Here is a 72,089-nt window from a genome sequence, read left to right as displayed (position 1 = left end):
TACATTTTGTTTTGAACAATATGAACTGGATACATTTTTCAGTAAATAGTGTTTACAAACGACTTTTCTTTTGATAAACATTTTAAATAATTAAAATTAGGACAATCCGTTTCTTGCTCTATATTATTATAAATTATATAATCTTTACCCATTTTCAATTCTAAGAACTTTTCCTTCACTAGACCCTTTACAATAATTGTTGCACCTTTAGGCTTGGGAGCTTAAAAATTGAGTTATCAGTTACAGTAGTATTTACATGTTCACGAGTTATCAGATCCAGTCTATGATAGTTTTTTATTAAGGTGTTATTATACAAATTTTATTCTAAAATTAAACAGTACATTTATCCATTTAATATAAAAAATTTTTTTTATTTATTTCCTATACCTAATTAATATTTCACATCGTGTTAAAGAAAAGCTTAAGTATTTTATTTATGTGATATTGACTAGAAGAGGATTTATATGTGCATTATTCTTTATTTTATGGGATATACGAATTATTAAAACCAATGAATGGCCCAAAAATAAAAAACTATATAATCGTATATATAATGAACGCTTTCATGACAGATGTCATGATTTAATAAAGATGATACCTCATGAATTACGTTTATTCAAAAAGATGCTAAGAGGGGTGCGAGTTGAAGTTACAAACCATAACAGGTTAAATTGAATCGTCGCCTTCGGTTAGATCTCTGGACAAAATGTTGATTTTTTTTAACCCCGGTCCTCTCTCGTGATGCCCTCTTTTGCTGCTGTTCTTCCTGTTTTGAGAAATAACAATTAGTTTTTTATTTTTACATAATTAATTACCATTTTTTTCGCAAGTTTTTTCCGTTTTTGGTGTTCTAAAATAGCATTGACTATATGGAATTTCCGTGGTACTTGCACTCTCGCAAAAACTCTCGCGAGTTTTAGGACATAATTTATCAACCTATCTAATTAATGAGAGAAAAAATATAACCTTTTATAGGAACAATTTCTTTGTGACTAAGCTCCACCCCATAGACACTTATATTCTTGTTTATAAAAAGCATGTGTGCAGAAAAGCCCTATCATTGAAGAAGAACATAATTTTGTTTATAAATTAGCTTCCGCTAAACCCCACCCTTTGGTTGTGTTTATTATGACAAGTGGATTCTATTATATGATGGAAATTATATACACAATGTATAAACTCTCAACAACTGCGTGTGGGTAGTCAGCTGAGAACCGAGGTAAAAACCTCAATTTGTAGTTCTAGGGCTTGCAATGATGTAAGCTGATTCCCGAAATGGTTCTAATTTCTCTGGCTGCTCCTCTCGATACGGCGACATAGACACTTTCGTGCTGGAGTTGCAGGTTTCATTGTTCCAGGCGAAAGGGACTGTGATCATCTCATAGAGGGACCAAACATGAGCTTTTTCGGTAACCGTGCAATCGCAAGCTCATTTTGCTCAATCGCAAACGCTAAATTTAAAATTCGCGTCAAATTTAGGTTGATGCCATAAATGGCTGCTATTTTCTGCCATTTGAACTTCAACATTGTTATTCATGTCGTTGACAACTTTTTCTATTATGTGTATCTTGTGTTCTATTAGCCCAAGAGTGATTGCCGATTCGTTCTGATTTGATGAGTTCCGTTACCATTTGACTCTTAAAAAGGTGGTAATCTTAAAACTGTATGACTATACAGGGTCATAAGTAAATCTAGTTTAAATAGTGGGTTTCTTCCCTTGTTTTCTTTGATCATTTGATAGATCTTAGGTTTTATCAAACCTGGATCTAGAAAAATATTTTTTTCTTCCAACCACAACAGCATCTCAGCTTTTCTGTTGCACATTTGAAATTAATTGATTTTTTATCCAAGTATTAATTATTAATTAAACAAAACCACATAAATCAGAAGTCGAAATGATTGAATTGTGTAAAGTATTCAGTTTTGCTACCGCTATCGCATTTTCAATATTATCAAGCAGAGTAATTAAATTTTGGCAGTTTAAAATTATTTGATCGAGTGTATTTTGATCACTAACATACGCTGTGATGTCGTTGATCGCTTTATGAACATGAAAATAATTTAATCGGATTTCAATTGATTTTTTATTTGTGTTTAAAGTGTGAACTGTTTCATTATCGCAGATTTTATTTGGTGGTTTTATCTGAATATCAGTTAATCTTGGGATTTTCTGAAAGATCGTTTAAAAGTTGGTAATTTTCTTCGCTTGCAATAGATGTTGTGTATTTTGATTGTCGAAAATAGAATGGAATAAACATTGAGTTGTTTATTAATTTTTTCTACTTCAAATCTATAGAAAATTTCATTTCTAGCAGATCCATCAAAGAAATCGTGAAAGTCATAAAGAAGAAATTCAAAGGTTTTATCAGTTTGAAATTCTACGAACTCTGAGATATCAGCTTTCAATTTAATTTCTTTTTCACCCGTTGCCATTTTGATTTTCGATTTTTTTTTGATAAATGGTAGATGATAGTGTTTGGTTCATTATTATCTTGGTATTCATGAGAAGAGGGATCAAAGTCTTGTTGATGGTCGCTCATGGCGCAATCATAATTGTTTTGATCAGATAGTGGGTAAACATTATTATGAGTAAATTCTGAGTAATCGGAATTTGTTAAGTTCAAATTCTTCAGATTCATTATTTGTCGTAGGAATATTTTGATTTTGGGATAAAATGTTGCCTATAATTTTGAAATTGAAATTGGGGTTGTCTAATCGTAGGTGCCCTAGATGTAGTCGACATAGGAATGGGTTTATCTAATGGAATTTGCCTAGTTGGTTTGAAAACAACACCACTATTCTAAGAAACTGATAATTTGGATAATTTGGTGGATCAAAATGGTTTGGTTGCGGATTGAAAAGTGGTTGATTCGATTAAGACAAATTGCAATATGGTGTTGTTTAAAAGTATAAAGCTTATACGTTTGCTGATTTAAATTTTGATTATTACCCGTGCTTAAATATTGAAAATTTTCTTTTTCTATCACGAACAATAAGGCTTGTTCTAAAAAATTGGGATTTTTCAGTCTTACCGGAAGTTGAATATTGTATTGTAACCCGTTAATAAAGGTTTTCAGGGCGAAATCCTCAATTTTTATTAATTTTTCTTCTTTATTCTGAATATTAGAATTTAATTTTGACACCAAAAGACTTCTTGCAATTAAAAATAACATGCTAAATTTCTTAGATGATTTTCTATACCTTTAACAACTTCAAACTTAAACTTAAGGTTAAAAAAAGTGATTTGGAAGGGAAGCAAAAGGATGAGCAACTTACACGCTGATGAGTGTGACGAATTTGTTTATTCTCTTCTGTTGTCTTCTTCCTCGGATTCTTCGATGTATGAAGATCACCAATCACTTAATTTTAATTAAGTTAAAACGAAAATTATCAAATCTCGATGTGAGACGACTCCATTCAATCCTAACGACTACTTAAGTTTTCGATGTGAGAAAAACTTTTAAACTTTTAATAGTTATTTATTATACAAGCGTCTGAAATGATTGTTTAACAAAGCAGTCAGCCGAAGGGTCGCGCGTTTTAATGACTGCAAGTTAAACATTCATTTTAGGTGCGCGTGTAATACAAACTTTTATTCATTTTTGACCACCTTAAGCCCAAGTTCTTTCAAGACCTTTTGTGAGTGAAGACTGGCTTTTTTTTCAACCATTATTTAATTTTATTGAGTGAATATTATTGTACGTTTGGATTCAAAGGGGGTGTTCAATATTATTGCCGCCTAAAAAAGACGTTCTCATAATGTCTAATTATTTAAAAAACCAGATGCGGTGATAATTTGTTTACATTACTGAAATCTAAACAACCTCTCAAGAATAACGATGGCTATGACATTTGCTTCGTCAGATGTTTTTTGTCAAGTTGTTTAACAATTCTAGTAGGATAATTTCCTTTCATGAAATTCAAATGCGTATAAAACTTTTAAATAAACAGATCTTCTTTGCAAAGCATTTCAATTTCGTTTATGTGAATATAATAGGAATGAAAATTCATATGGTTAAAGGATAATTTTCTTTATTAAAAACTTATCGTTTTCGAACAATTATGACCTTAAAAATAATAAAAAAAAGAATAAGAATAAAATAAGAATAAAAAATAATAATACAAATAAAAATATTACTAATTTTGCAACGGGAAATAAGTTTTGTATGAAATAAATTAGATAATTAAAAGAAATGGTGTTGCGAATATGTTATTGATGTGATTTTCTGTAAATTAAAGAAGTTCACGGACTTTTTTACCTATTTCAGGCGTGGCGATAACGATGACAATCAGAAAACATCCTGCTAATTAACTTTTTGATTCAAGTGAAAGTCTTCAAAAAACACTTTTTAGGCGACTTAAACTAAAAATTGGATTTTTAGGCTTCAAAAGCGGCCTAAAAGTAAGTGTTTTCTGGCCGCAAACATTTTTGGCCGATCTATAGTGGCGCCATCTATCCGTAATTTTGCATATTACATCAAGATACCGACATTACCCCCAATTTTATAATTATTTGGGTAACATCAAATCGACAAACCTGCTGTAAAGTGCAATAAAGACGTGATGAATTATTGAAAATGAACATGTCTAGCAGTGCTGCTGCAACAGCATCAAAAAGCACACCAAACCTAATTCATACAAATTGTGAACCTAACCTTCCGAAACTGCATATGTAAATAAAGAAAATATGAACTTTTCTGAAGGATTCATAAATATTTACAATTATTCAGTTGTTATAAATGATTAAATCAATAAATAATAAATAAGAATTAATTAACTTGTAAATTTAATGATGTCGCCTAAAAAATCTTGTGTGTATCACGGCCAAAAAGTGCCATTTTGCCCTCGCCTCGGCCATTAAAAAAAGACTCGGCCAAAAAAAAACACTTTTTGGCCTTGGTACACAAATAACTATTTTTTGAGTTAATAACAATAATTTCACAAACACAATGCTAAATTTATCGAATTATAAATTATTGAGTTTTCACTTGAGAAGAGTACAATAGATCAAACTAAGACCAATTAAGATCAATTAAAAACTTATAGGAAGGGGTTCCTATTTATAATCTAAAATATTGCAAGAGATTGCAAAATAATAATTAATAATCAAAATAATGATGAATAATTCAATTATGGGTAAACAAGATATAAATAGAATACAAGGGGTCTGTTGTCTTAGGGTGCATAACTCCTCCCTGCCGAAGTCGAAGAAACGGGGTTTCGGAGTTAGATGTCTTCACCGGGGTTGTTTCGTCGTAGGTAGAGGGTTCGTCTTCTTAGAATCAATCGGATGATGATAAAGATGACGCTACCAATAAACCATGAAGAGTTTCCAGGGATGAAGGGAATCTCTTGAATTTTTTTGATGTTTGTTTTTTGTAGATTCAGGGATCCTTTGATCTCGTCAAGGTCTTGAAGATTGATGTCTTCTAAATTCATTTTGTGGATTTCGTCTGGTGTTGTTGAATTAGAGTTAGTCGACATTTCTAGTTTTGGTAGTTGGATTTTTGTGAATTCGGGTGACGAAACAGGGTTTGTCAATTTCGATGAGAAATTGTAATAAATTTTTTAAAGTTGGTTCTCTTTAACAGTAGTGATGGTTCAATGATTGAATTATGCAGAGTGCCTAATTTTGAAAAACTGATTGCTACTTTAATTTTTTCGATCAATTCTGAAATAGTCTGGAATGCGGTGGTAGTTTGAGACATTATCATTTGAATTTTAAAGAGAGTTTCGGGATCCATGGATTGATTCGTGATTGAAGGACTATTTGATTATGAGCTATAATTTTGGTAGTGTTTTCAAATTTAGCAATTGATTTTTGAATTTATGTAATTCGATCGTTTACTAATGTTTTAATTTTGTTTTTATTTTGCGTTAAAGTAGTGATTGCTTTATCATATCGTTCAGCGTCTGCTTGGTCTAAATTTTCTGTTATTGATTTGACCATTGAACCTCGTGCATTAATTAATCCACGTTTAAATCGTTTTTCGAATGCTTTTGGATTAAGTTGCAAAATTTGAATTTCTATTTTTTGTTCTAGAATTTGGACAATATTATAAAAATTGTGAAGTTCTCTTTGTATATTCGAAGGAGAATTTTGATTAGCGGTTTTTAATTCTGAAACTCTTCGATTATTGGATTGATGTCGTAAATTTAGATAAATGATTAATTATGTTTTGTGTTTTACCTAGGTGTATTGGTAGAATGCCTGGATTGTTATTGGGGTCATGGATCTTGATTAAAGTTAATTTTGATATTTCCATCAGAAACAAGAGGATTGATCTGAAACACTGGGATTTCTTAATTCTTTTAAATGAACTGTTTCAGTTTTTTTTGATTCTTTACTTTGGATTTTTACGATGTTATGATCAAGGAATTCGATTAACCAATATGGTCCTTTATATTGATCTGCTTTTTTATTGCGTTTTCATTTTTTTTTGTATACGGTTTGACCAAGTTCAAATTGAAATTGTTCTGGACCTAAAAAGTTTCTGTTGTTTAAAACAATTTCTTTCTGATTATCAATGTGGGTTTGAATTTTCTTGTACAGATGTTTGAGTTTTTCTTTATGGTTTGAAGCATATTCGTTGTAAAATGTGCTATCAAGGCAAAAATGACCCATTTACATAAAAGTCCAAACTGAAATATCGAACTATTTGCTTTTATATTTGGTTCCACTATTTACCTTCTGATCTTGTAGTTCAAAATCCTAGTATATTTTTTCAAAGTGCTTTAAAATGCAACCCTAAACTTGTTATTAAATTATTTCTTTCGGATTAGTTAATTTTGCACTTAGAGCGTTTCTTTGAACAAAATATTCCACATTTACTAAGCACAAATACCTTATCTGCAAATAAAATAATTTTTTTAACAAGTTATGAACAAAAAATTAAATTATTTAAATTTAAATTGATCGTTGTTGTAGACAAATTGAGCCTAAAATTAATCTACTTTTAGATACAATGATTTTTAACTTATCCAGTAACCTTTTTTTTCCACGGAAATTCCTCTGTGGAGCAAACAGATGATTTAGAAATGTTTGCAGAGAGAAGAACATCCAGTTCTGTGAAATCATGTTTGAAATCTTTTTGTATTATTTGTGTTTTGTCTCTCTTTGGAATTTCACCGTTACAAAATTATGTAAGTATAGAACGAGGATTTGGCTATTTACTTTAAATAAACTGATAACATAACATTCGTCCATATAAAAATATATTAATTTGCATCTCAATGACTGACGTTTTAGAAGATGTATTCTTAACGTTTTTGTTGAAATCCTGTTGATCATAAACTTTTTCATTCGTCGAAGCTAAACTTCTGACCTGACCTGACCTGACCTGACCTGACCTGACCTGACCTGACATAAAAGTGTGTCAAGGCTCAAAGTATTTAAATTCGTACTTCTGCAAGTTGCACTTCCTGGCAATTAACTAAGTAAAAAAAGAAGGAAAATGAAGGCAAATTCTTATTATTATGATCATCATTTAGCATCCAAAACTCTTCATTTATTTCACATTGTCTCTTTCCCTACACAATTTTTGCAGTTTTTCTTACATTTACATGCGCCTTTGACATGGCTCGCATTGCAGTTTGCTTCTTTTTGTTTCGTTCACTTAAAGAAGTCTTCTATTCCTTAAGTTTCCTTAATAATTTTTCTTCTCTAGCTCTTTATTTTCCATGTTTTCCTGAATCCGTGCTCTCATTGTCGCTCTTGTATAAAATGCATCTGCGAACCGATATAATGAAAATGGCATTTTTTGAAATAATTTTAATTTACCTTGAAACAACTCTGCTTAACAAAAAAATTAACATACACAAGTAATCACAGCGTTGTCCAACCAAATAAAAATGACAGATATAAAACTGAATTCTTGAAATCTGCCAGATTGTTGTTGTTTGTTGCACAGTGAACTTGGTGAAAATGCAGATAGGTCTTAATTGCTTAGCAAACTTATAAAAACTGCAGATAAGGTATAATTCATAACAGTTTTTTCAAGAAAAAGGAAATCTAAAGAAAAACCAAGAAAAAAAAAATGTCTGGGTGAATAAAAAGATAAGAAAAAGAAAAAAGAGGAAAAAAGGGGGTTGGAAGCGAGGCAACTGACTCGCCTAGCCTAGCCTAGCCTGGCCTAATTTTCCAGGAAGATTAAGAAAAAGTCAAAGTTAGTAACTATTTTGTTTATTATTGAAATGAATAATGTTGCATTTGCTCCTGGTGTACATTTCTTAAGGAACATTGTGGTACAGTTTTAATTAAATCTCCTTGAACTGGAGATGTAGTACCCTGTTGTTGTTGTTGTTGTTGTTGGTCGTGGTGGTGGTGGTGGTGGTGGTTGTGGTGGTACGGGTATTGTGGATAAGTTTCATTATTCAAAAGATTCCATCTTTCTTTAAGTTGTTGTTCTTTTGAAGCTTCAATGGAGGGTTGTAAACGCCGTTTACATTTAATTAAATGCAAAGACATGCGAGTTGGTTTGACCCAATGGTCTTTAATTATCGGACACTGAATTAGTTCTAAAGAAAGAGATAGGAGAAAATTATAGGTATGTTCAAATTATATAAATAATTTCTCACCTTCACTCATGATTTAAAACTTCAATTGACTGAATGACAAGTTAATACCTACTAGCGTATTTATATGAAATCCTCATAAGTAAACACATGATCAGCTTACACAGGTCTTTTTTAATTTTTTTTATAAATAACACTGAATCATCTTGTTTTTCAACTCCAATCAGTTTTGCAACATTATATTTTTATAAATAACACCAAATCATCTTGTTTTTCAACTTTAATCAGTTTTGCAACATTGTAACTAATGGGTTCAATAAATCAATATAATTAATTCATATATATTTTTATTTATTTTACATGTAAATTTTGCATTTGTTTTTGTAATTGCAAGAACTCAATGTCAGCTCTTAACTTCTTCAAGGCTTTGAGCAAAGATTCGGTCTGTTTTCTTTTCCGTCTCAAAAGATTTTTTAGTTGTTGTTTGGATTTCTGAAAGGAACAAATAAATATTCAAGTTTTTTTTAACATTTTTTTTTTATTTAACGTAAATTTACGTATTAGTATTTTGGGTGTTTCTCTTTATATAACATTTGGACATATTTTACATAAAGGCATATAGTACAGATAGCCCCTTGCTCGGTGGTTTCACCTTGACATTTTGGACATTTGAATTGAACAGGTACAGGCATGTTGCCTCTAACAATACATAACAGATTATGGTTACAAATTAACAAGTTGCGGTTTAAGCAAGCAGACTATATGTGACATGCTGCTGTTTTAAAACTAAGTAAAGCTAAGGAATTTACGTTAAATTTATCAGATCTTTTGCGGTTGAGATATACCTACGCTTATTATGTTCTTCATTACGGTTGCTAGTTATTCTATAATTTGTTACAGCAAAATTTATTTTGTACCAATTATTATTTTCTAAATATAAGGCACTTTTACAAAAGTCCATGTCAAATGTATTTATAATTTTAAATACAAATAATTCGAAATTTGAAATTTCTGGATAGTTTCCAATCCAAATAATGTTAAAAACAATATTTTTATAGACTTTATAGTATGAAAAAAATGAGTGTTGTTCTGTTTTGTAACCAACATATTGATTATAAAAGCGTATTACTGTATCAACAGATTGAGGAGCATCATCTTGCGTGCCTTCAACAAATATATCTACATCACTAAAATGATTAGTCTTATTTAACATGCAAGCGGCAAAACCACCTGCTACAAAACATCTTCTAGTACTACTATACAAATTTAATTGTTCTTGCACAACAGTCAAAACTTGGTGAAACGGATTTGATTTTGTTCCCTCACAGGAATCACCATAAAATCGTTTACTAATATACTTAATATGATGTGGTAAAATCTAAAAAGAAAAAACAAAACATTTTAAAACGATTTATCCATCTTCAGCAATTGTTTCTTCTGAATCATAGTTAGACTCTTCAATTTCGTTTGGTAAATTAAACGTTTCTTTAAACTTTTGCTTAAGTGTTTTTGGTAAAATCGATTTCGCAACAACTCTATTGACATCATTTTTGCTTAATTGTCGTGGATTCCTACCCAACTCAACTAAGTATCTGGTTTCCTGATATAAATAAAATCGTCTTTTAAAAAAATTGTTTATACGCTCCTTTGTGGCTTGTTCATAAGTTATGCTAGTTTTAACCATGTTGAGTCTTCAGTACAATACAACAAGTTCAAAATGTTATCACCACCACCACACAGTTTACTTTTTTTAGTCTCTACTACTACTTCTTCACTATGTACTTCAATTGAATAATCACAAAAAAAAAAAAACAATCACAGTTGTGACAGTACACAGTTCCTTGGTCGTTGTTGTTGCTGCTTTGGATGGGTGTAGGAACAATTCTTCTTTTTACAGCCTTTTCAGTTATATCCTTATCAAAACGATTGACGTCTACAAAAACTGTGTCCCATTTAGATCTCAGACTGTTAAACTTTTAAATTGAAAGTGTTAATAAATTAAAATAAAATTGAAATAAAGAATTTAAATTAATACAAATATCCCCAAGGTAAAGTGTCTGTGCTCATATTATTTACTAATCTTTTATCATCCGAACCACTTAAAGCCAACTTTGTTTGTTTCAAGGTAAAAACTGTATGCTTTTGTGATTGGATAACATTTTGAGTAACATCTAATTTTTGATTATTAAACAAACATTCAAAATAATCATCAAAAGTAATTAATTTAAGAGCAGATGTTTTTATACCTTTAGCCTTTTTTATAATTCCAAAATTTGCAATAAAATTATAAATTTCCCGTTTACTTGACTTTTCTCGTTGCATATTTTCAAGACGTTTTTGTTTGTCAGCGTTATCATGTAAAACTTTAATTGAGTACATTTTTGATCGTAGACCAATAAAATGAGTCATAATTCGACCACAGTTCTCATCCTTCATAAGGCCTAGCACTTTTTTATTTTTTTGTGGAATGTTATAAATATAATTCAGTGGGTAATCTGACGTATCAAATTTATGAATATCCTTTTTTATATGTGCATAGATATCATCATCGTTAAATAAGTAAATCAAACCATCTGTATCAGTATATAATAATTTTACATTAGTTCCAAATTTTGATAAAATGTAATTGTAATGAAAGTCGTACAAAAAAGTTTTTGATATATCTAAAATTGACATTCCCACGTAGATAGGTTTATTAAATGTAATTTCCAACCGTTTCATTTCAATTATAATCATATTTTTACTAAATATTATACAACTATGAAAGTTTGGCTGTGAAATATACCAATTTGCACCGTATCGTCCTTTCCATTTCGTTACCAATTTCTATATTTTTTTACATTTTCAATAGTTTTTCCAAAAACAGCATTATTCATTAATTTATAAAAAAAATTCTCAAATTCATTTTTACTCTGTTTTCTCAATTCTGTATTTAAGTCGATATACTTTTTTAACCAGTTAATTTAGTATTTTTTGAATCGGAAATTGGTGGAACTAAATGCTCAGGACATAAAGGTAAGTCTTTATGCAAATCAAATAGTGTTGGTGGATATTCAAGATCTACTTCAAAAATGTATCCAATTTCACAATCATCATCGTATAGTGTGTTAAAATCAATTTTATATAAGCTTAAAAAATCAGGGAAAAATATTAGAACATCAGAGGCCAATCAAAAGGAAATCAGAGGAAATCACTAGGATATCAGGGGAAGTTAGACGAAGTCATAAGAAAATCAGGGAAATTTGGACGAAATTATAAGAAAATTCTGAGGAAATTAGACAAAAATAAATACAAAGTAATTAAGGGAAGTTTGGCGAGGATTATAGGATTATAAGCTTCACCCATATATTTATTGTTTGCTTGCCCGTATCTATTCGAACATTGTGAAACTCCTCCTCGAATACCTCGTTCAAAAAACATTATCATATCAACATCAGTTAATAAAGTTAATTCAACGTTTGTGATTTTTAACATACTATCAAAAGATAATCCAGGAGCTGTACAATAGTGAAGACTATCTAATTCATATGTTTTCATACAAGTAGATCTAAAATTTTCAAATATATCAGCCAAAAGTAAAACGTCAGTTAAATACAATTCAGCATACTCTTGAAGAGTGTTAATTTCAAATACTTGCCAAACCGTACAAGCATGTTCATAATCGGCACCAGAAATCTCAGTATTAGACACATGACTAAAAAACTTTTGCATAGATGGTAAACTATTCTCTTGCAATTTTTCCCAACAATCAAGATACTCATAAGGAAAGATGCCTTTGCGAGTGACTAAATTAAATTTTAAATCATCTTTATAAAATTTCCGTATAATAATTTTTTGCTCATCATTTAAATATGTGGATAATTTATCAATACTACTTGGCATAAATCTGTATGAATCTAAAAATCTAAATTTAATTTTACTGTTGAGAATGTATTTAGTAAACGAAATATATTTTTCTTTATTAATTGGTAATAGATCAATGTGTCCATGAATTTCTGTACTTAAAGCTTTAATTATAAAATGACTATCATAACCAGATAAATTATGAAAAATTACTGGAATAGTATTCATATCTTGAAATTTTAGGTTACATGAGTTATGAGCAGCACCTCTGAACTTTCCTGTTAAATGACAATGATCTTTCACTTTTCTCTCATTATCATCGTTTAAAAATGCTTTACAACAAATATGACATTTCATTGCTAATAAGAAATTTTGCTCTTCTTCAACAGATAATGATTTCATTTTACATGGGTGAGAAAAAATTGTTTCCAATTCATTTGAAATCTTTTTTAATTCATGTGCAAACCATACTGAACAATTTTTACCAGTATAGGTATGAAATCTTGATAATGAATCGTCATAGGAACATTTTAAATAAAATGCAATACTAAACGGTTTATGTTTTTGATACTTTTCACAAGTGTTTGTTTTGTTCAAATCTTTATAGTTTATCAGTAGACACTCCAAATCAGCGTAAATAACGAAAGGCACCATCAGTTTATTTTTATAATTTTTAAATTTTAGAATACTTTTATCTTTAGAGGGAAGTTTTATTTTAGTTTCGTTTAACACTGAACAATTGCGCATATGATCATTAACTATATTTTGAGTAGAAAAATGATTTAAACATCTTTCACAAACCCACTTTTTATTTTTAATATTACCCATTTGATAACTTGTTAATCGTGCTAAATTTTTAATGTAAGCAAAATGAAATAAACATTTATTAGAAAGTTCATCATCATCATCATCATCATCATCATCATCATCATCATCATTATCAGTATCTTTTGTTATCATAAGTAAATTAATTTTAGGTGAAATTTCACTTTTACTCAACAGCAAAGGGAGTATTTTTTTCTTTTTATTCAAAATAGTAAAGACATTTATTGCCAACTGATTCATTTTTTCAAATTTTGGAATATCTTCAAGAGCAATGGGAAATCTTATATTGTTGAATTTTAACACCAAACTAAAATGTGGATAAGATGTTACACGTGAAACATTTTTTATTGTTTTTACAGGATATAAAGCACAAACAACAGCCCATAAGAAGCAAAATTGGTCATTGTTCTTGATATTGATTACACTTTTAGTATTTTTAACAAAATCAGGTAAATCAACATATGTTGAAATACCAACACTGATCGGATTATATTTATTTATATTAACTTTCAGATGTAAAATTTCTTTTAGAGCCCACCCACTGTCCCTTTCTTGAAACTCTTCTAGTTGTAACAAAATTTTTTCATAAACATTAATTTTGAACCAATTTTTCAAATCTGTACTTTTATCAATTACCATATTTGGAGTAGAAAAAAATTTATGAGTTGTCTCGTGAGTGTGAGGTTTTATAAAGACTCCAACAAAAATTACATTTACTTTTAATAACGACCTTTTCAATTCATGTAAAATTCGTCTTGAAAATATTCTAAAGCATTTTAAGAGAAATTTTTTTGGATCTTTCAAAGAAAAATTTGTTATCATACCCGTTTTAATTCTACTTTTAAAACAAGAGTCAACATCTTGCCAAATTAACTTTTTAGATTTTAAATACTTTACACTATGTATTTTTTGTTTTAAGATTAGTAAATAATCCTTTAAAATAGTTAAATTTGATTCAATTTTTGCAAAATTTTTTACACAATTTAATTTATTTTTTAAACATCTCTTATGTAATAAAATGGTTTTTTTGAGCCAGGTTATATATTTTAGAAATTCTTTCTTATGTTTAATTAATCCACTAACCTTTTCAATTTTGTTAACAGCAGAAGTTGAGATTTCATCTAAAATCTTTTGACTGGCCATCTTTTATAGTCTGTTTACAAAATTTGAATTAATAAAAGAATAATATTAGCAAAAGTACTTACTTTGAAATTTCACTAGCAACACTTGAAATGTAAACTGCAGAGACACATTGAAAACTGAGTATGATTGAAGCTGTATTTATATTTATTATAAAATTTAAAAATTATCAACGTCATTTCACATTGAAATTATCAGAGCATGCACGTGTCATTTTTATCATCTAAAACTGCAAGAGTTGCAAATAATTATCATTTTGGAAAATTAACATTTGACATTCAAATTATCAAATTTGATCTAAAACTGTAATTTTTAGAATGTGATAATCATTTGCAACATTAAAAAAAAAACCAAAATTATATTTTATATATTTTTATTTTTTACAATACATATACCACATGTATAAGTTGTGAACGTTTTCTAAAGCACAATTTAAGTATTCACTATGCTTTAAGCAGTGGTGGGACTTAAAAATTGTCTTCATGGTGTTTACTGGAAGACATCCATCAGTTTCGAGGTCGACAATATCCTCATCCAGAAAAAATTGCTGTAACCATTTTTTCTTTGGCAGACCTTTCACTGCCACAAGGACTTTTTGATTTGGATTGTATTGTATGAAGTCCTTTAGAAATTTCTCGATGCTTTCATACCTTATTATTGATGGATCTTCATAGTAGGATTCAACCCCGTGTATTTGATCAGTGGTGTAGTCAATCTGTTTTTGGAAGGCAGCACTGCACATCTCGATTGTGACCGGAAACTTGACGAAGGCGTGTTGGTATTGTTGGGTGTCGACATCCAGAATTGCCAATTCTTTGCATACAAAGCATGTACCGAGTTGGTAACCTTGTATGTCAAGTAGATACATTTTGCTTCTTTTCACAGTTGATGTAAAATACAATTTAATTACAGAAACAGATCTTCACCTATTTATACCTAAACATTTTTTAAAAATGCATGCACGAGTTATTGATAAAGATGTTTTTCCCAATAATTTAAGCAGCATTTGCATTTCTTAAATGTTAAACAAAATAAAGATAACTGGTGTGTGTTTTTCCATATATTTTGCAAAAACAAATTAATGCAGCGTAAGTGCAAAATTGATATTTATTGGTGTGTTTTTTTTCATCAATTCTGTCAGCATGTTTTTATCAGTTAACCTTACAATTTTGTAACAAAAATTATCAACATTTTTTAGTTTGCATACTATAAAAGCTTCGAGAATTTTCTGTTTCTTCATCAGTGTTTGAATCTCAACACCACAACCAAAATGTCGACCACACCATGTACTATTGTAGTGTTTAGCGAAGATCCTGAAAATCTGCCTGCTGAGCATATTAGGGTTGTAATGAAGCAATTATTCCAGTAAGTTTTTTATTATTTTTTTCTTAGTATTTTTTGACTCATGTGTTTGGTGTATGTTCAGATATGGCGTGCTCGAGATTAAACGTTTGGGAGACAAAGTGTTTGTTTCCCTTAAATATTGCCCTCGAGGCAGTTCGTTAAAACGAAAATTTGGCAATTTACCTATTAGATATATCTTATTCTTCTGCTTCTTCTTCTTCACCATTCACATCTACGAGCATATGTGTGGAGCGCGCATCATTGACGCCGGCTGTAAATCTCTGCTTCACAACTCAAAGGTTCACGGTTCGAAACCATCACAGATCCAACACATTTTTTCAGAACACTTCACAGCGCAGGTAAACAAAAACAAGTTTTTTTCAAATTACTTTCCTACCTACCTGCTCACCTACCTTGAACACACCCTAATTACACCTGTGACCACACCCATCTTGTGGACACGCCCATTGCATCCACTAAGGCCTCTTCAGCAGCCTCCGGATTGACCAACAACACCAGAGGCTCCTGAAGACTTCTTCAAATACAAGAATGACCTTCACCAAGGTCATGGACAGATGTGGATGGTACATGCCATGGAAGTGTCCCAGAACCCCGCGTCCTATACTACTCTCGAATTTCTTAGAGTTGTTAATGCGAAATCATTAGTCACGTGCTCTGGCTGTTTCTATTTTTCCATCGAAATTTTCATATTCGATTATTGCACTTCCATTCTTTACGTTGACTGGTTTGGAAAATATTTGACAATGAGGTGGTACTACGATTCGACGTGGAAATCTGGGCATAGATGTTGCAGGAGTTCAATTGTAATTGTCTGAATTTTGATAATAAATTGGGATTTGAGCCATTGGTGTTTCTATTAGTTTATTTTTCATCTTGATGTTGGGTTGCAATTGAATTAAGATGTCTGTACCGATTAATCCATTAAGCAAGCTGGTGGGTTTGTTTGGAATTGAGAGACTCACAAATTTGTGTTTCATATATTTGTGTCACTAGTTTTAACTTTACAAGATTTAACTGGTGGCAAAATGGTTGTCTCGTGCGAAGTGCCTCAAGTAGGGGTAGATAAATGGTGGGGATATGGTGGTAGTACCGCCACCCCTTACAATAGTGGTGCGAGACGCAACACAAGCCGCTTTCAAAGAAGTGGTGGTTGTTTCATTATTTACTGTCGGAACAGGAAGTAAAATAGGTAGAGGAGTGGCGAGATGACGGAACCTCGGGAAACTCCGGCTTGGATTTCGATTGACTCGGAGAGTTCGCGTCCAACTTTGATCTTGACTGTTCTCTTCGTCAGAAATGAGTCGATGAGGCCTGTGAATCTGTCTGAAAACTTGAGGGTTTTGACTTTCTGATTTATCCCAGCGTGCCAAACTCGGTCAAATGCCTTCTCGATGTCTAAAAAGACACCAACTGTCTTGAGTTCGGTAATGCCGAGGTCGACATCAAGCATGACGCAAGAGAAGATGGGGTTGGCGGGCTGGTTTCTTGACCGGGCAGTTTTTTGGGTCTTTATGGTTAGAGAAACCACACACGTGGGGGAGCCGATCTGATCCCGCAACATTTGAAGATGATCGCCGTTGGCTAGAGCCTTGTGGCACTGAAATTCGCCTTGCGGCTCGACTCCTATTGCTGTTTTTTCTTTATTGTGAGGGCCAGGGACAATATCATCTGGACTCACTTGTAACCCTTTGGGACACCCGGTGAGGTACTCAGTTAAGGATTACAAGGCTGAATCTCTTCCAGTTGCTGAACAGAACTCAATCTTCTTACTTTTCTTACAGATTTTCTTTTCTAGTTCCTTAACGCTTTTAAGTGACTCTAATGATTTTTTGTAAACTATTGTAGTTCGCTGTTTTTTCCTTCCAAAAGAGTTCATGAAAGTTTCATTCTAACCATGTAACTTGTTGTTGATCTTTTTCTTAGAGGCTTGTAAATAGAAAAGGAGGTCTAATTAAAAACGTGTAGGCTTCAAAAAAAGTGGAAAAGAACAGCCGCGCATTGTAAGCAACTTCACTTCAATGTTAAATGTTATCTGAAACATAGACAATGCTACACATACTCACATCTATACAAATCGAAATTATTTAAATTTCTTAATTATTTTAAACTGTTTTTGCCCAAGCCAAAAGGCTGTCTGCGTAATTTAATTATCGCAGTTACAAGGGCAGGAAACTCTATTTTCAGAAAAATATTTTCCACAAAGTTGAAGGTTTTCTTTATTATTTAACGAATATGAAGGCGGTTGTTCATTCGAATTGTCTCAGGATACTGTGAAGATATTCAAAAATAAATTCCTTGAATTGAAAATATATGAAAAAAGGAACTCACCTTATGGTAAATATGTAGACCCCATGTATTGTTTATACAACCTATACTGCCTAGTTCACACCCTGATATATTGAGAATTTCAGCATCTTCAGGGAGTTTTTCAAGAGACACCAAGACAAACTGATAAAGATAGGTTAAAATAAAACATAAATATTATATAAAGATCATAAACTTACAAGTTTACGATTAGGCCATCGGTTTCTAATAATTGATTTGACTTCTTATGTACTTGTAAATTATGGAAGTTCAATTGGATTTATATTTGCACGCACCACCCACTCACACACCTCTTATCGAATTCAAAATTTGCGCTAAAAATATGACATCTACTAATGTTGATCGATTTGCAGATTCCTGCATACATTAGACGACCTGCAGAATTTTTTTTTTCATTAATTTATTATATTTAAGAGATTACTCGATCGCTATAATAGTGTCATTGCCCATACACTCTTTACATATTTCCAGAAAATTTTTTAATCGATAATACAGATTTCTACCACACCATGATGGATAGATGGCGTGCACTCCACCATTTTTAAAAATCCCGCTACAGAAAATCGTACATACGACCCACCAAAAGTCTCATAAAAAATACAAACAGCGACTGAAAATCTCAAACACCTTGTTTATACCCTACGAACTATTTTAAATTTTTGTCTTGTTTGAAAACATCTAGTTTGGTCTGTTATCAATGTTTGCGGTTATTCCGAGAAACGCGGAAATCAGACCAAATGACCACACCCAAATAACGAACTATTTTACATGTTTTTTCCGAGAAATTATAATATTTTTTTCCGAGAAATTGCAATTTTTTCCGAGAACCGCACTCAATTTTTTTTGAAATTTTTGCTCTCTCTAGCGCCCTCTATGATTGTCACCCAAACCGTCACCGCCATCTTGATCATCTACCAGCTGTCACAATTAAAGACGCCATCTTGAACGATCAAATGTTTACAGCCATCTGTCAATTCAAATTTCCCGCCGCCAGCTGTCAAATTTTTAAATTTTCCGCCGTTTAGCCGCGCACGCGCACATTGAACTGTTTATCTGCCCGCGACGCCTCCAACCTTCGACCATATATTTCTAGACACACTGAGCCTTAGATGAAAGACACAGTAGTCCTTAACACAACACCACAACATCACAACATCATCACAACATTTTGCGAAAACTATCAACACACTGAGCGACGGTTTGTTATGAGCGTGAGATGTGCAGGTGGGGGAGGGGGGATCCACGGCAGCAAGCGAAATTGAACCTTAGGTCTGCCATGGTTTCCGAGCAGGCGATTGGTCTCTTCCGTCGTTACAACGCGTTCAAACAACTCGCATTCGGTAAGTCCAAGGTTCGATTCCCGACGGCCGCCTAGCATTCTAAAAGTTTTTGAGAGGTTTAGTTAAATACAGCGTTAGTATTTCCTAAAAATCTTTCATACCAGCAGTCAGTATAAAAGGTCTTTGGTATTTTCCCTCTCAAAAAAAATGTTCCGAAAAAATATAAATCGGACTTTTCTACTTTTAATTTTGTTCAACTGAGTTGTAAAATTAGGGGGATAATATTTACAAATCAAATGTGTCTAAAAATCTTGTTTTATTTTGAGAAATAAATGTATTTACATAAAAAAGAACAAAAAAAAGTTTTAGCTATAACTATTGATTCTGAAAATGAATAGATTTTGTTAATAAACTTCTAACCCTATGTTCAGTCCCTTCTTTTAGCCGTTTAGCCTCATAATGCAAACGTATGTTACAATATTTTTTTATTATTAATTTTGACAACTCTAGAGAATGGCTGCTCAAGGGATCTTCGTTTTCATCGTGATTTCCCAATAAAGAGAAAACACTTGGTGGCAGATTACGAACTGTGGACAATACGATGTAATTGAGAACATATTTCACATTGAAAATATTTCTTTGGGCCTTTAATTCCCGTAAACATTTTTCAGCGGTAATACAAATTTTGACAACAAGAGCAGAAGCGTTGAAGAGCTTTCCATACCGCTTCCGCTCTTGTAAAGCCGAAATGGCAGTTTCTCCATGTAGAGAATTGTAGCATGCATTGCATGTTACACATTTTTCCAAACATTTGACCACAAAACCGGCAATATATGCCACTACGTCGTGCGTATACGTAGTCAAATGCCATGACGAAGCAGTGACATAGTCGTGTTCATTATATTTGTGTGACACTTTAATATATTCTGAAGAATTTAAAAGATCATCGTCATTATCATTCCTTGTCAATGTATTACTAGAGCAATACAAAATAGATGTTGCATCGATGGCAATCGCATTACCTGTATCTGCTCCTTTAATTTCCGTCCGCAAAAGTAATCTCTTATATATATTTTGAAATTCTCGGGCAGTGGGATTATTGTTTGAACCTCCCTTGCTTCTAACAGCACTAAAAAATATTTCGAGATGATCTTGTGAAAACTTATACGTTAATATAAATTTCAATAATTTGGTTTCACCTGATACATAAATATCGAACATATTTATCAAACTCTCAATACAAATTAGAAATCCCAGAAAGCCAGTTTTACGGTTGCTGTTGAGAATAGGTACACCTCTAAGTTTTAAACCCAAGATGTATTCTTTGCAGTGCCGTAAATACGTGAAGATTTCATTAGAGTTTTCAGGAGACAATGGTTTTTTAAATTTGGTTTTGCAAGCCCAATTCCTACTATTTAATATATCGAAAAGATTATTTATTAATTTGCAAAAATCTGCTGTTGCTGAAACACCTTGAAAGTCTTCAAGCTGCAAATCATCAGAAACGTATTTGAAGGCATCAGCTACACTATTGCTGAAAGTTTGGGCTGCAATTTTTACTTTCATTTTTTCTCTTGTCCATTCCAAATGCCTATTCCTGATTTTTGTTGCAGCATGCAGACCTTCGGCGTTTTGTAATTCTATCAACTTTTCGAAAAAACTCCACTTAATTTCATTTCCGTCCTTATTAACTATGAACCCTAAAGTGGCTAGACAATTTCTTACCAATTTTAGCATGTGACATGCATCTAAATAAAAAAATATTTGATGATTTCTAAGTGGATGCATAAAATAAGTTTTCAAATTATTGACATTGGAAACATCACCACGAAGAATTGATAACATATTTAGATTGGCGGCAGCTCCATCAAATGTAATCGATGTAACAGTTACATCCACATCACTTAAAAATTCCAGACATTTAATCACTAAATTTGCCTTCTCAGTTGCGTTTAAACCCGCCAAAAAAAAGTAACCTACTGGTATTTTCCAGTGTCCGTTTACAGCTACCAACATAAACACTAAAACCTCTTTCGCCTCTGGTAAGTTGTCCGAGTCTAAACCGCTTCCTAAGTCTATGTATCCGACAAAATCACTTCCTGTCCATTCAACTTGTTTTCGGATAGCCATTTCGTCCATCACCAAATTACACAACACTTTTTCACCTTTGGCGTCGGCTTCGGTTACTTTCATCTTCAAAGCTTGCAATGCTTCTTGCGTAAAACCAGGTGCTGCATTCACCGATCTGTACCATTGTCTTATGGTGTTTGGGTGAGGCAAAGATTTGTTGAATTTGTCTCTAACATAATTGTAAGCTTTGCCTGAGTAAAAATTTAATGTTAATGCAAATTCTGGTGAATATTTTTGTTTTGACGACCCTTTTAAAAAATGTGTCAAAATTTGCGTTGATGCAGGCAGAGAAGCGTCTATAGTTATTTTCGCCGATTCGCTTATAAATTGTTGTTTTTGTATGTTCGGTACCATCACGGTACCACCCTCGTATTGGTGGGCGTCTGCGCACGCCTCACCCCCACACAGAGGGGTGGTCTTTACTTTTTCTGTACATAGTTTTTTGTAAGATAGTTCTGAATAAACCTCGAGAGTAAGAACAAGATTTTTGGCAACAAGCCCTTTTCACATTTTATTTTTCACTACGGCGACGCTTGAAAAAGCTCAAGCGTCGATTGAGAACTCAAGTTTCTCAACATAAATTGGTCCTTCGAGCCGGATCTGAGAGTGCAGTGCTCAGATCCGAAATTTGTGCTAGTGCCGGTGTGAAATTCTCAATTCGACGCCTTCATCGGGAAGCAGTGGTATAATCCAAACACCGATCAAAAGGTCAGCAGCGAAGTCGAGAAGCACACTGCAGTCAACCAGCTCTCCCATAAATTCAACGCTCCAACGCAGCGAAACATCGTCACCAGGATCTTAGCAACAGCAGATTCAATTCCAACGACACAACCTCATCATCAGCAGCAGCTCGCTCCAGTCCAGGAAAGGTTTCAGGTTAGAACTTCCTTCATTTCATTCTCCTGCGCTCATACACGCTTTCACTGTTGTCCCCAAGTTAATTTTCTCGGCTTTCGCGTTGTTACTTAATAAATCCAGTAAAGATGGCCGAAGAACAACTTAAGGCTCTTGTAACGAAACGTGCAGCTGTTAAAAGTCGATTGACTCGGTTTCACACCTTTTTTTCCAAGTCGGAAAACGCCAACAATGTTATGGAAATAAGGGAAAGACTTCAAGGGTTAAATTCATGCTTAAGCGAATTTGAGGGCTACCACTGGCAAATAAATTCGCTAAATTCAGAAAAGGCCACGGATGCAGACCTACAAAATTTTGAAGACGAGTATTATAGGATCATAAGTGCATGCAAGAATTTTCTAAACACGAAAACTGGGGCACGCCAAGGTCCATCGGCGGACGAACCGCCAATGGCCGCGGAGAAACCACCAACGGTCAAACTCCCAGAGATTAAGTTGCCGACATTTTCCGGCTCCCTTACGGAATGGATCAGTTTTCGGGAAACGTTTACAAATCTAATCCACGACACGGAGCTTCCTGCGGTCCAGAAATTGCACTATTTACGCGGTAGCTTGCAAGGGGACGCGAAACAGACAGTTGAGCACTTGACTCCATCTGCGGACAATTACGCGTCAGCATGGGCATTGCTGGAACAACGGTATGAGAATCCGCGCCTCATAACGCAGCACCACGTACGCGCTTTATTTTCACTGCCCCAAATCCATGGCAAAGACGCGAAATTACTAAGATCCGTCATAACTACCTTAAATTCTAACTTAAAAGCGTTGGAAAATATGAAGCGTCCCGTCAATCAATGGGACGACTTACTCGTCCACTTAATTTCATCAAAATTTGATCAACCCACTACAATCGCATGGGAAAATACGTTGACAAACGCTTCACCAAGCCAAAAAGAAATCATAGATTTTCTCACCAAGAGATGTCAAATGTGGGAGTCCTATGACGTAACCACAAGAGTCAACCAACATCCATTCAAAATTAATAAAAATTCCGGTAACAACCGTACAATTTCTCATATAGTCAGCCCTTCAGTCAAACCGTTGAAATGCTCCATATGTCGGCAGGGACATCATATTTACGGCTGTCCGCGATTTTTAGCGCTTAGTCCAGAGCAGCGCATGTTGGAAATCAAAAAACTTCAGCTCTGCATCAATTGCTTGCGCGGTGGCCACAGGTCGGAGACGTGCAATTCATCAAATTGCAGAAGTTGCAATAAAAGGCACAATACGCTCTTGCACGTGAATCAAAATTCTGCCCACAATGAAGAGCCGCAACCGTCGACCTCAGCCTTAACTTCGTCAGCCGAGACAAGCACTTCTTTAATTTGCTCGACCGTGTTTTTATCTACGGCCATCGTCAACGTATGCGCGCGAGGGGGCAACAATGTCCAGTTGCGGGCACTTCTCGACAACGGGTCTGCGTCGAATTTTGTTACGGAAGAAGCGATAAAAAAATTGAAACTAAACAACGTCAAAAACGTAAATATCGCCGTCTCCGGTATCGGTGGAATAGTGGCGCCGATAAAGCGATTTGTCAAAATTCAATTCACTAGCGCGCAAAACGCTTACTCTTCCGAGCTTAATTGCCTCGTTGTCCCAAAAATTACTGGTAACATACCTACCGTGCCAATTTCAGCGATAACAGGTGTACCAGAAAATATTCGCTTGGCCGATCCCGCCTATAACGTGCCGAATAAAATTGACCTCCTTATAGGCAATGAGTTATTTTGGGAATTAATTTGCGTGGGCCAAATTCAGATGCCAAACCGCGGTCCCATTCTGCAAAAAACCCAATTAGGCTGGATCATCAACGGCCCTTCAAAATCTAATCCGGTCCCAGCGCAAATCCCGTGCAACATCTCGAACATAGAGTTACATGACGCGGTGCAAACATTCTTCAACCTTGAAAATTGCGGAGAAAATACGGTCGACAACTCAAATAATTTATGCGAAGACATTTTTACCAAGACCTTCAGTCGAACGGCGCTGGGCCGATTTCAGGTCAAATTGCCCTTTCGGGACGAACCGCCCCTTCTGGGAAATTCTTACGACAGGGTTTGCAAGATGTTTCTGAATCTCGAACGACGGCTTCAAAGGGACCCGATTGTAAGGGAACAGTATAAGGAATTTATGGCCAATTATAAATCGCTAGGACACATGGTGGAAGTCCTAGAACCAGACCATACCGGATACTTTGTTCCGCACCATGCGGTCATAAACGAGGCCAGCTTAACAACAAAATTGCGGGTAGTCTTCAACGCGTCCTTCAAAACTACGAACAATAAATCCATAAATGACCACTTGCTGGTCGGCCCAGCATTACAACCCGAACTTTACGAAACTCTCATCCGGTTCAGAACGTACCCTGTGGCCATCACAGCGGACATCCAAAAGATGTACCGGCAAATTTTGTTACATCCGGAGCATCAAAAATACCAACAAATCCCTTGGCGTGATGACTCGACCGAACCCATAAAAATTTACAAGCTGCAAACGGTCACTTACGGTTTCGCAAGTTCGAGCTTTTTAGCGACCCGATGCCTAGAAGAACTCGCGAAAATCGCTGCAGCCGCAGATCTACCAAACGCCGCACGGGCCATTCGCCGTGATTTTTATGTAGATGATCTGCTCACCGGAGCTGACACGGAAATCGAGGCAATTCAACTTTTAAAGGAAGTAAAGTCGATTCTACGTAGCGGTGGCTTCGAACTGCACAAAATCATGTCCAATCGTCCTAATATCTCGGACACAAGTCAAATTTCAAGTAATAACACGGCCTCCTTAGACAAACAAGAAGTCAGCAAAACATTAGGAGTTCTGTGGGATCGCAATAGTGATCAAATCAAATTCGAAACAGCAAATAATCCGTCCCCTTCGCAAAGAATCACCAAACGCACAGTTTTGAGTGCGATCGCGAGAATATTCGATCCTCTTGGATTAGTAGCACCAGTTACAGTTGCAGCTAAAATTATTCTTCAAAAACTATGGTCATTAAAACTCGATTGGGATGAGAGTTTACCTGCCGAGTTACACACCCAATGGTGTCAATTCATAAACACTTTCTCGGAGTTGAATCACATTGAAATACCGCGATTAGTTCTTCATCAGCGCGAGGAATTTCAAATTCACGGCTTTTGCGATGCCAGTCAAAACGCGTATGGAGCATGCATTTATCTACGTAGCCTGGACGCCCAAGGCCATCCACAAACAAAACTTTTATGCTCAAAAAATAGAGTTGCTCCATTAAAGTCCATAACGATTCCGCGAATGGAATTATGCGCGGCGCTGCTTTTGGCGCGGCTGATCGTAAAGGTACGCAAAACTTTAAATCTTTCCGGGGCACGGTACCACCTCTGGAGTGACTCCACCATAGTTTTAGCTTGGTTGCGATTAGAACCCACACGATTAAAGGTATTCGTGTCAAATCGGGTATCGGAAATTCAATCCGCAACCAATGTCCGCGATTGGCATCATGTGCCATCAAGTCAGAATCCAGCCGACATTTTATCCCGTGGCACAACTCCCGCTCTTCTGTCAAAGTCTCGCTGGTTGACAGGACCGGAGTTTCTATCACTACCCAATTGCGAAATACCCGCCTTCAACGTAAATGCGGAATCAATGGATGATACAACCCTTCCCGAACTAAAAACCATTTGCTGCCTGAGAGTGATGCAGCCATCACAATTCGAATTATGGACGCGATTTTCATCATTTCAAAAATTGATCAGAGTAACCGCATTAATTCTGAGATTTAAAAACAACTGCTTATCAAAAACCACTAAACGAACCGGTCCTTTAAATAATGAGGAATTGAATCAGGCTCATGATACCATTATCAAAGCGACCCAATCAGAAGCTTTGCGCAACGAAATCCACGAGTTAAAGGGCTCCAAGGAAATTCCGAAGTCCAGCAAAATCGCGGCCTTAAGCCCATTTATCGACGATAACGGTCTTTTACGCGTAGGGGGGCGCCTTCGTAATTCTTCGTTGTCCGAATGGGGTAAACACCAATTAATATTGCCTAAGGATCATCCAGTAACGCGTTTGATAATTACAAAACATCACATAGAAGGTCTACATTCAGGCTGCCAGACAACTTTGGGCGCTGTTCGTTACAAGTACTGGCCCATTTCTGGACGAACCATTGTTCGGAAATTAATATTTAACTGCTTGAATTGTTACAAAACAAAACCCAGGCAATTTGATCAGTTCATGGCTGATCTTCCCGCAGATCGCGTCACGCCTTCTCGTCCTTTCTCAATTGTCGGTGTGGATTATGCGGGCCCATTCGCGTTAAAGAATGGATTTGGACGAACCCAAAAAACAATGAAGGCATACATTGCCATTTTTGTATGTTTTGCAACACGGGCCGTACATATCGAAGTTGTCTGCGAGTGCTCGTCCTCCGCTTTTCTCAATACCCTTAAAAGATTTATTGCTAGACGAGGTAAACCGGCAAAAATATTGTCGGACAATGGAAAAAATTTTGTTGGGGCCAATCGCCATCTCCAGCAGCTGCGCGTTTTGTTACGAGACCGCGAATTTAGAGCAAAATTGCACTCAGCGACTTCAAACGATGGAATAGAATGGCACTTTATTCCTCCACACGCTCCCCACATGGGAGGTTTGTGGGAAAGCGCGGTTAAATCCGCGAAGTCCCACTTAAAACGGGTAATTGGAGAAACGCTCCTTAATTACGAGGAAATTAATACATTGTTGACCATGGTGGAAGCGTGCATGAACTCCCGTCCAATCACTCCTCTATCTAACGACCCTAACGATCCTCAACCTTTAACTCCTGGCCATTTTCTCATTGGGGCCCCTCTGACCGCCCCCAATGAACCTGGACTTGATGACCAACCAAGAAACCGGTTAAATCGTTACCAATTGGTAGAGAGACTACGACACGAATTCTGGAAGCGTTGGTCCAGGGAGTACTTGGCGACTCTCCAGGCCCGATCGAAATGGAGACAACATCCCGGAAAACGTCCTTGCATCGGGGACCTCGTTATTCTCAAAGAAGACAACACAGCTCCGCTTCACTGGCCCATGGGGAGAATTGTCGATCTCCATCCCGGATCGGACGGACAGTGTCGTGTTGTGTCGATTAAAACAGTGCGGGGAGTGTACAAACGACCCATTACGAAGGTCTGTGCGGTTCCTCTGGACTCATAAAATTATGTTATAAGTCATCACTTTTCGCTAATTTACATTTAGCAACTGTATATAACTCTCTAACATCTCTAAATCGTTATTAGTTTAAGACGTTTATTGTTTTAATTAAATTCAAGAACTTCACTAAATGTGTTTATCTAAATCAACTCTTTATGTCATTAGTTTAACACACCTATTTTTTGCCTTTTGAACTTGGTCAACAGTTCAACGCGGGGAGTATGTTCGGTACCATCACGGTACCACCCTCGTATTGGTGGGCGTCTGCGCACGCCTCACCCCCACACAGAGGGGTGGTCTTTACTTTTTCTGTACATAGTTTTTTGTAAGATAGTTCTGAATAAACCTCGAGAGTAAGAACAAGATTTTTGGCAACAAGCCCTTTTCACATTTTATTTTTCACTACGGCGACGCTTGAAAAAGCTCAAGCGTCGATTGAGAACTCAAGTTTCTCAACATTGTAGGTGTTCCAACAAGCACTTAAAAGAATTCACTCGGGCCTTCAGTCTTCTATTAGCTTGTGTCAATCTGTGTATAGCTTGTGTCAATCTGTGTAGCTTTCGCTTCTGCTTATGTATTGTGGCACGAGCTATCTGCCAATTTCTTTTGGCCTTTCGTGGGGATGCCATATCATCTGATATACATTCAGAAAAATAAAGAGGGATTCGTCTTTGCTTTGTTCCAATCTGTTTCCTCTTAAGGAAAGTTGAGTCTTTGATGAGCTCTTGCGATGTTGCAGTAGTGGTTGGTGCATCTGTTTTCTCATCAGCTTTTGCTCTTTTAGGAGGAGGTCCCATTTCCACGTTCAACGCTTCAGATGAAGAAGAATGTTCAATCCTAATTTCTTTTGTTTCTGAAGCAGACAAAGTCGACGACGACGACGATAGTGGAATCGCTAGCGGTGATTTAGCAGGATTAACCTTTTGTGGAGAATCAGTGGTAGACTTCGTGGTAGATGACACAGAAGAAGTCTCCGATTCTTTGCTTGTTGATGCCATCTCCAAGGGTCTTGCTGTCTTTCGTAAAGCACTGCATCCATTTTTCCTAATATAAATGTCTTTTTTGTCGAAATGGTCCGAACATAGATACAAATTCTCATTATAGTTTAAACCACACCACTCGCCCAGGTACGAACCTGCAAAATAATGTACAAACAAATCAAATTATGTGCTAACAACAAAAATTTACTACTATCATTTTAATTTCCAAATTAATTAATAAATGTATTGTTTTTGTAAAATGCATTTTATAACATACCTGAAATAACTTCGAGTACAGGCTGATTCATATCTTCTTTTGCACAAATAACAAATTCTCACCATATTGAATACACAAACAAACGTTGGATTAATTAACCTCTGTAGTTGTGATTAATAGGAAATTTTATAAACAACGATTTAAATAGCCGGGATCAGCTGGGATCGAAGACGGGTAGATTCTAAGGGTGCGATTTTGGTTCTCCTAACGATAATTATCGGTACCGAGCATTTCGTTTGGTTACTTTTCGGTTTTCACCAACCGTAAAAATTGATGCGCTGTTGCCACATATTATTCGAGATGACGATAATTTCACACTTGTTTTCTACCGATCCAAAATTTTTAAAAAACATGCAAAATGGTTCGAATTCATTGTCTAAGGGCACTACGAAGTAAATGAGTAAGTCTGCCCCATGGTCTGAACGGAACAAAACCATAAGAAAGCCTTTAGAACATTATAACCAAATATTTTCTTGACAGTTCATACCATAGAACATGTATTTCTTATCTGACTTTTGTCCAAGTTAATGTACAAGTCAATGATGTCATCCTAGTTGACAGTACTGACGCTATAGTTTTCGTTACTTACGCAGCTATTATCGGTACTGCAACAAAAAACTTCTCGGCAGCCTGAACTCAGACGAAAAGATGTTTTCGGTAGTACATAACCTCAACAGTTTGTTTACTCACTACGAAAGACAAGCAAAATTACAAATTAACGTTTATTAACATAATTCAATTGAGAAATGCGACGATGGCTAAATGCAGGAATGTATTATATTTATTTCTAAGGTTAGTTTTTCATTATTTAGATGAAACATGAAGAACATTGTGTGTAAAAAATTAACTGGACAGCAAAGACTGATTTTTCTTTCCTTTTTGATGGATTGTTCCAAAATCTTACATTAATGTCCATACAAAGGAGTTTGCTACTTGTTTTATCTTTGGAATAATTATAAAATGGAAACATTTTTATTCAAGGCGTTGGTGTCTATATGAAACCAAAATATTTAGAAGCCAGAGTTGCTAAGTCTAGTAAAAACTCACAACTCTAAACAGTTTCATATGCCAATTTTGTGCAAGAAAAAAATTCTACGTTCAGTTTATGAACAGTAGAACTAGCGAGGTTTGGAATTGAATCGAGAATGTGAGTGGGCAAGAGAATAAATAATCAAATAGTTACCAACAAAATAAAAGAAAATATATAATTCAAAACTTTGCAATAGAATGATAATATTAGCCTCAACGTCGTGGTTAATACTTCGATCATCTTGTATTGCATCTTTTTCAAAATTATTTATTAGAACCTCACAACAACGGCTCAATACAAGAATATATCTTAAACCTTTGGAGAATCTGCTGTGGATTAAAACAGTGTCAAAAGGTAGGACATTAACAAATAGCCAAATGAGGCATCAAGCACTTGTACTTGCGAGCGGTTAGCTTTCTGATCAAAAACGTTGGTAACTTCCAATTTACAGTTTGTGATCACTTGGGAAGGTGAGGCTCATTATAGATTACACCTACATTGGTAATATGGTATTAAATTTCGTTTTGTTCTATAATCCTTCCACAAAATATCCATCGTAACAGCCTTTAAATCATCGTTGAAATTTTGATTATACGTCAGATCTGCATTGCGTAGTTCTTTAGCGTGTTCTTAATCATGACGAAGTTAGATGCAGCCAAATTACAACGCGAAACTATTGATAAAAAATTAACAGCCATTGAGGCCTTTGTCGCAAATTTTGATTCATCTAAACAAAGTCTCAACCTATTAAAGGCGCGGTTGTTAATGTTATCCGATATATCGTCGGCACAATACGAGGATGCACAGTCCCAAATTGATCAATATGATAAGACGACGCCGATGGAGAATCATACGATTGCCAGACTACAATTCGCGGATCGGTGGTGCGAAATCTCTGCATCCATCAATGACATCATCGATGCAAATTCTGCCACCATCAGCGGATCGGGTGTTCAGACGGATAATCAAACAAAACAAGTCGAAACGAATAAGCAAATTAATTTACCGGTATTAAACCTAAAAACCTTCAAAGGTAATTATAAGCAATGGTCAAATTTTGAAAATTCCTTCAAATCGATAATCGATGAAAATAAGAGCCTAAACGATAGACAACGTTTTCAATACTTGTTGTCATGTCTGGAAGAAGAAGCCTTACGCGCGATTCAGACGCTCTCGATGGACGAAAAAAACTACAAAGAAGCATTTAAAAGTTCTGTCCGTTAGCTGTTGCCGAAGTTTTTCTTTTCTCGCCAAAATGGACAACACAACCACCGGCGATTACTACAGCAGCGACGAGGAGATAGCGTGGGGTCGTTTGACCCTACGAGAAAAAAGATTTGCAATATTCAAAAAAAATTACACACCGAAAATCAGACAGTGAACACACGATGTATTTTACTCCTTCTACAACATTTTCGGAGAAAGTGGAAGAAAATGTTAACACTTCGTCCGCAGCATCATCTTATTTTACGCCGAACGTTAGTGTGAGCAAAAAGAATGTTTTTCTTGAGAATGTGGCTAAAGTTATAAAAATAATGAAGATTGTAAAGAAGAAACTGAAGCGGAAGATACAATGCTAAAGATTTTAGAGGATGGAAATGAGAGAGAATATATTCTAGATAACATACAACAGATATTGGTGGACAATACAGTAAAATCCCCAGAAGTAGCTGAAGACCATTGTAATATCCCTGCTTGTATTGTTGAAGACAGTTATGAAGATGATGGTTATAGTATTATCACAATCAGTGATGACAGTTCTTATTCTTCTCATGAACAGTCTTACGAGGACTCACCTGTCCATATAAAAACAGAAAATCAAAGCACAGATCTGGCGGTAGAAGACAATCTTCAATCAAACTTAGATGAAGTTGAAGATAATACAAATAGAATAACTAATCTACAGGAACTTGATATGTCTGGTGTAGCCATATTAAACAGTGAAAACAACGGCACTGTTGAAGACAGCTACAACTTAGAGGATTCACACGTTTTTAATGATACAATTGAAGAAATGGAAAGGGCCTTGAAATATGGTGTTGACTATCAGATGCCAGGGGAGAACTCAATCACAAGTTCTTTAACACAATCGCCGCCAAAACACACAGATGACTCCATAACAAGTACTTCAAGTAAATCATTTTCACCAAAACACACGCAAATTCCAATTCTGAAGAAGACTGTCCCGAAAATCCCAAACAAATTTGATTATATACAGAGCCCTGTGGCAGGCTACATCAAGAGAAAATCGCCAAAACATGAAACCTTCAAAGTACCTGTTAAACCTGTTAAGCCAAAAGTGATGACCCCTAATACCAAGTCGCCTATGTTTAAAGGCATCATAAGTCCTGTTGGGGTGTATATTAAAAACAGCCCTGCTGGATGCCTGCAACAGAATGTCCCCACCAGGACAATTCCAGTCTTAAAAACAAGCAGCAAATGTTTGATCCAACACTAAAGTCTATTTTTTTTTCGAGAGTTATGATTATAATAAGTGATCATTAATGTTAAAATTTATATACAAAAGTAAAATAATAAATTTAGTATGGTTTTAAATTTGCCAGATACAAAAGTGGTGAGGCGCAGCCTAATTTGCCTTATATGGCGAGTCGCCACTGGTATATGCGGAGTCAGGTCAGGTTCTCACATGATATCAAGTTATTCATTGTGTCTTTAAAAAATTCACTAAACTGAAATAGAAATGTTATTTATTATCTATTTTCTAAAATGAGATGTTTTTTACTATTCGTAGGGAAGATTGAATGCATCAATTATTACGGAGTTGCCTTTTAAACGACTCCTGATTTAACCCTTCTATTCCCCGTTCTTGCGAAAGGAATAAAATGATGTAAACAAACGAAATGCTCGGTACCGATAATTATCGTTAGAGTACCAAAATCGCACCCCAAGAATCAACTATGAAGCCTGGAAACATATCTCCTTGGAATCAACGTTGGCAACGACCAATCATGAATCAGTTTTGTGATCATGTGGTGGGCAGACACAAGGTTCAAAGTCGCCTGCAACGCTCGTATCCCCCCTTCCCCACCTGCATACGACGACTTCAGGCTCCGCGCCTACGAACTCGAGTTATTGTGCATCTAGAAATACATGATCGAAGACTCAAACCGTCACCGCCATCTTGATCTGACACAACTGTCAAATTCAAAATTTCCGCCATTCCATAATGGCATTTGTCAAAATTCTCGCCGCCAGCTGTCAAATTTTTAAATTTCTCGCCGTTTAGCCGCGCACGCGCAAATTGAACTGTTTATCGGCCCGCGGCGTATCCCACGGTGAATCGAGTATATACGGTGGCCGCATCTCTCTAGCCGAACAGAATGATGACGTCACAGTCGCCCTGTAGAGAGCGCTTGCATGAACATTTTACGATTATTTCAATTAAATTTCGCAGAAATAATGTTTAAACTTTTATTAACATATCAGAAAATTATACAACGATTCTTTTCACTTTAGGGAAAAGCATTTTCTAACCATTTCTTAGCTATAATTTAGCAGAAATATTATTTAAACTGTTATTATAATTTTTAATTCTGTAGCATGTTCTATCTGTTTTTTAATTAAAAATAACAAAAAAACACATAATAATAAAAATGAAAAGTATGTATCTAATACTAGTGTTGGTACCCATGAATTAAAAGGATTATACAAGACATAAATATATAAGACCTAAAACTAGAATACACAGAGAAATACACAAAACATTATAATTGTGGGGTTCAGAGAAAAAGTGGACCAAAACCTTAAATAAAAAATCTTTCTGTTAATTAATGTATTCATCAAACAAAAGTTTATTTAGTATTTAAACCAAAAATGTCAGCTTTGACAAGAAAACAAAAAAGTTTTGATAATATATTAGGTTATAATTTTTTCATTTTTTTTTAGCATTTTTAGATTTTATGTGTGTACGTGACTTTCTTTTTGCCCCCGCGGATTCTTCTTGACTCGTATTTAATCTTTCAACTCTTATATACAGGGTGATTTTTTAAAAACGGCAGGCGTTGTAGAATTCTTATTTATGAACCGATTTCAGAAATTTAAAAATTGATTTAAATGGCTTTTAATTTACTATAACCTGATGATTTTAGAATGCTTCTAAATGTCTTTCGGGTCGATTTCAAGTCACTGCGTTAACGTAAATTTGCAACCGTTGCCAAGGTATGAGCAATGTGATTGGCGTTGCTATGTTGCAAATGGGATTTGCAGTAACGCAAGTCACACTTGAAATCGACCCTTTAGTATATTTTGGGCGATATTCAACTTTTTAATTTTAAATTGGGAGTCATTTTTTTTCATAATTTGGAAGATATTAATTTTCATGTTCTATTTTTACAAAAATATTTTTAAAAAAATTATCAAAAACGAAAAAATTAGGTAATTAAAGTTAATAAAATCTAAAAAATCTAAAAAAAAAATATGCGTGCCAATTTAAAATAAGAAAGTTGAGTATCGCTCAAAAGATACTAAGACATTTAGAAAAATTCTAAAATCGGCAGTTTATAGTAAATTAAAATCCATTTAATTTCTTTTTTAAATTTTTGAAATTGGTTCATAAATAAAAATTTTACAACGCCTGCCGTTTTTTAAAAATCACCCTGTAGTTTTTAAAAATCACCCGGCCAACTCTCTTGAGTTCGGTAATGCCGAAGTCAACATCACGCATGACGCAAGAGAAGGTGGGGTTGGCGAGCTGGTTTCTTGAACGGGCAGTTTTTTTGGGTTTTTATAGTCAGAGAAACCAGACATGTGGGGGAGCCGAACTGATTCCGCCACATTTTAGGGACGAATCTTTGATCGCCGACGCCCTGAGGGCGTTGGCTAAAGCCTTGGTGGACTGAAATTCGCCTTGCGGCTCGACTCCTATTGCTGTTTTTTTCTTTATTGTGAGGGCCAGGGACAATATCATCTGGACTCACTTGTAATCCTTTGGGACACCCAGTGAGGTACTCAGTTGAGGATTACTAGGCTGAATCTCTTCCAGTTGCTGAACAGGACTCAATCTTCTTACTTTAACATTATGAATTATTTTTTAAATAATTATTATAGGTTAAAAACAGATTTTCTTTTCTAGTTCCTTAACGCTTTTAAGTTGACTCTAATGATTTTTTGTAAACTATTGTAGTTCGCTGTTTTTTCCTCCCAAAATAGTTCATGAAAGTTTCATTCTAACCATGTAACTTGTTGTTGATCTTTCGCTTAGAGCCTTGTAACTAGAAAAGGAGGTCTAATTAAAAACGTGTAGGCTTCAAAATAGTGGAAAAGAACAGCAAGTTAGCCGCATATCGTAAACAACTTCACTTCAATGTTAAATGTTATCCGAAACAGACAATGCTACATATTCACATCTATACAAATCGAAATTATTTAAATTTCTTAATTATTTGAAAACTGTTTTTTGCCCAAGCCAAAAGGCTGTCTGCGTAATTTAATTATCGCAGTCACAAGGGCAGGAAACTCTATTTTCAGAAAAATATTTTCCACAAAGTTGAAGGTTTTCTTTATTATTTAACGAATATGAAGGCGGTTGTCCCACCTTTTGTAAAAATGTTAGTGTTCATAAAATGAACTTTTATAATTTGTTTTTGGTTTGTGTTTTACTTTTTTACGATTTTCATCGTGCGCTTCTGTCATTGTACGTGCGTCAAGTATACTTGTTATAATATGTATTTCATATATATTTATAATAAGTAATTCTAATAAGTTTGGTCTACCAAATATTTTGAGGATTAAGGGTCACCAGTTTACTTCTGTCATTAGGAGTCTTCCCATACATCAGTAAATAGCTGTCTACTATAGGATCAGTAGCAGCACCCCTGATACCCTTAAGGGGGATTTGAATGCTTTGACTGTAGTGTGGTTCTGCTAATATCTGTCTCAGGTAGCTTCAATCTATAATTCTGCCAGCTCTCAGCTCCAGAATCATGTTTTTTCTTAAATGGGTGCAAAAATAAACATGTTCAAGCTGATACTCTTCGCGTTCAGCAATCTGCTTAAGTTCATCATAAAGTCCAATAACTCCCATGGATTCATTGCATACTTGCGGCTTAGTACTATCGGCGACACCGAAATGTGAACGATTTTTCGTTTTCATGGATTTTTCTCTGAATTTCCATAATGTAAATCAGACTTTGATCAGTGGCGTTTTTTTTTTGATTTTTTTTTTAAATAAATATTTTACTATATTTTACTATATATATAATAAATATTTTAATTTACCTATACAACTCTTATTAATCAGCAGCCACTACTCTTAGCGACCAATTTTCATTAAATTTTGGAATAGTTCTTGGTTTTTTCGACTACAGTTTAATGTTTAGCCGATTTTAACTACCTATTGTCATCAATTGTCATAAATGACAATTAGAAGTGCGCCTATGATTTAAAATGAAAATTACGCTAGACAATTTTGCCGTACACATTTCGTTGTCGTCAATAGTATGTGCATGTGTTTCACAAGCGATTGCAAAGTCATAAGAAATCTGTTGATACTAGTATATTCCAGTATTTGCTGGCAGTAAGATCTAAGATCTGCCCATTTCCCTTCTTGAAGATGTTCATATTTTTTAAATAGAAGAGGCTTATGCATGATGTCTCAACTTGATTTTTTCTTTAACTCCACATTTAGCAAAGAGAGGTTGGGAACGCTTCTTTATCCACTCTTTAATGTTCTTCGTATTCCCAGCTCTATCACTAGTAGATCCTTTCTTTGCAATGGCAGTAGTCGAGAAGAAGGCTAAGACGATCAGTAGTTCCTCACGAATTTGTCTAGTAGCAAATTTAGCTTTCTCTTCTCATAGATGATAGACTAATTCAAGTTGATTCTTTCTCTCGAGAGCCTGTTTATCCTGAAGGAGAATGAAGTCATAAGATCTGGGGATCATAAGAAGATATTTTGACTAAAAAGAATGAAACGGTCCTCCCATGTGGCTCCAATCTTAATCTTCTTGGTTGTCTCTCTTGTAATGATCATGCTTCCCAATCGTTTCTCTTTTAAAGAGGTATGCCTGATATACATAACCAGGTTCAAAAGTTTGATCTCTAACTCCTGAATTAACGAAGGCTTCAAAACTGGATAAGAGGGGGAGTAGACTGTTCTCACTGAGATAGAGAGTTTTTAGCGTATCAGACTCAGTTTTATAGTATTCCATTAGAAGAGTTATATCATAAGATTGTCTCTAGCAGATTCTGGTTACAACCTTTTTAGTCATAATTTTCTATTTCCAGGAAATAATCATTTAATCTCAACTTATTAGACGAACTGTCTAATGAGAAGATTTCAGACAATTTGTTATTCCTTATTATATCACGCTTAATTTCTTCAGTAATTAAAGTTGAAGAAAAAGCTGAGGAAATGAATGTCTGTGCCTCTTTTTTGTATGCATTTAGAACTGAAGAACTTCTGAAATCAGGATTAATTTTTCTGGTTTCGAGAGCAGAGTAAAAGGTAAATACCTTCATAACTTCTGTCTTCATGTTTTTACGGAGCTGATGAGGAATTGTTGCATCATTGCCACTGTAATTACAGGATAAGCAGCAGCTATCCTAGCTAGGTTAACTGCTTTTGCTCCCATTTCCCTTTCTGTGTCCACAATTCCATAACGACTCTTTAGGGTGTTAAGGGTTGAAGTAAGTTTATCAGATTTTTTGATAATGTTGGATATATTGTGTGATTCATTAAATTTCCATTCGCAGTTGGCTTTGAGAAAAAAATTCATGTCGTAACTAACACCATTACAGTAGTTTCGACTTAATATTTGCGAGATTTGCTAGTTATCGAACAAGAAGTCAACGCACGTCCAAAATTCACGGCCTACCTAGAATGGAAATTTAATGAATCGCACGATATTTGTTCCCCTAGTTAAATAGATAAAAATACATTTTGACATATCAGCCTGGAACTCTCGATCTGACTGATTCCTTGGTCTGTTAGATGTCAAGGTTTCTCTAATCACTTCTGGATTGAATCCTTTATACTTGAAGTATAGAATAAAATCCTCATTTATGCTATCTTCAATGATTTTGTTTGCATCTTCAAAAGAATCCATCTTAATGATAAGCTAAATGGATATGATGGTTATCAAGATAAAATAAATTTAAATTTGAATTAATATGTATTAAAATTAAATAAATCTATTTAATGTAATAATAAAATGAGTAAAAAATATCTATTTCTCCTCAAGATATAGATTATTTTTTAATTTTTATAAATATTTTTAAATTATCAAATTAAATAGATAATTCAACTAAAAACATGAAATCACAAGGTCTTTCTGTCTCACAGAAAAAGAGCATCAAACCATCAAAGAAGTCTTGATTCGCTTCTATGTCCACATTTGTTGTTATCTCAACTCTAGTTGTTTTCCTAGCTGGTGAAGTCATTTTGTATGCTTTAATGAGAATTATATTTTATAATAAGTATATATTTTCAGATGGGGAATGAATAGGTGGTTGGGCAGAGTGACAGCGTAACGACTTGATTAATAATACTGTCAATTTTTCTAAATTTACACAAATATATACATAATAATAATTAATAACTAACCAGTGAATATAAAAATTGATAAACCTAACGTTAAAAACAAATGCGCTATTGTTGATTGCTGTTCTGAGATTGTTTGATTGTCGCTGACGGCTTCGGACAATTTGCTGATTCTTTTCCTGTTGACGCCTTTGATTCTTGATAACTTGCAATTTTATTGAGTGATTAAATTTCTTGACAGGAAATGCTTTGGAGAATGTAAGTAAATTCCCAAGCCATAAGGCTAACTACGTTTGTAAAAACGTAGCTACAAGAGTTTTTTGCTTATCAGTATTTTTGTGCACATGGGCTTTTGACAACTTCCTTTATAATTGGGCCTTGGCCTGCTAAGGGTTTAAATTAATAATAATAATAACCTTTGGTTGAAAGCGACGGCCACACCCATAAAGGTGGATCGTCATTGTTGTGGGTTTTTTCTAGTGCTCCCAACAATAAGAGCACTGAACTAATTCTGTAATTCAATAAAATTTATTATGATTAATTATTTACTTTATTATTATGTTTTAAAAAACAGAACATCTTGACATATGAAGACTTTCTTAATTATGCCAAAATTGTATTTTGCCCGAGCCAAAAGGTTGTCTGCGTAATTCAATTACCGCAGTTACAAGGGCAAGAAACAGTGATTATACAGGCTGTCCCAGAACTCATAACCCAGAGAGCAAGGGAGGGTGCCGGCAGCAATACAGATGGTAAATTTTAAAAACAAAAATTGATTAAGTTTAATACTATTCGAGAAAGGATTAAAAAATAACAACCAATCCCGGAAGTTTATGCTAGAGGTGGAGTAAAAAGCTCTCCCAATTTCCTAGGCAACGAGAGTCTGTGTCCATAGTTACCGATGTTCAAACTCTGTTCAGCTTCCGGATTGGCTATCGTTTTTTTGTCTTAACTCGATTATTTTTTGAGCTTGAAAGTTTTTGTTTTTAAATTTTGGTTCTGGGACACCTGTATGTATACTGTATACTGTATAGTACGGCAATCATTTGGTTTCCCGCATTTTGGTGGAGGAATGTCGGTGTTACATCTTCGCAAATCAATTCAATAGTACATGTATCTTTTTTTTAACTTTTTCTATTTTTGGAATTATTTTGGTTTACATGGCATCCTTTTATTTTAAATTTTTTTCATTACTAAATTTTGACTTTTTTTGATTGATACACCTTATACGATTATCTACATAGGTATGAAACTTTTATTATTTTTCGGTCAAATGTATGATTGAAAAAACGTTTTTATTTGATATTATAATTGGTATAAAATGTGAATGGTCTACTTCCCAAATTAAAGTTTTTCCGACAAATAAGTCAACTCCGGAAAATTCCAACTTTTCATAAGAAAGATTCCTGGCTTCTCTTAACTCCTCGGCTACTATAACCGTAACACTTATAGAAACGAATGTTGGCAGTGCAACTTGAGGCTGAGAAGACACAGTTGGATCAAAAGAGTTGTTCTCAAACTCGGGTGATTCGTCCGAACAATCGTCACCTCCAGCATCATTTTTCGGAGAACAAGAACTTTTCCAATATCAACTCTGTGACAGTATATACATTTTTCCAATCTTGGATTCAAATTCACTACGCAAGTCGAACTACTTTATTCTTTTGCCGAATGTCCTCGGCCTTCGAGTGCCAAAAAAAAAAAAAAAATGCCGGATATTTTCTTAACACAAATTTATCTGAGTGAACTTCTTACAGATAAAAATTATTATCATCTATTATTACTATATTACTGACAGAAATATTTTCTACTCGCACTATTCTTATTGATTGACCCTGTTGACTTAAATTTACAGCAAGTAAAACACAAGCAATAGAGGTAAAAGATATTTTACCCAAGTATGGATATACTGGTTTATTAATATAACTAAAAACTTTTATTAGACCAAAAAAAAATATGGCGCTTTTCAGTCTTTAGTTTGCTTTTCATTCAATCAGAATCTGATTCGGCTTTTCTTTTTAGTAGCCACAAATTGTCTCAAATTTGATTCAGTTGTTTATTTTGTTTGGCCAAATGTTTGTTTAGAACTTTAAATTCTCGTTTTGTTACGTCTAGATCTCATGTTGCTGTTGTTTTTTCTCTCACTCGGAATTTTTCGCCGCCTTGTTTTCTTTGATCGACTAAGAATCCTATGATCACATCTCTGCGGCAATTTTTTTTCCCAAAATTTTTTTTTTAAATGTATTGTTAAGCTATTTACTTTGAAAATGTGTAACACCTTTTTCAAAATGTAAAGCGCTTCTCCCATAGTTGGAGTCGAATCAGCACACCACCTAAATAGACAAGTGTTTAGGTAAATTGCAGTTGACCCAAAACTGAGTTTTGCATTCTCTGAAAAACGACTGGGGTATTTGTCAGGCCAAAAGGCACTCGCAAAAATTCATAGTGTCTGTCTTGCATAATAAAAGCGGTTAATTAGAATCATATTTTTACTAAATATTATACAACTGTGAAAGTTTAGTTGTGAAATATACCAATTTGCACCGTATCGTCCTTTCGATTCTTGCCCTGGTGTTGACAAGTTGAAGTGGCGTTATCAATAACGACGACATCATCCGTCGTCCTCGTAGTTTTTTCCCGCTGCAGCATCATCGTTTGTTGGTGACCTTCTTTCGACGACTTGTGAGGTTCTCCACCTCACTCACATCTTTTTCCACAAGATTAAATCGAAAGCGTCTAACAAAACTTTCTAAAATCTTGAAGTTTAATCTCAAGTACACCAAACCTAAAGATACACCAAGCACTTCAGTCAAAAAGCAAAAAAAAAAAACCTTACTGAAATAGTTGTTTCATTACAACCCTAACGTTTCTGTGTCTTCACTAAAGACGACTATCGTACGTGGGGTAGTTGAGATCTTGATTGTTGGTATTCAAACAATGATGGAGTTCAGCAGCTCCATTTAAATAAGAAAATTTAAGATTTGATTGGTTCAAAGAATTTTATTGGATCAATTCTTGGTGTTGACAAAAATTATCAAAAATACAATTTATTCCCAACACCAAATTTTGTCAAAATCATCGCTCTGATGATGGTAGCATTGCTACCAAAACGCGTGTCAGCATTTTTTGACGAAATTTGGTGTTTGGGTATAAATTGTATTTTTGATAATTTGATTGGTTGTTTTTGGCAAGGGTGGGGGGTTTGCTCGGTAAGGGGGCTGCTTGGCAAGGGGGCCTTGCTTTGGCTAAAGGAGGAGTCCTTGCCTTTGGCCGACAAGGCGCCTTTAGCCTTAGGTTGGTAATGATTGGTTTGTTGAGAGCGACATCTGTTGACATTTTTGTTTGTTTCCTTATCGATGGTTGCCTTACCCGCCATTTTGTAATCGCGCTGGTAAGAAGCATTGAGATGGTTGTCTAAGTTCGGGGGAGATGTGATTTGAAAGAAAAGGTTTTAAAAAGACAAATGCAGGGTGTCCCAGAACTCGCGCCCCAGAAAAAAAGGGCTTATGGAGGCAAGAATTCTGAACCAAAATTTCGAAACTATAATTTTTTAACTCAAAAAATAACCGAGATAAGACAAAAAACTGTAGCCAATCCTGAAGCTGAACAGAATTTGAAATTTTTATTTTTGGAATTATTTTGGTTTACATGGCATCCTTTTATTTTAAATTTTTTTCATTACTAAATTTTGACTTTTTTTGATTGATACACCTTATACGATTATCTACATAGGTATGAAACTTTTATTATTTTTCGGTCAAATGTATGATTGCAAAAACGTTTTTATTTGATATAATTGGTATAAAAGGTGAGTGGTCTACTTCCCAAATTAAAGTTTTTCCGACAAATAAGTCAACTCTGGAAGATTCCAAATTTTTTATAAGAAAGATTCCTGGCTTCTCTTAGCTCCTCTGCTACTACAACCGTAATACTTATAGAAACGAATATTGACAGTGCAACTTGAGGCTGAGAAGACAGTTGGATCAAAAGAGTTGTCCTCAGACTCGAACTTTTCCAATATCAAGACCTGTGACAGTATATAAATTTTTCCAATCTTGGATTCAAATTCACTAAATGCCGGATATTTTCTCAACACAAATTTATCTGAGTGAACTTCTTACGGATAAAAACTGTTATCATCTATTATTACTATATTACTGACAGAAATATTTTCTACTCGCACTATTCTTATTGATTGACCCTGTTGACTTAAATTTACAGCAAGTAAAGCACAAGCAATAAAGGTAAAAGATATTTTACCCAAGTATGGATATACTGGTTAACTAAGAAGTCGATTTCAAGTGTGACTCGCGTTACACTAACAACGCCAATCGCATTGCTCATACCTTGACGATGGTTGCAAATTTTGAAATCGACTTGTTAATGTTTCCGTAACAACATTCTATTAAAAAAATATGAATTATTTAACGTATTAATATAACTAAAAACTTTTATTCGACCAAAAAAAAAAAATATGGCACTTTTCAGTCTTTAGTTTGCTTTTCATTCAATCAGAATCTAATTCGACTTTACTTTTTAGTAGCCACAAATTGTCTCAACTTTGATCCCGTTGTTTATTTTGTTTGGCCAAATGTTTGTTTAGAACTTTAAATTCTCGTTTTGTTACGTCTAGATCTCATTGATGCTGTTGTTTTTTAATCTCATTCGGAATTTTTCGCCGCCTTGATTTCTTTGACCGACATAAGAATCCTCTGCGGCAATTTTTTTCCTCAATTTTTCTGTCGGTAAAATTGCCCGCATATTTTTCCTTAGCTGCAAAAAATATTGCGTGACCTCCTCATCTTTCTTGAATGGCCCTTGCTTTGCAGTGATTTTTGAACTGTAGTCAGGCCAGTTTCATCTATACAGTTCATCTTTTCTAAAAAAATCTTCTATCTACGTTGGTCCTCATAAAAGGTCAAAAATGTTGCTTCTGGTGTCCTACGTAAAAGTCTTGGATTTCTGTTCATAAAGCTTTTAAACCAATCAAGCCTTGCCATACTTGTATTTTTGTGCTATAAGACAGGAAAATGTTTTGCTTCAAGTTCAACAGCACATTGATATGGCTAATTTCCTGAGTACCGTCGGAATGCGGTTTCTTGAGCGTCGACCCATTTAGCTTCTGCAGAAGCAGCTGACTCAAAACTTGCGATTTATTTGCATATTTTTGGATGAGCTTGCGATAATATCCTGTCAAACCGAGAAATTCACGTACTGGGTGTAGAAAATTGCTCGACGGCGGTTAACTTTTATGAAGAGGGTTGAATATTAGAGTCAGTGATTTCATAGTTTAAATATTTTGTTTCCTAAAAGATTTTTTTTAAATTTAGTGTTAATCCATTTACTTTGAAAATTTGTAACACCTTTTTCAAAATGTGAAGCGCAGTTGACAAAAAAACTGAGTTTACCCATTCTCTGAAAAACGGCTGGCAACTAAACTGGGGTAATCGATAATTATTACCACCCTGCACCTTCATAATCTCAATCATGCATGGCTAATGAGATAAAAAAAAAATTATTTAAGGTTTCCCGACTTTGATTTCCAAAAGAGTCAGTGACTGCAGTAATTAATTCATCGATGTTTTTAGGTGCAGTTTGATATTGAAGGTTAAAAAATCCTAAGTCTAAGACATTAGTATCTGGACTGTTTGGAGGCTGACATGTTATTCGGACATCAAAGGACGTTTCGTGAGCTGCTTCAATAAAGTTTGCGTCATTTGGATCCATATGAGGTTTCGCATTATTTTGTTGAATATCCATATAGGTTGTGTCCGATTCGACCGCGAATTTCTAGGAGGTGTTTGATCCGACCATCAATTGCAAAGGCTTGATAATGCAATTAAAAATAAGGAAATGAACAACCTGGAAGAAGTATTGTCGATTCTATTCCTCTTCTTCAACTTCCATAGAGCCGAGTCAAATTTGCCGACAGAAATATTGTTACCTCTATTAAAGTGAATAAATTAAAGGCCTTACAATTCAAGAAAATTTAAAAATTTTGTTGGTCCACCGATTCACAATTGACAAATTTTCCTTGCTTTTTATGATGTGAAAAGGCTGCACTCGGTTCTGCTTCATACTTCTCTTTAATCGACTTTTTCTTTCTGCCCCAGGCCTGTTCAACGTCTGTGCAGTACAACTGGTCCAAGTCAGAAAATCTACAACCAAACGTTAGAATACAATATTTAAAATTTTATAGCCTCTGAAGTAACTTTCAATTTTACTACACCATACGTACTAGTTTATGTATATGTCCCGCCTTACAACTACAAGTGCACTGCCAATTTTTTGGCAGACCTTCTAGTTTTAAATTCACTTCATGTGGACTTGCAAGCAAAGCTGAAGTCTGGAGAACCTGCGAAAATATTTGTCGATGTTCTATACTTTTTATTTGGCACAAAATGACATGTCCCGCCCTAAAAACCCGATCTCCTTCCCTAATAGGGTTACTTCTATCTCCTACATAGTTCAAAATGTCACTTAAAAGCACTTCAACACTGTACATTTTGAAAATATAGCCGAAAACAAACCACACCTCACAACAGTCGATGACAGCTAAATATTATCCTCGAAATCCACCATGTTGTCAAATACAGCGCCCTCTGTTGGAACGTGAAAAGTCCCAATTGCGCTTAGTAGGCCTATGCCATCCGCATCTGTCCATGACCTTCATGAAGGTCATTCTTCGTCGGTGAAGCCGAAGAAGTCTTCAGGAGCCTCTGGTACTGTTGGTCAATTCCGGAGGCTGCTGAAGAGGTGGTGGTGGTGGTATTTTTATAGTTATTTGTGTTCGACTGATCTTTCAAGAAATGTGAAAGTGTTGTTGTGGATTTGTGGTGGTTTTGAACCGTGAACCTTCGAGTTGTCAAATTCAACAGGCTTTTATTTATGCTGATTTTGCGTATGTCATCTAATGCTAAGATAATACATATCACACTTATGTTTGGGAAATGCTAATTTGTGGTGCTGATGCCTTAACTTAGCTTTTCAAATCTTTTCATATAATACATTTAACTATCGGCGCACCCGCAACCTTGGTTGCTTACATTTTCGGTGTTTCGCCTACCTAATAGTTACTTTCCTTTAGGGAAGGTTAAACTAAATAAAAACCTTAAGTTCATATACTTAGAAAAATTACTTAAACTAATAATTACTGGTCTTCAGGGGACTCCTGATCCTTGGAATAATGTTCCAGGGGGCTCCTGGGCTCCTGTTCCGATATGTCTAGTGGCTGGTGGCTGATTGTCGGAAAGTGATTGGATATAATGTTGTAGGAGTGGAAGTTTCGCGTTCTGATGGAGTTTACGGATCGGAATGTATCTATCTGCGTTAAGGGCGAGTCTTAAGCATTTATTTTGGAATCTTTACAATGGAATTTAGTGGAGTGTGAGGTTTCCTTTCCTGTCTGCGGAATTCCCTCCACTCACTTTTTGACAGGCAAGGTGGAACCTCCCTTATAATATCACCCTTTACAACAGGGTGATACCCCGGATGATCACATTCATCCTACGATTCTTCTTGGAAGTGTACGTTTGTGGTGGGTGGTGATGCTGTTGCTGCTACTTCACCACCGCTTGCAGCAGCGGTCTGCTGTGGTGTAGGCAAAGTCCACGAGTAACTCGATATGGTATTGTTTTTTGCGTCGTTGATGTGATTAGCTTCAGTTCCAACGAAGAAATCACCTTGGGTTGAAGTCGACGACCACACTTGTAAATGTGAATCCCCATTCTTGTCGGCTTCACCCAGTGATCTTTAATATAAGGACATTGTCGTAATTCCGAAAAAAAATTTATTTTTTTTATATGTTATTTAAAGCAGGGAAGTAATTTCTCAGTAACATCCATTGCCCCTTGAACAGTAGTTAGCTCAAATGCGAGCATTTCTGTTCTCAGAAATGAAAATTCAAGATTTTAGTAACTTTTTTATTCAACTTACATACTAGAACTTGGGGTGTTTATTTTTATATAAAACTTGCATATATTCCTTATATATACAAATAGTACAAGCAGAACCTTGCTCAGTAGTCTCGCCTTGACATTTTGGTCATTTATATTAGATAAGTATAGGCATGTTGACTCTGACAATACTTAACAAGTCATGGTTATAAAATTAACAAACTATGCTTGTAAAATTAACAAATTACTGTTATAAAATTAACAAGTTGTTGTGAAGCATCTGTTTTTTTTTTCTAAATATAACACACTTTTACACAAGTCCATGTCAAATGGGTTTATAATTTTTAAGACAAATAATTCCAAATTTGAAATTTCAGGATAGTTTCCAACCCAAATAACGTTAAAGACTATTTTCTTGTTGACTACCAGCATCATCTTGCGTTCTTTCCACAAATAGATCTACATTATTAAATTGACTAGTTTTATCTAACATATAGGCTGCAAAACCACCCGCTACAAAATATCTTCTATTAATACTATACAAATTTAATTGTTGCTGCACCGCTGTGAAAATTTGAACATCAGATTCATAAACTGGATGCAGTATCTGATTGGAGTTTTTTTCTTCACGTGAATTTATATCAAATCTGCTACTTATATATTTAATATGTTGCGGCAAAATCTAAAAGAAAAAAATACTGTAAAATTTAACAATCTTCAGCAATTGTTTCATCAGAATCATAGTCTTTTGTTTGGTAAATGAAAAGTTTGCCTGAGCTTTTGTTTAATAGTTTTTGTTAGAATAGATTTTCCAACAACCCCAATGACATCATTTTTACTTAATTGTCCTGGGTTTCTACACAAATTTACTAAGTGTTGAAGTTTCTTGGTATAAGAAAAATCGTCTCTGATTAAACAAACATTCAAAATAATCATCAAAAGTAATTAACTTAAGAGCTTTTATACCTTTGCTTTTTTTGTAATTCCAAAATTTGCAATAAAATTATAAACTTCTCGTTTACTCGCCTGTTTTCGTTTCATTTTTTTAAGACTTTTTTGTTTGTCTGCATCATCATGTAAAACTTTGAATACATTTTTGATCGTAGGCCAATAAAATGCGTCATAATAAGTCCACAGTTCTCATCCTTCATAAGGCCTAGCGTTTTTCTGTTTTTTGAGAAATATAAATATTATTTGTGGTTAATCTTTAATATAAGGACATTGTCGTAATTCTAAAAAAATATTTTTTTATATAATATTTAAAGCAGGGGAGTAATTTCTTACTGTCACTCATGTTGACTCAAGGATTTCTTTTTTAATAACTGTTGCTCTGAAGTCTTACAATTGTATTTATATTAAAACCATTCATCACCTTCCTACTTGATAAAAATACTTTATTACGGCCTCCTTTTTCTTTCCACATTACTTTCTAACCAATCCCTACTTAGTACTCTTACAATAGCTGATGTTGCTAATGCGACTTTACGTTCTCATTGGTTACAGCTTTCCCACACCAGCTCAGACTTAGACTTTTGAATGTCTTATTGGACATTTATGTCCCAAACCCATGCACGCTTTTTGTTTCTATGACGTAAATCCGGATGTTGTAGTTATGGAGCATAAAATAAGATAAACTTTAGAAAAAAAATATTACAGGGTGATTTTTAAAAAACGGCAGGCGTTGTAGAATTTTTATTTATGAACCGATTTCAAAAATTTAAAAAACAAATTAAATGGTTTTAATTTACTAAAAACTGATGATTTTAAAATTTTTCTAAATGTCTTAGTATCTTTTGGGCGATAAGAAATCAAGGGACATACATAAAATACATAAACATATAAATTTTCAGTTTCGATAAAATACAATGGAAGAGAAAGTCGTGGACTTTAGGAAAAATGTACTTGTTTTTGTTCACGAATGACACAGAGTGATCCAAAAAGACATTCCCAGTTAATTTGATGTATTTCACAATTTCTCTAAAATCCTAAAAAATCACCGGAAAAACGCGTTACTTTAGAATCGTACAGAAAATAGCTACTTTACATGAATCCGGAGTGACTTCCTTCTTAAGACAACAAATGACAAAAATTATTACATACCAAAAGGTGACAACACACAAGCGCTTCTACAAGGAGCCCTAAAATAGTCACTACACTCCCGTTAAAATAAAAAAATTGTTTAAAAGATTTTGACCAACTAAAAATTAACAAAAACAAAAATGAAAAATTAGAACAAAATAGCAATAAAAATTAACACTGAAAAATATGGCGAAACGCACTTGGTAGTTCCGAAGTCGTACCTCCGGCGTCGCCCACCTCCTCCGCTGTGGCGGCGGTGAACTCCCAAGTCCACCAACTTCTTAACGCAAAAATTCCTGCTGTCGTTGTGGCGCGAAAAGTTTGAAATTTGAATTTGAAGTGGGACACTACAAAGCTCTCTGCGTAATTTAATGTTCATATCAAATCAATATTAATTTATTTCATATAAAATTGTGATGATTAGAATCAATTACAATTATAAACTTTTCAGCAACAGCAACAGTTGCGGTTGCCGCAACAGTAACGAGAAGAATCATACAAGTTCTGCGTTGCGATTTATAAAACTCCGCAACAGCAGCAATAACAGTTGGCCGGCCGCAGCGGTGCAGTAGGAGATGGTCAACTTTTATCTCGGTGCGGATGCTACTGCGGATTCTGCAACTGGGAACCAATCAGAGAACAGTAATTCGGTCGGTAATTCAGATGCTAATAAATTTCGTTGAGTTCGATGGTTACCATCTTCTGTGAGTTGAACACATGCGACTAACTTAAGCAGATGATCAAAAACTGGTACCGTCATCCTAGTATATTTAAAGAATTGTTCTGGATCGGTAGCTTTCATTGTAAGAAAATATTGATAGCTACTTTGAGTTCTTCTTTGTCTATTAATAGGTCGTGTTTTATACCTTCTTCTTCGACGCCTTAGTTGAATAATTGCACTTAAACACATCGACAAACCAACAGTTCTTAAAATCATATTTTCATCGGAATTCATTTTAACTTCAACTCAATTCGCAAATGAATGTCTCGCAAAGGCAATAAAAGTGCATAACTCTTGATTGAGGTTAAGAAATGTCCGCAATGAAGACAACGAAATAATGTTTATAAAATACAGCGCCTTTTCTTACTGCTACGACTACAGTTACTGCAACTGTTGCTGTTGCGGATGAGTATAAATCCCGTTTAACGGCCCTAAAATTAAAAACATTAGAACAATTCATACTATTTTAAATATCTCCCTAATTACCTTTATAAGTGAAAATTTTCCAGGGCATTTTTAACAGCCCATACCTTTGGTGTTTGTATGGACCACTCAAAATCCATCCGGCTGCATCTGCAGCAAACGAGGTATTCTAGGGTGATAGATTTTGGTAGTTCTATCCATTCAGATACGATCATGGTATTTGCAGGCGAATATATTTTAATTTGATTGACAATCACTTTTAATCCAGGTCCTGTGGGGAGGTCATCCCCGTTTTCAAACATATATTTCACCATGAAGTAGCATCCTTGTCGTTTTCTCACATATGTGACATCTTTTACCGAAAAAGGTTTTGGTAATATTCGCACAAACGGGGCTTTTTTAGCATTCTCCTCCTCCCAAGTGCAATCAACCACAAAATCATCTGAAGCGTGTAAGGAATAAAAATTTAACCAAGAATGTTAATTATAACGCTCACCGTTAAGGCGAGTGCCAAGACATTTTTCTTATGGAGAATCCCATGTAAAGTATCGTCTAAATATTTCGCTTATTTTTTCATGTATCAGTTTCGTTCTTATTCTCAACTGCTTGTATTCATATTTTCTTCTAAAACTAAGAATCAAACATTGGAAAAAACATTTAATTTAAAAGTTAAAGGACTTGAAAATTCGATAATTTAGGGGTAGTTTTACGAATAGAAGTTTATGTCCGATTTTTGTGAATTTTTAAACTTAGAATTAGTAAAGAATACTTTCAAAATCACTTTCCCGCTAAATTTAAATCGATATCATTAAAATTGGTCTAGTTATGAATGAGATAAACTAAAAATTTTTCAATCGAAGCTCTGAGCTTTGCAGATAATTTACGACTAGGGTGATTTATAACCGAACCCTCATTTGCGGTTTCTTGACCAGCTTTGGAAGTTGTAAATTAAGGGATTTCTTCTAAATTTTTACCTGCTTGTTTCGCACAGAGGATAATAAAATGGTTACAATTAGAAGAGCGTTATTAAAAGTGCTAATAAGTACAAGCACATCGAAGTTTCATAATGCTTGATGTATGAAATTATAGAAACAACTATGTAGTATGAAAATTCATTTAATTTATAGTCATGTTTTCAACTAAAGTCTTTCAATGACACACGAATTAATTTCTCGACCATTTCACGGTGTTGGACGTAAAATTTAGAAAATGAAATTTAATAAAATAGTAATTTATTATTATTTTTCTTATTACATATTTTATTATTTATGTTTATTTTTTTCTTATTTCACTAGAATTTAAAAGTTCATCAATGAATAAAAAATGTTGAATGAAACAAAATTGTTTTGAATGGTATGGCTCTATGGAGCGACCTGACCGGATGGAATTTACCTGATGTTTGCAATATTGGATTAGAGTTTATCTAAGAAACTGACCGGAGTTTTACTAGGTGATGACAATTTCTTTCATTTTGCCGCCGGCCGGTTCAACTTTTACTGAAAAACCCACTAAGGGGTCGATTTCAAGTGTGACTTGCGTTACTGCAAATCTCATTTGCAACATAGCAACGCCAATCACATTGCTCATACCTTGGCAACGGTTGCAAATTTGCGTTAATGCAGTGACTTGAAATCGACCCGTAAATCTTGTTCCTTTGAGAACAATATAAATTTTTTTTGGGAGAATAAAAAGGTTGACTTTTGGTAACTAGAAAAAAATGGAACATACATGGTAAATTCAAATCATAATTGGTATTACCAAATCCAAGGGCAGTTAAGAGTAACACGAAAAAAAATGTGTATTCTGGGTGTTTGGTTTGGACAAGAAAGTGATATGAAATATGAATATATTTATGAAGACACAACTTTTTGGAAAAAAAATGGAACCAAAATTGATTAAGTTTTATTTTGATCACATGTTGCTGGAATTAATTGACTCTAGGAAACAAAGATTGTCTATTCCGATCTGCCGTCATTGAGTTTGTATTACCTATGTATTAGTTAATTGTCAATATTGTAAATAAGTACCTATTATGTAAATACCACTTTTCTTATAAATACTTACTAACATGTACATATTATACACATTATTATACTATGTATTTTATATCTTTTGAGTATACCTTCATACCAAATACGTATCTATTTGAAAACAAATAAAATTAAACATAAAACAGATAAGTTTAGTTTTTTTTAGAAAATTTCTGTTTGGCATTCTAATATTAAATAATACTTTAATCTATTTATTATTTGACTAGTTAAATTATTTTTTGAACAACGTACTAATGTACTTACAATTTTAAAATACATTTTTTTGATTCATATTATTTTACCCATGAAGAAGTATTTCTACCAGACAGAGGCAAAATAAGCATTTATCATTTTACAATCACTTTACGATAGCACAGTAAGGGGTGTTGTAAACAGAGGTACCGCTTGACAACCTTCCCGATGTGACAGCTCAGCTCGAATTCTGACCAGCGACGAGTCTTGGCACTCGCCTTAAGAAAATTTGGGTAATTTTTCAGAACTTCTTCCATGTGAGGATCCATTTGCCCAGGAATGAAACAGCTACCAAATCAGTTCTAATGGCCGTAAGTTTGTATAATAGTTTTCTTCTTTGGCGTGCAGCACGCGAGAATGGGGAATGGCGGAATGGGGCGAGCCAAGACACGGGCACTTCCACACGCAGAACTTTTCAGCATGGCCGACTATATCCTTAAGAGGCCTGTTCACTCGGGCCTTTTAAAAGTTCCTGTCAAAAAGTGCGGAATGTGGCGCCGTCTTGTGAGATTTTTCACCACTACTGGGACAATCATTGTCACTACCGAGACAAATAGATCATGTTGATTTGTCAATTACGCCAGTAATTACACTGTTTATCGAAAATAGGCACTCTTACCCTAATATTGGGAATGCACGATGACTTCTACGCCAGGCGCGTGGAGCCCTATCGGTGCGGAAGTATTTACTAACAGAACGTCCTGTGCGGAACTCTGTGGGGATTTTGGGGTAGTAATCGACGGATACATGATATTTTCCACAATATATCGCAAGCGTTCCCCAAAGTGGCACCGTTTAATAAGAAACAATCCGTGGAAGGTAGTCGGGTGCAGCCATGCCATGGAGATCAAAGAAGTTCAGTTTCAATCGTTAAAACCGCGTTAGCTAAAGTGAAAAAAAGGCGAGGTACTCGATCAACAACCCCCTTAAATGAAAATGAACGAGACACACACGGCACAACACCCACCGTTTCTTCTAAACTGCGGCATCAAGGTCAAGTTAAGTCCTGAACACGAAGTAACGAAGACAAAGCAAGTCCGTGGGCAGGAGGACGCAAGAAAGGGTTGGTTTGTAAGATGAGAAATGCTGGTAACCACAAAAGAGGAATTTAGAGACACCAAAACAATGAATTACGATTCGAAAAATGAATGACAGCGGAGATTTGACAATTTAGTTATTCGAATTAGGGCCGCTTTTACAAATCAGGTATAATCCCTATATAAGCTCGGGGTAGTTATCCTAGGTATAATTTTATACCGCCGGTTATTCCTGGTATAAATGGTAACCAATTTTACAAGTACTTTTTCGGTCTAGGTTAGCTATACCGGAGATAAGCGAAATTGATAACACTGGAAACAAAATTTCCCAAGTTTTATTTAATTTTGTTTGTCAAATGAACGGGACAAAGACGATTTACGTTGTGGTTTGCAATTATTAAAATCACAAAATGTTGATAAATGATGTACCAATATTTGATTCGGATGATGATGAGGAAATTGTCGAAGAACTTTTATAAGTTCGAGGCTCTAAATGGTTTGTAAATTGATTTTTACGTATGTATTTATAAGAAAAACTAGTTATCGAAAATGATAAGAAATTTGAAGGTCCCGTTTAAGTAATGAGACATTTGGAAATTTGTTGAGATTAATTCAAAATAAAGTTCGTTCTACAACTAATCGTATTCACGTGATGCGACTGGAACCATGATTCTAATATGTTCTAGCAGACTTTTGTAACTTCAGTGAATCAATTGTATGTAATTAATTACACTGTTCGATAAATTGAAATTAATTTTGATTACCTTTTTTGAAATAGCCCCAATACTAACATGAATTTCTTGCATTCAGGCGAATAACTCGTTCATCTTATTGTTAATATGAGTTGAAAATCAAATCTATGGACAAGAAAATGGTAGAAGGAAGGCCACTCACATGTTGTACTAGCTAAGTACATCACAAAACCTGCGTTATGAACAGAAATGTTTCAATGGCCTAAAAAATAAGCAAAAATCTTGTAAAGTGGAAGTTTGTCGGCCTCAACGGGAAACGTTATCAAAATGTGTTGTAGGACGTCGGACTTGCTACCCTTAATCTAAAAGAAGCACCTCATAAAACAGCAGAAGGACAAGATACAGTCATTGCACTGAACACTGCAGATACGCAGCCTCAGGAGGGAGATACAGCATCGCTTTCAACATCAGCGGCAGAAGATGATTGGCTTGAAGCCACTGCTGCTTCCTCATAATGAAAGGGAACACTGAAAATGTAATAGAACAAGAAATACACGTAAGATAGACAAAACAGGTTCTATAGTTCTAAGTTTCGTACGAAGGTCCTTAAACACATGGGTGCTAACTCATAGCTATACATTCATAGAGAAAATGTAGTAGAATTAAAGATTTGATTAAAATTATTTTATTGTCGTTAAGTTAAGATGGTGCACTATTTCTTTCGTTTTTGGATACAACGTTGAATCTTCATTTTACCTGAAATTAATCATTGATGTATCTTAACTATTGCTGCCTCAGTTCTTAGTAAATACATATATTTCCCACCTGCTTATCAGTTACACTATATCATCTTATTGTTTTACTCACAAATATGACTAATATCATCAGTCTCATCCATTTGCAGACTTGCACTTGGTTTCTTGTTACTTCATAAGAAAATCACAAGGTTTCATTGCAACAATCTGTATTTCAGTGTTGTGCACCCTCAAGTTCTTGAATATTTTTCCACATTCAAACTTCTCAACTATTCAACTATTTCATATACTCTTAGTCATTTCCTCACTATACGCGTCACTTGCATTTTCCATGTATGTCCGTCCTAATGCTTTTTCTCAGTTCTTCTTTAGGTCTTATAATTTTTATATTTCTCGCTACAGTTCACAACATATAAAGAATTTATAACACTTATGCCCTTACTGTATTACAGGTGGAATCGTTGAAACACTGCCAAAGACAACGCTAGAGGCTCAAACACATGACTCGCACTTCAATGGAATTGATCGTAATGTTGGTTTGCTCACTTCTTACGTATTCAAATGGTCTCCTGTAGTGTTAGAAATAGAATTTCATTTTGTATTTTAGGGTGTTAAACAAATTTTGCCATAACCTTAATATTTGCTCCTGATATTCGTTGTGTTGTTGTTGATAATTGCAGTTGTTCTGTATAAACTCAATCAAGATCTTAAACATGTATACATCTTCAATTTTGTAACTCTCTCTCTTCTAAATAGCGCTTGAAGAATATCTCATGTACTTCATTTTCTGCTCATGTATTTGCTACTTCCATTTATGCAATGCTTTCTCTCAGTTATTTTTACATCACATCATTATTACCACCACATTGTCTGCATAAGTTACAATATAAAAAGTGCTCATAGCATATTCTAATTAGGGCGTTACTGCATACAGGTCGAATCGTTGGAGATTGCCAAAGAGAGTACTTGACGTCCAAGAACTTTACTGAGTGTTGCTCTTCCTTAACGTGCCAAAATATAATCGGTCCTAATGTCGTTTCAGCTCACTTCTTACGTATTCACATAGTCTGTTATAATGTTGGAACCAATTTTCTTTTTGTATCCACGGTTTATTTAAGTGTATTTTAAACAAATAAATTTAAGATAACCACAAATTTTGTCAATGACAAATTTTACGGCAACAATTTTATGACAATTCCCTAGAATCTTGCGTCTCGTTCTAACCCATTGCTTTGTGGACTGTCTGTCTCTCTTGAAGTACCTTACAAAACAGAAACTTTGATCTAGTGACCTTATTTTGATACCGAATCTAGCGCAATCTATAAAAATCTGGCCGTACTATTTTGAAGAGTCTAGACAACAACCACACCAAATGATGGTGTTTGTCTTTACTAACTACAACATTGGTTTTTGTCTTTGCTATTTTAAGAATAGGTTTTTATCTTTGCTATTTTTTCTTTTTATGGATTTGATAGAAATTAAGGCGATATCTAACAAACTGTAACGGTAAATTCTGCTTCAAAATTCTTAAAGGAAAAATTATATGAAACATTTTAAACATCCAAACGTCAAATGTGGCATCTCCCTTCAACCCTCATTATTTGTAGACGGCACTCTTTAAGTGAGTTACCCACGGTCAGTCTGCTTACTACGGTAATAAAACCATAAATAAAAACTACTTCTTAAAACCCCAGCCCAAGTGGTTTAGATTATTATTACCATCATGTTGTGGTCAGGACAATAGCTTATAGTTTTGACTGCACTGATGGCCAAATTATTATTGCCCATGCCCAGTAAATCTTAAATACTTTGATAGTAGAGTCCGATACTTTACAAATTACACCTATGAAACTTAATAATTACAATATCTCATTATTATCATTATTTAATTAATGTTGATCTTATAAATAAATTAAATTTTTCCCGAAAAGTTGGGATTTGTGTAATTGCAAAAATTGAAGAATTAATAGATGCACTGAGATCTTCGAATTTCGTCCAGGATTTTTGTAAATGTAACAAAAAATAACATAATTATAAATAATTAGATTATAAATAATAATTATATTCTGTTGTTTTAGTGATTGATCTATCTTTTAAAACCTTTAAATTACGAGAAATTTTTCAGTCTTTTCACCACCCCAAAGTCATAATTTTGACAACAAGACGTTATATTACTGTCTGGTTGTTCTCAAAATACGTATGTGTGAATTTTGAAAAGTCTACGCATGTGAAATGCTAAAAATTATTTCGCTTTCAGCCAAGTTTTCGTATTTAATTAATCAAAAAGTTATTAAATATTCACTTTACAAAAATTGTATACAGCATTTAACTTAGTGCACGTTGAACAGATTCATATGCAAAAAACAGAAACCAATTTACTCAAGTAGTTTTCGAGTAATCGTGTTTGGAAAAATACATTGAAATTTGTTCGAGATCTCCTTAAAAATAAAGATAAAGGCAAATATTTATCACCTAAACTAAAATCCTAATTCATCAGATATAAAGTTCAAAATTTTGAAATAATTATCCTCAAAGCTACGTTCAGTTTGAATGAAAGAGAAAAATCTTGTTTCAGGCAAATTTAAGATTTTGTGTGTTTATGGAAAAGCCTCAGTTGTAAACTATCCCTTCGGCTACAAAATTGATTTATGGTACCCGCATTTCTACCTACCAGACAGACCTCTCTAGTACAGAGAAAAGAGATGTCACTGCTAGACAAGGATAACATGCTTCGAATATGAAATTTTCCAAACACGATTTCTCAAAAACTATTAACTTTAAAAAAATCGGTTTGGTCGACATTATGTAAAATTAGTCTACGCATGTGAAGTGCTAAAAATTATTTTACTTTTAGCCAAGTTTTCATATTTAATTAATCAAAAAGTCATTAAAGAATCATTTTACAAAAATTATATATACACTTGGGTGCCTAGAAATCGGCCCACTCAATACTTCTGAGTTCAACTGAATTTTTGTAGAAAATGCGAGTCAAATTTAAAAAGGAACTTATGATATTTAAAAATACGTTTAATATGCTTGGAGTTGAACATAAATTTATCAAGGGTCCTTATTCTTGATGTTGCGGGCCAACCGAAAACAAAAAAAAACCGCCTATGTAGTAAATATCATGTGAAAATTTTGACTAAGGTAAATTGTTTTTTCGGCAATAATTTAAACATAATTTGGTTGTTTTGGTTTGATCACCTTCGAATTGTGTCGAATCAATGCATATTACACCCGAAAAAGCCGCCCAAGTGGTTATTTTAACCCAAAACGGACATAGCCAGCGAGATGTTGCTACACGACTGAATTTGACACGTGGAGCGGTTCGAAGGACTTGCAGACGATATGAAGAGACTGGATCCTTTCATCGCCGACAAGGAACAGGCAGAAAGCAATGTACAGAAGAACGCGATGATCGCTTTATTGTATCAGCGTCATTAAGAAACCGTCGACTTAATGCGGGTTAACACTGCAACACCAGCTCCGTGAGGTACGAGGAGTAAATATTAGTCGATGGACAGTAAGACGAAGACTAAAGGAACAAGAACTGACCCCTAAAAGCCCTGCAACTGGTCCGAAACTGACCCCAGCCCACCGTCAAGCACGCTTACGTTTTGCACGGGAGCATCTGAATTGGACACTGGAACAGTGGGGGTTGTCTTCATGGCAGCGATCGAAGAAAGAAAATTTACCGGAGACCAGGACAACGATTTGCAGACTGCTGCATTGAAGAAAGGGTCGCCTACGGAGGTGGTTCATGCATGATCTGGGGTGGGACATCTATAGAAGCAAGGACAGACCTTGTTTTCATTACCAGGCCTGTCCGTGGTGTCGAGAGAGGAGGCTTAACAAGCACTAGGTACATTGAAGAGATCCTAGCAGTTCATGTGGTACCTTACGCCGATTTTATTGGAGACAATTTCATCTTTATGCACGACAATGCAAGACCACATGCTGCTAAAATTGTCCAAGATTACACTTCTGAAGTGGATTTTCGGGTTATAGAGTGGCCGGCTTGCAGTCTAGACTTAAACCCTATAGAACATCTATGGGATGAGCTGAAAAGAAGCATTCGTTCTAGGATTCATGTCCCAACATAGCTTTCAGAGCTCATTATTGCCGTAGAAGAAGAGTGGCTAAACATTCCACAAGAAACCATTTCAAATTTGATAAGGTCTATGCCTAATCGTATGCAAGCTGTCATAAGGGCAAGAGGGGGTCATACGCCTTATTAATAAGTTTAGATTGTTGTTATGTCAGTTTGATTTAAAAAAAATCGTTTTTCTTGCCGTAATAAAGTGGTGACTGGCTTCATTAATTTCATTACATGGTTTTTAAATTAAGACAGCGATAATTTGAGTAAAGGCTGGCTTTTGTTGAGCAGTATTAAATCATCTTCCAATCAGCATCTTTTTTTTTCAAATTGTCAAGTTAGTTTCTGACAAAAAGCAGTTTAAGTCAAAAGTGGTAGGTGGGCCGATTTCTATGCACCCAAGGGTAGCATTCAACATAGTGCACGTTGAACAGATTCATATGCAAAAAACAGAAAGCAATTTACTCAAATAGTTTTCGAGTAATCGTGTTTGGAAAAATACATTGAATTTGCCCTATACTGAAGTTTGTTCGATATCCCCTTAAGCCTGAAAAAAATCGCCTGCTGTAAGTTAAATTATTTCAATATTTATTTATTTTATATCTGTCTATAGATTTTATTTTAAATACTACTTTTTTTAGATTTCAGTCAAAAGCTGTTCAGAAGAGGGGGAAAACTAAAAAATCTCCAAAATGTTTCGCTGCAGGTAAATAAATTTTATAATTTTTTAGTACCTTACAAATAACATAATTATTTGGCTTTCAGGAAGCAAGTGAGGTCGAACAAAAGGATCTCCAGGTAGAAGAAGGAGAATTGCTCTCTGTGAGTATTATAAACATTTCTCTAACAATCTTTTTTTTTGGTTATCTAAAATTTTTAATTATTTTCCTTCATCTTTCAGCACTGCCACCTCTCCCCTAAGAAAGCCTGATCAAATCTCCGATCCCAACCACATCAAGAGGGAAAAATTTGGCTTTAATAAAAGATGACTTTCTTGAATACGGGGAGCCATCCTCTCAGAGCTTCCTAGAAGAAGAAGCTGTGGTGGAAGCAGAAGACTCCAGAACTACAACTATGCGAAGCTGCAGGAAGCGCCTGATGGTAGAGAAACGGAAACATCTCTACCATCTGGAGAGCATTGAGAAAGCCCTGCAAGAGCTGAACAAAAAAGAAGAAAAGCTGCTTCAAGTGATTAACATGAAGCGAAAAAAACTAAACACTGAAGCAGCCAATCTTAATGTATGCAAAAATGCAACAGTATTATTGATCAAATTTCAAAACAATTATAATAAATAATTTTAACATAATTACACTAGGCGACATGATTTTTCTAACATTAATAAACCCTGGCGGTATAATTCATTTATTGCATTCTAATTACGAATATGAATATAAAAAATTTCCAACACGTCACATTTTAAAAATTTGATTTTTTTTTGTAAATTTTCAAATAGTAATTTATTTCGCTTTATTTTCATTTTTAAAATTTTTATTTCAATTATTTTTTTTTGCATAGTAAGCCGTGATCAATTATTGTAATGTCAAAGCAATTGTCGATTTCATTCTCTAAAATCGGCGACGCAAGAGTTCGAGAAGGAATTTTTGTTGGGCCGCAAATCAGGAAACTGATTAAAGATGAAATTTTCGACCAAAAACTTAACCAACAAGAGCAAGCTGCCTGGAATTCATTAAAAAGCGTTATAGCGCGATTTCTTGGGAATAACAAGCACCCAGAGTACAGAACATTAATTGAAACTTTATTGGAGAATTATAAAAAAATTGGGAAGCCGTATGTCACTAAAAGTTTACTTTCTCCATTCCCACCTGGATTTTTTCCTAGAAAACCTCGAAGCTGTTAGTGATGAACAAAGAGAGCGTTTCCACGAAGACATTGGTGCTATGGAGAGGCACTATCAAAGCAGATAGGATCCTGCAATGCTTGGAGATTTTTGTTGGAGCCTCTAGAGACAAGATAATAGTCCTCATAAGAGAAAAAAAATAGTCTCTACATTAATTTTTCTATGTTCAAATTTTTTGTTTCTTGTTTTTTATGTTAAATAATTATTGTAATTAGAACAAAATAACTTTTTTTTTAATTTTTAACTGATTTTCTACCATTACAGTAAATTACTTTATTTATACATATCCAATTTAGTTAAGTTCTATAACAAAAAAACTGTACGTCATGAAAAAATTTGGTTGTCATATCTGATCTCTATTAACATTATTTGACTGCGCACAGCTTATTCAGTTAATGTTAGAGACCAAAAATTTCAAAATGTCGGCTAGTGTTATTGTTTTATTTTACTTTTTATCAGAAATCTTTAAATGAACTTGACCCATAGTAAAACAAAGATTAATTAACATAATTGTGACAGTATTGGTTGATTATTAACCTTCTAGCTATTTCATTAAATCTAAACAAAAAAAAACTGATATTGACTAATAAACATTCAAATAAACTAGACCACAAATTAAACGAAGTTTTAAATTATATGATAATATGAGAAAACATGGGAAGACGTTGATTCATCTTTTAACAGCAGAATTCAGACAGGTATTATATCAAATCATGGATGTAAAGACGCTTTAATTTTTTTTAAATAAGTGTTTTAAATGTCTCTTTATAAGAGTTAAAAAAGAATTAACAAAACATCTTAGAAATATTAGGTTTAAAAGTTAATATAGTCTGTCCAAAGAATAAATAGATGACAGTTTTCTAACCAAATCTGCGCGATAAAAACAAGTACCAACAACCGCCAAATTTAAAATAGTTGTCATGATGCTAATTTTAAAATTCATTATTTTTACCCAATTTACTGCTATAAAAATAGTTCCTATTAATTGATTATAGAAAGGGAATCAACAAACTGACTAATACGATGTTTTATCATTAATTTGCTAACGTAGAGAAAACCTCAAAAACCCTCAATTTTAACATACTTTAAAGCTGTTTGCCAGGTAAGTCCTTCCGCCAGGAAATCTAGAGGCACACAAAACTTTATTAGCAGTCCAGTTGTTATAAATCTTTCATTATCAACATTCTAATTAGGAAACTTCTGTCAAGTTTACCAACAGATCTTGAATCTACTCATCATGAACCTTGGAAAAGAAAATTTGCACAAGAGAAAAAGCGAAAAACTACTAATTAGACGCTATTTTACCAACAAAACTCAAGGAACAGTGTAAAAAGTGGATCTTAAAGTGGTCAAGAATGACGAATGTCAGTGAATGTCAAATCATTGACAAATTTCTAAAAAAGGCGGGAAGGCGTAGTTGCATAACCAACTTAAATCGAGATTAATATCCCTAAAAAGACGGAAAATTCTAGAGTATTTCAAGTTACCATGTTTCATGCCATACAATTCAAATCATCCTATTTACTCGCTGGATTTACTATATTAAAGATTCACGTTCGGTAGAAGTAACTAAATTTAGTAACTTTTATTTTTGAGCTGTGTAACTAAGGTTATAATTTTTCTAGTGTAATGTCTTGTAAAATAGATGTCATCCAAATGACAGTTTTTGGTTTGTCATTAAAGATAAATATTTATTTTCCAAACGAAAAAGAAGAAAATCATCAGAGTTCCGAATCAGATTTAAAACTATTTGATCGATTTTATCTTCTGAATCTGACTTTGTTAGTGTTACAATGACTGGTGGACTATTGTCTACAGCTGCGTCTCCCATGAGTGCTGTCCAGTCTTGCCTAATTAATTTTTCGCAGTGTGAAACAAAGTTTTTTCAGTTGTTTGGTGCGCTTTGCAAAATTGATTTTAACCATAAATTTCTGACTTTCTTCCTTCCGATTCTGTTTTCTTCCTTTTGAAACTGCTTGTCTTGATACCATCTCGTTATATTGTCAAATTTAATTGACAAATTTATTTGATAGACAATAATTCCTAGTTATTTTAGAAATTCAACGTAGCGACACAAAAGTATCTATTAGTTACTTCTACCGAACGTGAATCGCTAAAAAACCGTTTTTTGGCCGAAAAACTTTTAATTAATACAATAACTGCATTTTTCCAAATTCATGGAAAGTGTCTAAATCTGACACTTGCAAATTTCGTCATCTTCTAATAGATGGCGCCAGTGTCAAACATGTTTTGTAATTTGATTTTAAACGTAGAAATATTATTCTGATTAGTAAAATAACTTGTGTAAATTGTACTTTGGTGGCCAATTTTCATTATGGTAAAGGTTGCTTGCATCCCAATTACTCCTGACCAGCCAGTGTAATCTGACTTTTTTTACCATTGCTTGGGATACGACTGAAAAGTCGACTTTGCAGTTCACGAGGCCAAATAGTCGTTTTACAGCACTGGAATGATAATTCAAAGACTGATGGTGCTAAAATTCGAGTTAAGCTAATTTCAAGATACGCAATTTTGCTCTTGTAGCGACGATGTAAGTATTTGTTGCTTTGAAAAGTGTTTGTTACTAAGTACGTCTGCATTAACAAACGGAAACATAAAAATTCAAAGTAAATCATTTTTATTTATGTATAAGATACATTTTGTACAAGGAAAATCAAACTTATCCTGTATAAAGTAAAATTTCATAATCTTTTCCTTCTTGAATGAGTTCCCTGTTATTGTCCACGGCAAGGAAAATGCCAGAATAATATCCAAAAGCGATCACTTTTCCGATGTACATTTCTCCTTGATATTCCCGTCGTGCAATATAATTGAGTTTGGTTTCATTTTCCAATCCACCAATTACTGGAGTTTTGCCTTCCACGTCACTTTGCAAAGTGTTGCCTGATGTTCTCATCCACGCAAAATTATTTGCCTCATTACTACAAGAACCTATAATAATTGTGACTATTTAATTGGTGATCGAAATAATTATTTTACATACTTTAATGCGGTCTTCTTGTTGAACATGTACGATTGTTCTAGACTGAACATAGACATCTGTGGAGTCAGATGTTATTCCTCCAAGCATGAGTCCTTCTTTTGGTATATAAGCTTGCACGATGTAAATGTCACTTCCATTTGAAGTTGTTCCGCCAACTACAGCGCTTGAAGGAATGTCGCCAGCAAAGTCACACCACGCTAAAAATTTCATTGTCGATGTATTTATGTTACATGGATGGAAATTAAAAAACAAAACTTACGATAGTCAGTGGAGACTGCACTTGCAACCAAAAGCAAGAAGATAAAATAAAACATTTTCAAACTTTAGTGTGGCTCCTCAAGATCTGGAACGCGTCTGAAAATGATACTTCATTTCTTAGAATTTATACCACATAAATTGTCTGATTTTGATTTATGATTAGATTATCTAAAGGCGATAAAAATCAAATATCTAAATTTGTATCTCCTCGCTTTGTTCAATTTCACTTTAGATTTGGGATTAAAAAAAGATTGATATAATTTGCAAACAATTGAATGTGAACATAATTATTAATAGAATGTGTAATGCGAAGACGGTTGAAGTGAGCATGGAATTTGAAATTAAATGCAAGTTTGCTCAATATAAAATAAAATCTTTGTTACGTTAATTCATCATTCTTGTTGTTACAAACCACATTTATAAATTGGTATAAAAAATCACAAAGAAATCCTTATTAACCTTTAGGACAAAACCTCATGTAGCCCGATGAAATCTTAGTATTTTTCTTTTGTATTCTAATAACATGTGCCTTCGTTAGTCACACAGTTGCTAAAATTGAAATTACCGCAATAAAAACAGTAACAAACTTTGAATAAATAAAAGCTAATGAACTCATTATTAAAAGATTAATAAATGGACGATTTGGTATCGAAAATTGCGTATGAATTTCTTGAACTCGCAAGGTGCACAAGTACAACAAAAAGAGAAAACAAACAATTTTTAATTTTTTGTGTCATTAAAAGTACCTGTAAGAACAGTATTTTTAATTTATTTATGCTCTAGACACATCCTAGAAAATTATTCAACTAAAATTTCTAAAATTTGGTAGGTATAATATAAGTGTTACTGCAATTGCATCGATGCCTTTTGTTTTTAGTTATGCAGTTGTTGGATGTGATATACAATAAGTTAGTTATTGATAAATAAATATAAATTACTGAAATGAAGTTTTATCCCTTTCAGGTATAGAATTTAACCAAATACTTTCTTCCATTCTTCAATCAAAATTTGTTGCTGGGCATTTTAAGCAAATACTAAAAAGTTTAAACTGAAACAGGAACAAAATTCCTTCGGAATCGCAAGCAAAGTATGCCAAGTGGGTGCATCTCCATGTCTGCCCATTGCCATTGCCCATGGAATTCGATGATATTGAGCGACAGTCACGTCGCAATGAACATAGGGCAGTTTGCAACTTATCTAAGTCTATTAGTTGTTACAGATTCTGTTGATAACATAAAACGATTTCTCTGTCGCAAGGTGTGCACTCAGCAATTTTTTTGCTACAGCCATTTTATTGGTCGCTGCGGCTTAAAATCGCAGTGGAATTCTCGCCTGTCACATATTGTCATGTTTAACTAACCTGTTCTTATTAAGTTATTAATTTTTTTGTACCCACTTGAACGCCATATACAATCTATTAATTAATATGTTCACATTCAATCAATATAGATCAATTTAGATATTTGATTTTTATCGCCTTTAGATAATCTAATCATAAATCAAAATCAGACAATTTGTGTGGTATAAATTCTAAGAAATGAAGTATCATTTTCAGACGCGTTCCAGATCTTGAGGAGCCACACTAAAGTTTGAAAATGTTTTATTTTATCTTCTTGCTTTTGGTTGCAAGTGCAGTCTCCACTGACTATCGTAAGTTTTGTTTTTTAATTTCCATCCATGTAACATAAATACATCGACAATGAAATTTTTAGCGTGGTGTGACTTTGCTGGCGACATTCCTTCAAGCGCTGTAGTTGGCGGAACAACTTCAAATGGAAGTGACATATACATCGTGCAAGCTTATATACCAAAAGAAGGACTCATGCTTGGAGGAATAACATCTGACTCCACAGATGTCTATGTTCAGTCTAGAACAATCGTACATGTTCAACAAGAAGACCGCATTAAAGTATGTAAAATAATTATTTCGATCACCAATTAAATAGTCACAATTATTATAGGTTCTATGTAGTAATGAGGCAAATAATTTTGCGTGGATGAGAACATCAGGCAACACTTTGCAAAGTGACGTGGAAGGCAAAACTCCAGTAATTGGTGGATTGGAAAATGAAACCAAACTCAATTATATTGCACGACGGGAATATCAAGGAGAAATGTACATCGGAAAAGTGATCGCTTTTGGATATTATTCTGGCATTTTCCTTGCCGTGGACAATAACAGGGAACTCATTCAAGAAGGAAAAGATTATGAAATTTTACTTTATACAGGATAAGTTTGATTTTCCTTGTACAAAATGTATCTTATACATAAATAAAAATGATTAACTTTGAATTTTTATGTTTCCGTTTGTTAATGCAGACGTAATTAGTAACAAACACTTTTCAAAGCAACAAATACTTACATCGTCGCTACAAGAGCAAAATTGCGTATTTTATTTTTTTGAGCTAGAAAATTTTTGTGTCAAAATTTTGGTTTGAAATTGTTGCCTTCAGAAGCCTTTTTTCTTTGGGTCACGAATTCTGGGACACCTGTATACAACGTTTTATTCAACGTTTTGCAATCTTCACCTAAAACATTGATAACAAATCCGAATGAAGATTTTATAACGTAATTGGCGTGGTGGCCAGTTAAATAGCACAACAATCAGTTATAAGTGTTATTTCGTTATAATATAACGTACGTTGACTTTTTTATTGACATTTTAATTTCAAAATGACATTCTTTTGGACCCAAGTGCGTAAAAGTAATCAAACGAGTGCGTAAAATGGGCATTAAACAGATTTTGGTTCAAAAAGTAACCATTTAGTGAACAAACTCGTGCACAAACTTTGACATTTGATTTGATGATTTCTTATCTATTTTAAATTGGAAATTGAGAATAATCGTAGATAAAATGTTGTAAACTCACAATTAAAAACTCTTTCAATGGCGTTTTTGTTGTTTTAAAACATTTACAAACTCGCATGCTATAAAGAATGACTTTTTAAACTTGCTTCTTATCTAACTACTAACGTATTACATACATCGCGACCTGAGAACTATAAGGTTTTAACTAGTGACCAGTGTTTACGATATCAGTGATATCTCTTCAAATTATTAAGTATTTATTTAAAAAAAATTATAGGATCTATTAATATCATTTTGACTTGTTAAAATTTTAAATTACTTCATTTTAATACTTGATAGAAAATGTTTAAAAAAATCGTAAAACAAACAATTTGAATTTTCACCAAAATCACTTAGAACCTTATAATTCGCACGTCGCGACATATGGTCCATTTGAATAAATTTGGCCGCTAGCTTTAACTCAGTACACTATAGACCAAAATTGTCAGTTTGACAGATTCAAGTGGCCAACAATAGTTTGTAAACTTGGACTGACCTGAAATGTATTCATCAAATGGCCAAAAACTTATTTTGAATTAAGTTCAATACTTTAAAAATGAAAAACAATTGAAAAAGCCCATAACTCCGTTATCTAAAGCTAGAGAACGTGTTTCTCAAGCTCTTAAAATTAGTAAACGAACCAAAAGACGGATTGAAAGAGCAAAATCCAGTGGAGTCAAAGGACCCTACAATTCTAAAAAACGACAACCAAGGAAAAAAATAGACTGTAGACTTAAGCCCAGCAGAAAACATAAAATTAGAAACACGATATGCGAAATGAATAATGCTAATAAATGTACTACGTTGGATAATTTGCGGTATGAATTGCACAAAAAGCACATTGCTATCGAACAAGATTCCTTTTTAAAGTTATTCGTAATCAAACGTCAATGTCATCTAATTGTGTAAAGTCTTATGGTGTAAAACCCCACTTAGAATTTGTAACCTTATTTTTTTCCATTGTCAATTTTGACAGTTTTAATGTTTTAATTTCAAAATAGATAGAATTTTCGGTATTTCCAATATTGGAATATTGACTGTTAGATCATATCACTTTGTACTAAAAAGACTATTCTAATTTTATAGGCTTTAAATACTTCAGTCATGACAATTCTGAATTGACAACTTGTCAATACTTTGATGTTTTAAACGTCAGTAATGACAATATGACAGTAATGCACAGACTACACTCAAATTTTTGAAACGTTTTTCTTTAAATACGTGAGCGTGGATTAGCAGTAGTGGACCAGGAGTCTGCTTTATAGTGGAGGAGCGATTGAATGCTGTTGTTTACAGGAGGATACTGGAAAATGTTATGCTTCCATCGGTCTTGCCTATATTCGAGCATCAAAGAAACTTTATATTTCATCACGTCAGAGTTCATTTTTGTTTTACACATCGTTACATTAATGTACAATTTTAGAACAACTGCCCGGTTCATCGTGCACAAATGGTGGCCGCATTTCTGGAAGAACAATGGGTAAATGTTTTACCTTGGCCTTCTAAAAGACCTGATTTAAACCCAATTGAAAACGTTTGGGGATATATGAGAAGCGTTATTTATAAAAACGAGTTCCAACCACGAAATGTTGGGGAAGCGAAAAACTATTAATTAGACAAACAGTGGATCTTAAAGCGGTCAAAAATGACGAATGTCAGTGAATGTCAAATCATTGACAAATTTCTAAGAAAGGCGGAAAGACGTAGTTGCATAACTGTCATTATAACCCCATTGAGATGGTTTGAGGGGTTTTGAAAGACTTATTTCAATAAACACAACCTTTAAAAGTCGAGAAACTTCAGGGTACAAAATGTATGCCAAGAAGCACTGATAAAATATACCAGTGACATGTGGAAAAACAGAGCACTGTGAAACCATTATAAAAAATGATTGGGTTCGTTTGAAATTAAATGTGGCTAGAGGATATTCCACTGATTATACAGGGTCCGGCAACACTTGTGTCCACCCCCAAAATCGTCTTTTATTTTAAAGTTACAATTTAGAAAATTTGCATACGCTCATAGTTGACAAAGCTCTAGAAGCTGACGCAAAAATTTGTTTTTTATCATGGTTTTTGAGTTTTTGCGGAAATATTCGCGAATTCAATTTTTTTTCAATATAACTGTGATACAAATATCTGAGTTTTTATTTTAAATCAAATGCAAATTGTGTTTAAAATTTGCGAAAAAAACGTTGTTTTATCAAGTTAGTTTTCAAAATTATGGCAGCGCATCGGCAAACTACGTTTACACCAAAATTTCACAAGTCACTTCACTCACTCTTATAAAGGTTAATTTTGATTAACACGGGCATGTTGCACTTTATGGACACCAGAAATCGTTAATTAACATCGACAAAGCGACAATTGCACCAAGTAAGACTTTTGTTACAATCTAAAGCGAGCCAAAAGATAAATGTCATTTGTGACACAAGATGTTGACAGTTGGGTGTAAACGTAGTTCCCAACTTTGACGTAATGAAATTGGAAACTAACTTGATAAAACAGCATTTTTTTCTCAAATTTTGAAGACAATTTGCCTTGAATTTAAAATAACAACTGAGATATTTTTAACACATTTATATTGAAAAAAAAATTAAATTAGGGATTGATATCACAAACCCTCACAATTAACTAGAAATTACATTTTTGAGTCGCAAAGCTTCTAGAGCTTTGTCAACTATGAGCGTATGCAAATTTTCAAAATTTTGTGGACACAAGTGTTGCCGGACCCTGTATAATACATCATTCTTTAAGCCAATCAGATTTTTTAATTTCCTTAGATATCAACGTATTAATAATCGGTCAAACGCTTGACGACGGTATATAATCCTTTTGGTGATTCGCTAGGTCCTTTCTAGACAAAAATCAAGTATTCAATCAACTTCCTGTTTCAATAGTAACGTGAAGAGTAAACAAAAAGACAAAATTGTCATTACATCAAATTCGTTGAATTTGATTGTGATTTGAATATAATGTCAAAAAAAGCAACTACAATTATTATCGGAAAAAAGAAAAAATATTTCTTCGGTTTTAACAAGAGACGAGATTCTAAAAATCATTCAGAATTTTGATGAAAATAGACCCGATGGCTTACAGAATTTTATTCACAATCAGTCAACAATTGTTTATTTTCTAACTTTTCGTAAGGTGGAAAGTGAGCTGTTACTATGGTAATTCACTTCCCAACTCGCTGGGAAGTGACCATTTCCCGACCTCCAAATGCCAGATATCTAGATTTTGATAAATGAAGTAGGCTGCGTTACTGAATTTGACATTTCTATCTTGTCATTTGGCGTCGAAGTTGATTTCAAAAAGTGTGTGAAATGGATGCTGAAGCTTCTAAACCGTTAAAACTAGTACATTTTCCGGTGAATTTTACAAAAACTGAGAGGAATGTGAACATTTTAAGAGGAGAAACAACCGCGTCTCGTGACTGCAGGAGTTTCAACTTTTCAAGTGAACAACGGAAACAAGGTCTGACACTGTATGTTGCAGGTTATGATCACACTTCGTTCACATTCAACATTAACGGTGTTCCCTCTAATATAATTTAACTTGTTAGTTTTAAGTTTCGTTGGTTAAATATATTGTTCATCTTACTATTCAAGATATTTATAATAATAAAGTTGTATTGAAATCAAAAATTCCTAACCTAAAAGTTCATGAGTTGACAGTAGCGACTTTGGTAGGAGGTTGAACCTTAGATTAGTTAGAGTATAGATAGCCGACTCTTTCACTCTCATTTTGTTACCGAAACTAGCGCATTCTATAAAAATCGGGCCGTACTATTTTGAAGAGTCTAGACAACAACCACACCAAATGTGGTGTTTGTCTTTGCTAACTAAAACATTGGTTTTTGTCTTTGCTATTTTAAGAATAGGTTTTTATCTTTGCTATTTTTTCTTTTTATGGATTTGATAGAAATTAAAACAAAACAAAATATAAAATAAAAGTGTATATTAAAAAGCAATAAACGCAATAACAAGTACTGGAAACAATGAGTTATGATAACTGTATTAACACATCCCAATTTTCAATACCTAATTCAAGATCATATGGTTCAAACTATACAATGATAAACTCAAAATATGATGATTAATCAATTAATTACTAAACAAACACGTTTTCAACAACTAAGAGAAAATGTTGAATAATAAAATCCACTTCATGTTTTAAAGGAAAAATTGTATGTTGGAAAAATGTATCAAATTCAATTAAATCTCCCAACGTATACATTTAAAAAGAAAAGCATAAACTAAAATATGTGAAAAATGGAGGTACACGCTGGTACTCCATATAAATTTAACAATATTTACATGTATACAAATACACTATCTGTGTAAGATCATTCGTAAGGATTGACCACAATCAACCCAAGTTAACAATTATTTACCAGGCCAAATTTAAAGCAGACAGTGGAAAAATTTTCAGTGTGCTTCCATAAAACCACTTTCAATCAAAATGTCCCAAGCAAACTTGGAGTTTTTGGTAGAATCGCCGATCCTGGAATTGTTAATCCGCTGAAGCAATATTAGTAACATTTCTGCGTACTCTGAAAATATTGGTTCATATTAGATCGTAATATATTAAAATGATTTTCAGTCTTACTTTTTGGACATATTATCACCACACCCAGGAACACAACACCCTGTTCCTCCTGTAGTCATTTTCACAAACAACATTATAATGTTAACTTGGGTAATTAAACTACTAATTATTTACACTACACAACCTTATCACTACATTAAACACTAAACTAAAACGAAATTAAGAAAATACACAAGGAAATTCGGAAAACACTCTTAACGAAAGTGCAAAACAAAATGCAAGTGCAAATTTGCAGACTCTGCACAAATTTGAATTCCAAGAATCTGTCAACGACTGCTGCGCTTGAATTAAAATACCAAGCGCCACCTAGATCAGAAGCTGGAAACAATAATTTATGTTAAGGCCCGATTTTTATAGATGGAGGTAATGTAGCTGAAAAGTTCATCCTATGGAGTGCCCGTGCCTTGGGTTGAACCAAATTGAACTCTTGATGCGTGCGCTTGTGAAAAAGTGGTTGTCTAGATATATCCACTCCAGATGAGTCATTTCCAATGTAGAGCATGGGCGGAAGTAATTTGGGAACAGTTTTTGGAAGCAAATAAACGTTAACAATATTGGACTTTTAACTTTCTTTATTATTTTTTTTAAATGATTTTAAATGATCGGCTGACGCCTCGGTGACAAACTTTTTCTCTCGAGAGGAATCATGAACTTCCCACCTCGGTATGTAATCTACTATTGCAGCTGCGGAGCTGGTCTGGCGAGGAAATGAAGCAGCATCATGTGTGGTTAATTTTTTTTAAAAGAAAATTGTTACTAACATTACAGGAATATGATTTTCAAGTAATATTCAAACCGGGCAGAGCTAATAATCGTCGACTTTCTATCAAGGTCGGGTTTGAAATCGGTGTATCATGATAAATTGGATTTAGAAGCGCAAGTATCTTTAATTGAAGAAAATACACAAATCCCGGATGCAAAATTGACCAAATTAATTCGAGAAACAAAACAAGAACCCTCACTAAATCAAATAAAAATCTTTTTAAATCAAGGGTAGCTAGTTTGCATCAAAAAAGTAAACTCATAAAGTAAACCTTTTTATAAAAATTCGAGGGGAAATAACCGAGGGCAGAAACGGACTTAAATATGTACATGGGTCAAAGATTAATAATTCCTAACAACATGAGGTCAGGGGTGCGATTTTATTTCGCTAGCGAAAATTTTTCGTGATCATTTATCGTTACCCCTCAATAATAGTATATTAAAGAAAGTGTTTTATAATGGCCAATTTGGTG

At 34.3% G+C, this 72,089-nt stretch overlaps 2 protein-coding genes and 1 long non-coding RNA gene across 4 annotated transcripts; 1 reads left to right on the top strand and 2 right to left on the bottom strand.

Moving 5' to 3' along the window:
* Positions 1–8,166: 8,166 nt before the first annotated feature.
* LOC148169400 (uncharacterized) lies at positions 8,167–14,430 on the bottom strand. 2 transcript variants are annotated; one of them, XR_015770549.1, is made up of 4 exons: positions 14,388–14,430; positions 14,266–14,335; positions 8,578–9,892; positions 8,167–8,517 (listed from the first exon to the last, which is right to left on the bottom strand). XR_015770549.1 is itself a non-coding variant. In XM_088043072.1 (4 exons), the coding sequence occupies exons 3-4, from the start codon at positions 8,585–8,587 to the stop codon at positions 8,186–8,188; spliced, it is 342 nt and encodes a 113-aa protein (XP_087899198.1). In that variant the 5' UTR covers positions 8,588–9,006; positions 14,266–14,335; positions 14,388–14,430; the 3' UTR covers positions 8,167–8,185. The 2 variants fall into 2 exon arrangements, 1 of the variants encoding a protein (XP_087899198.1); XM_088043072.1 differs by having other exon boundaries at positions 8,578–9,006.
* A 13,532-nt stretch (positions 14,431–27,962) lies between these two features.
* sip2 (septin interacting protein 2) lies at positions 27,963–33,244 on the top strand. The gene has a single exon (XM_088044427.1). The coding sequence runs from the start codon at positions 31,369–31,371 to the stop codon at positions 32,251–32,253; it is 885 nt and encodes a 294-aa protein (XP_087900553.1). The 5' UTR covers positions 27,963–31,368; the 3' UTR covers positions 32,254–33,244.
* A 16,234-nt stretch (positions 33,245–49,478) lies between these two features.
* LOC148169398 (uncharacterized) lies at positions 49,479–50,075 on the bottom strand. Its single transcript, XR_015770600.1, has 2 exons — positions 49,910–50,075; positions 49,479–49,855 (listed from the first exon to the last, which is right to left on the bottom strand). It is a non-coding gene; the product is annotated as an uncharacterized LOC148169398 (long non-coding RNA).
* Positions 50,076–72,089: the final 22,014 nt, after the last annotated feature.

This window comes from Gnatocerus cornutus, chromosome 8, assembly GCF_029298725.1.
Source record: "Gnatocerus cornutus isolate USDA-ARS CGAHR chromosome 8, icGnaCorn1.1, whole genome shotgun sequence".
Lineage (NCBI taxonomy): Eukaryota > Metazoa > Arthropoda > Insecta > Coleoptera > Tenebrionidae > Gnatocerus > Gnatocerus cornutus.
This window is presented reverse-complemented; position numbering and strand designations above follow the sequence as displayed.

Excerpts from the sequence above, each read along its gene's own strand:
- sip2 (XM_088044427.1), top strand. The coding sequence starts at position 31,369 with ATGCTAAAGATTTTAGAGGATGGAAATGAGAGAGAATATATTCTAGAT.